Source organism: Zingiber officinale, chromosome 1A, assembly GCF_018446385.1.
Source record: "Zingiber officinale cultivar Zhangliang chromosome 1A, Zo_v1.1, whole genome shotgun sequence".
NCBI classification, from domain to species: domain Eukaryota; kingdom Viridiplantae; phylum Streptophyta; class Magnoliopsida; order Zingiberales; family Zingiberaceae; genus Zingiber; species Zingiber officinale.
This window is the reverse complement of record NC_055987.1, coordinates 171,219,989-171,292,077: the sequence shown is the minus strand read 5'-3', so window position 1 is coordinate 171,292,077 and position 72,089 is coordinate 171,219,989. Positions and strand designations below refer to the sequence as shown.

At 37.8% G+C, this 72,089-nt stretch overlaps 1 protein-coding gene across 1 annotated transcript; it reads right to left on the bottom strand.

Moving 5' to 3' along the window:
- Positions 1–27,299: 27,299 nt before the first annotated feature.
- On the bottom strand, positions 27,300–49,041 carry LOC122038410 (vicilin-like seed storage protein At2g18540). Its single transcript, XM_042598153.1, has 8 exons — positions 48,402–49,041; positions 47,986–48,031; positions 46,902–46,951; positions 46,755–46,796; positions 45,574–45,687; positions 38,256–38,334; positions 27,627–27,698; positions 27,300–27,533 (listed from the first exon to the last, which is right to left on the bottom strand). The coding sequence occupies exons 1-8, from the start codon at positions 48,935–48,937 to the stop codon at positions 27,486–27,488; spliced, it is 987 nt and encodes a 328-aa protein (XP_042454087.1). The 5' UTR covers positions 48,938–49,041; the 3' UTR covers positions 27,300–27,485.
- Positions 49,042–72,089: the final 23,048 nt, after the last annotated feature.

Sequence of the window (72,089 nt, the reverse complement as noted above, 5' to 3'; positions counted from 1 at the left end):
ACTCAGGCAAGAGCTCCTCAGTGGGAAGGTGCAGGGTGGCCCTAACGGTGCGACTCTGGCCAGGAGACGTGTGAGCAGATGCGGAGGGAGCAGAGGCCGGGGCCGAGAACTTGGACAAAATAGCCGAGTGCTGGACCCGGCGGGGGGCAGGCAGAAGAGCGCTGACCGGCACAACCTCAATAGGGATGGCGGGCAGATTCAATTGAGACGGAGTCCGATCGGAGGATACTGCCTCCACCATTGGAGTTTTACCGCGAGAATCGGATCCCGCCCGCTCGGATACACGAACAGCGGAAGTAGATGATCGTAGCGGTGTCTCCGTCTGGCGTCTCTTTTGTCTGAGTGGCTGCTCGTCTTCCTGACCGGAGCCTTCCTCTTGCGCGACTAGCTCCCTGTGTGAAGTATTGCCTCCCGTCACCTCCATGGGGGAGGCCTGGGCGGCCGACTCTTCTACGTGTGTGTCACTCTCACCCTCGTGAGAGCCGACCGGAGTGATACCCAGTCGTTCCATCTCTTTGGCGGCGGCCGCCTCGAGCGCCTCGGCTTTCCTCTTCAAAATCCCTTGCATCACGGACTCCATGACGATATTTGCTGCAAGCGAAAAAGAAGAAAATCAGTTAGCACTCAAAGTACACGTGCAAGTGAAATTCTTACCGAAGCTGCTCGGAAGTGGAGTGCGACTCGGACTCAGGCCGAATATGTACAGCACGCCTTTAGGTAGAAGCTTGTTGATATCGAGCTTCAGACCGACAAGCATGTTCGCGGCCTCGAGATAATCCGGTCGGGTCTTATATGTTGGGGCAATATCCCTCAGGTCAAGGCTGACCTGGTTGACCAAGCTGAGTCTTGGTTTGAGTTTCGATGTTTGACAATACAAGGTTGATTGAAGAAGAGTCAAGTAGGTCAAGGTTGACTGGATACTTGACTGGGAAGTCCTAACTGGGATGTCAGGCAGAAGGAAAATCCTGGTGAGTGAAGTCAGGTGAAAGACCTAGTGAGTGAAGCTAGGCAGTGAGAAAATCCTGGTGAGTGAAGCCAGGTGAAAGACCTAGTGAGTGAAGCTAGGCAGTGAGAAAATCCTAGTGAGTGAAGCCAGGTGAAAGACCTAGTGAGTAAAGCTAGGTAGGAGAAAATCATAGTGAGTGAAGCTAGGTGAAAGTCCTGGTGAGTGAAGCTAAGCACGGGGGAAATCCAGATGGGTCAAGGTTGACCAGACATCTGGTGAAAGTCCAAGTAGGTCAAGGGAGTGACCGGATACTTGGCAAGATGAAGAAAAGTTCAAGTGGGCCAAAGGGATTGACCGGACACTTGGTAAGGGAGTCCTAGCAGGTCAAGGGTGACCGGATGCTAGGCGTGATGAACCAACAGGTCATGGATTGACCGGATGTTGGTTTGGGGGCTTTGGGACTTGGTTTTGGGTAAAAACCAGCAGTGGATCGATCAGCAGATTGATTGGCTGGAGCCCAATCGATCGGCCGATCGATTGGGGTGTCCCCGCGAGAAGCCTTCGTCCCAATCGATCAGTGGATCGATTGGGAGGAAGTTGCGAGCGCACAGAAGCCTGCTGGATCGATCATCGATTGGGAAGCTGCGACTTCGCGCGATAAGCCCTGGATCGATCAGCCAATCGATCCAGGCTATTCCAGAGAGCACAGAGGCACTCTGGATCGATCGGTTGATCGATCCAAAGCCTCCCCGATCGATTGGGAGCAATCCAATCGATCGGGATCCGACCGTTGGCGTCGTATTTAGCTGCAGGCGAGCGTTTCTTTCAGTAGAGACTTTACGATTCATCTCCGATCCTCTCCAGCAGCTCTCCACACTTCTTCTCCACTCCACCGCCAGTTCTTGAAGGGTTCTTGGAGCAAGGTTGCTAGTGATCCAAGATCAAGAGGCGGGCAACAACAAGAAGTTAAGGTTAGGGTTTTTACTGCATAACTTGTAAGCTTTTGCTTGTATTTTGTTTCCCTTTCCTTCTTCTTGTGTTGAGAGTGTTGTAGGGCTTCTCCGCCTTTGGTAGTTACCATAAAGGAGTGTTATTAATAGTGGAGGGTGTGTGTGTGCGTGGATCCTTGGACTAGTCACCTCTTGTGAGGTGGATACCAAGTAAAATCCATTTGTTAGCGTTGTATGCATTTGTTTCTTTGTATTTCCGCTGCACATCCTTGAAGAAACAAGCAACGCCAACCACGATCACGCGACGAGCTATTCCCCCCCCCCCCCCCCCTTCTAGCTACTTTTCGGTCCCAACAAGTGGTATCAAAGCGAGGTCGCTCTTCACCGGAATCATCGCCGGAAGGGGAAAACAAAATAAGCAAAGCTAGAGGGTGAAGAAGTTGGAGCAAATTCATCAAAGTCAAAGAATTCAAGAAGCTCAACTTCAAGATGTAATTCCAAGATGGACTTGGATTTGACACAAGGGTGGCTCCACCGTACACATCTACAAGCTTCGATCTTTGGAAATCAAGGATCGAAAACTTCTTAATGGTGGAGATAGAGAAATGGTTTGCTCTTATGGAAGGCTTTGAAGCTCCAACGAATTCAAATGGAAAAGTTCTCAAAAGGAGCAAATGGAGCCCGGAGCAAGTCCAAAGGTGCGAAGCAAATGACAAGGTAACCAAATTATTGGTTAATTTATTGCCTAGCACAATTCTATGCAAAATTGGAGAGTTCAAGGATGCCAAGGAGCTATGGAGCAAATTGGCATCAATTCATGAGATCCCCTCCACTGCACCAATCCAAGAAGCATCCAAAGAGGGCGACTCATTGGAGCAAGACCAAGAGGAGGACTCCGAAGTTGAGAGACGCTCAACTTCCAAAGAAGAAGTCCAAGAAAAAGCTTCATCTTCGAGGGAATGCAATGAAGGGAACAAGGAGGGAGCATACTCCTTGTTCCATGTACAAGATGATGAAACCTCCACCTCTAGGATTGAGGGGGAGCAATTTTTGGTGACCTCGGAGCAAGAAGAAGTCTCCACATCTGGGTCAAGAAGAGAAGAGGATGAAGAAGCTTCCACCTCCACATGTCAATCTAAACCAAATGGAGGAGCATCACTATCGGATCAAGAGGAAGCCTCTACATCCACATCACATGGAGGACCAAGTGCCATCCCTACATGTGAAGGTATAAACAATTCAATTAAAAATAAAAATCACATTATATGTTTTGAGTGTAGGAAGAATGGGCACTACAAGAGCAAGTGTCCCAACTTGGCCAAGAAGAAGGGCCAAGTGGCACCCAAGGGCAAGGAGAAGACCAAGGAGACCATCCCCGGAACAAAGAAGAGCAAGGAGCACATTGTGTGCTTCTTGTGCAACCAAAAGAGGCATTACCGGAGTCAATGTCCCAAAGGGAAGAAGGTGGTCAAGGCTCAAGGAGGAAGCTCAACTCAAGGGGGAGCCTCCAAGGTAAAAAGAAAGGTAACTTTTATTGAGCCTACTCCCTTGAATAATGGTAAAAAGCATGCTAGCTCTAATTTATATCATTTTAATGCTATTTACCATGAAAATAGGAGGCATGATAAAATTAAAGAAAATCATGTAGCTTACCATGCTAAGATCTCTCAACCTAGGTTTAGAAAGGTAGATAGGAACTTAGGCAAGAACCCTAAGGATTCTAGGTATGTATCTAAGAAGAAGAAAAATCATGATTTTAGTGAAAAATCTATGGTCGAGGAATTATGGAAGGAAAATCAAGTCTTGACTTCAAGACTTGATAAATTAGAGAAGACCCTTAGAAAAATCATAAATGAAACACAAGGGTCTAAGGGTAAAAATCTAGGTCTAGAAATATCAAAGTCATCCAATGGTCATAAGGGTTTGGGATACAAATCTAAAACCAAGAAGGATGTATTTTCTTACCATAGGGTTCCATATAGCTATGGAACAAACTCTAGGTCTAGTGGGCAAACCAAAAATACTAGGGAAGTTATCCCTAAGAGTATTTTTGCAACAAATGTGACTAAGACCTCTAAGAAGTCTAAGAAAGTCACTAAGAAGGTCACAAGGGAAGCAATCCCTAGAGTTGACCTAGAAAATGTGACCAAGGCTTCTAAGAAGCCAAACAAGGTCACTAGGAAGGTATCTAGAGAAGTTATCCCTAGTGAATACCTAGAGCATCCAAGGAGCACCAATAGGTTTTAGGTTCCTATGAGCATTTTCTCTACCCCATAGATGGGTTAGAGAGTGTCAACTCTAAGAAGAAGGGTAGTTAACCCAACTTTGAAGAAATTGACACTTAAGGAGCATTTTCAAGGTTTTTATTAACCTTTGAAAATGAAATGGATTTATTATTTACTCTTTGGAAGAGTAAACTGTGCCAAAATTTGAGAAGTATTAATTTTATTTTAAAATGGCACAATTTGGAAAAACATAAGAAATACCAAGTTGGGATTTTGGTTTTTTCTTAGTGATACTCTTGTGGAAGAATGAAATATGCCAACATTTGAGAAATAAGCTTAATTTCAATTGGCATAAGTAAATCAAGAGAATTAGGAATGCCAATTTAGGGTTTGGCATTTTCTTGGAGCATTTAGAGGACAATCTAGGTTTATTTTTTTAACTTAGCAAAGGGTTAAGGATACTTAGGTAGGTAATCTAGGTATTTTATTTATGCTAAACCTTGCCATGATTGTTTGCTCATTATATGCCATGACATCATGATTATGTTTGCATTCATACCTTATGATGAAAAACACAAAAAAAAAATACCATGTTATGCACTCATACATCATGTAGTTATAGGAATCTTTCTTTTGAAAGCTATTTCATTTTGATGTATGCCATAATATATCATGCATTATTTTTAATTCCTTAAAATTAAGGACAAATGGCATTTATCAACTTGTACCAACAAGTGGTACAAATTCACTAACAAGTGGTACAAGTGTATCAACAAGTGACATCCTAGGTGGATGTTCAATATCCACAAAATGCCTAGATAGATATGCATGATCCCTAGATTAGGGCAAAACCAAATTTTACATCTCACAAAGACCTATACGATGACTTGTATGTGTTTTTGTGCACATTAGATACAAGTGAGATGTTACGATGATGAACAAAACTCAAGATGTTGATTTAGTGCATTCTTTTGAGTTTTGAGTTCATCAAAACACATATTTATGTGTTTTCCCATCATTGGGAAAGCTAATGTACAAGTCATGTGCATTAAGCTCAAGGAACATGGTGGGATATTGGTTTTGAAAATGTTTTTAAAATACTTTTGGAAAATTTTGGTGAAGGCTATCTTTTGATAGTAATCACCATTGAATAGTTAGACGCAAAACTTGAAGAAAACACTAAAGTTTTTGCAAGTTTTCAAGTTTGTGTCAATCTTTGAAAATATGATGTATTTTCATAGAAAACTATTTTTCCATGATAAAGTATGCCCAAAATAATGTCTACAATGATTTTCATAATTTTTTGAATTTTGTAGAATTTTTGGGGAGTTTCTAAAATTGACTGAAATTGTAATTCAGCTGTTTCAGAGCTCCAATCGATCAGTGGATCGATTAGAGTTCCTCAATCGATCGGGCGATCGATTGAGAGCAGGCTTCTCACGAACAGAAGCCTTCTGGATCGATCCAGCTCTCTTGAATCGATCAGTGGATCGATTCAAGCTGGTTCAGTCGATTGGAACCCAACTTCAATCGATCAAAGTTACTGATTTTGGCTGGTAAAGGCTGATTTCAACACTTTGAATCTATTTTAGTCTAGGAAACCATTCCAAACTCTCAAAATACATTTGTATACATAAAAAGGGTGTTTTCATGTTGAAAACAAGGATAGATTGGTTAAGGGAGACTAAGTAGAAGTTTAGGTTGAGGTTTGCTTCAAATATTGAACATTTGAACCTCAAAACTTCTAAATTTGGGTTTCCTAAAGGTTTAGGGATTCCAAGTCATTGTTGGTGCAATGACAGAAGTTACCACCATGTCTTTAGGGGGAGGGACTCTTTAAAGACATGAAAATTATTTTTCATGAACCTTGAAAGGTGGTTAACCTTTTGTTGTAAAAATGCTCAAGACTGAGCGTTTGAACTTTAATGGGGAGTGGATATCCTCATTGTTCAAGTGGTTTAAGTGAATAATGCTCAAGGATGGGCATTTGACTACCTTAATGGGAGAATGTAGGGTTAAGGATAATGAAGGGTATGAGACTTTCATTATCGTGTTGATCACAACGAGTGAAGTTGTGAACAATGATGAGCAACTCTTCAGGGGGAGAGTTTTCAACAAGTGAATTTGTTGATGTGTGCCCAAAAGGAGGGGTTGATGTGTGCCAATAGGGGGAGAATGAAGGGTTTAAGTTAGGACTTCATTACCTAGAGGGAGTTTGCCCTCTTAGGAGGAGAATGAAGGGTTTAACTTATGCCTTCATTACCTAGTGGAATGAAGGAGGTTTCGGCTATGGGATTAGCCCAACTTAAATGAGGTATTGTCAAACATCAAAAAGGGGGAGATTGTTGGGATAATATCCCTCAGGTCAAGGCTGACCTGGTTGACCAAGCTGAGTCTTGGTTTGAGTTTCTATGTTTGAAAATACAAGGTTGATTGAAGAAGAGTCAAGTAGGTCAAGGTTGACCGGATACTTGACTGGGAAGTCCTAACTGGGATGTCAGGCAGAAGGAAAATCCTGGTGAGTGAAGCCAGGTGAAAGACCTAGTGAGTGAAGCTAGGCAGTGAGAAAATCTTGGTGAGTGAAGCCAGGTGAAAGACCTAGTGAGTGAAGCTAGGCAGTGAGAAAATCCTGGTGAGTGAAGCCAGGTGAAAGACCTAGTGAGTAAAGCTAGGCAGGGAAAATCATAGTGAGTGAAGCTAGGTGAAAGTCCTGGTGAGTGAAACTAGGCACGGGGGAAATCCAGATGGGTCAAGGTTGACTAGACATCTGGTGAAAGTCTAAGTAGGTCAAGGGAGTGACCGGATACTTGACAAGATGAAGAAAAGTTCAAGTGGGTCAAAGGGATTGACCGGACACTTGGTAAGGGAGTCCTAGCAGGTCAAGGGTGACCGGATGCTAGGCGTGATGAACCAACAGGTCATGGATTGACCGGATGTTGGTTTGGGGGCTTTGGGACTTGGTTTTGGGTAAAAACCAGCAGTGGATCGATCAGCCGATCGATTGGCTGGAGCCCAATCGATCAGCCGATCGATTGGGGTGTCCCCGCGAGAAGCCTTCGTCCCAATCGATCAGTGGATCGATTAGGAGGAAGTTGCGAGTGCACAAAAGCCTGCTGGATCGATTAGTGGATCGATCCAGAGGTCCCAATCGATCAGTGGATCGATTGGGAAGCTGCGACTTCACGCGATAAGCCCTGGATCGATTAGCCGATCGATCCAGACTATTCCAGAGAGCACAGAGGTGCTCTGGATCGATCGGTTGATCAATCCAAAGCCTCCCCGATCGATTGGGAGCAATCCAATCGATCGGGATCCGACCGTTGGCGTCGTATTTAGCTGCAGGCGAGCGTTTCCTTCAGTAGAGACTTTATGATGTTAGGACCGAAAAGTAGCTAGAGGGGGGTGAATAGCTCTTCGCATGCTCGTTGCTCGGCGTTGCTTGTTTCTTCAAGGATGCGCAGCGGAAATACAAAGAAACAAATACAAACACGCTAACACTTGGATTTTACTTGGTATCCACCTCCAAGGGAGGTGACTAATCCAAGGATCCACACAACGCACGCACCCTCCACTAATGAAACTCTCCTTTATGGTAACTACCAAGGGCGGAGAAGCCCTACAAGACTCAATACAAGAAGAAGAAAGGGTAGTAAAGAAATACAAGCTTACAAGCTTACAATGAGTGCACAAACCCTAACCCTAGTTTCTTCTTCTTGCTTTGATCCGCCTCTTGACTTGGAAGAGCCTCCAAGAACCTTCAAGAACTGGCGATCTCGAGCTTGAGAAGAGTTGTCGAGAAGCTGGTGAAGATCTGAAATGAATCTGTGAAGTGATGTCGCAGCCATCGCACGCCTGCAGCTCAAATACGACACAACGGTCGGATCCTGATCGATTCGAAAAACTCCCAATCGATCGGGGAGGCTTGGATCGATCCACGGATCGATCTAGAGCGCCTCTGTGCTCTGGAGAAAACGCCTGGATCGATCCACGGATCGATCCAGCGCTTATCGCGCGAACCAGCAGCGTCTCAATCGATCCACTGATCGATTGGGACCTCTGGATCGATCCACTGATCGATCCAGAGGCTCTCTGTTCGCTGGGAAAGGCCTGGATCGATCCACTGATCGATCCAGCTCCTGGATCGATCAACTGATCGATCTAGAGGCTCTCTGTTCGCTGGGAAAGGCCTGGATCGATCCAGCTCCTGGATCGATCAACTGATCGATCCAGCTCTTGGTTTTTGCCCAAAACCAAGTCCTAAGCCTCTCAAACCAACATCCGGTCAACCTTGACCTATTGGTACGTCATGCCTAGCATCTAGTCACTCCCTTGACCTGCTAGGACTCCCTCACCAAGTGTCCGGTCAATCCCTTTGACCCACTTGGACTTTTCTTTCATGCCAAGTATCCGGTCACTCTCTTGACCTACTTGGACTTTCACCTAGCTTCACTCACTAGGGTTTTCAATCTGTCTAGCTTCACTCACTAGGTCTTTCACCTGGCTTCACTCACCAGGATTTTCATACTGCCTAGCTTCACTCACTAGGACTTTCAATCTGCCTAGCTTCACTCACTAGGTCTTTCACCTGGCTTCACTCACCAGGATTTTCATATTTCCTAGCTTTACTCACTAGGACTTTCAATCTGCCTAGCTTCACTCACTAGGTCTTTCACCTGGCTTCACTCACCAGGATTTTCATATTGCCTAGCTTCACTCACTAGGTCTTTCAATCTGCCTAGCTTCACTCACTAGGTCTTTCACCTGGCTTCACTCACCAGGATTTTCATATTGCCTAGCTTCACTCACTAGGACTTTCACCTGGCTTCACTCACCAGGATTTCCATCCAGTCAGGTATACCTACTTGACTCTTCTTCATTCACACTGATCAGTCCCTGATCAGAATTTCCCCATATGAACAACTGCACCTGCATTGTCCATGTGTCTACATGTATTGTCAAAAATCGAAACTATGACCAAGACTCAGGCTTGGTCAAACCAGTCAACCTTGACCTAAGGGATATTGCACCAACAATCTCCCCCTTTTTGATGTTTGACAATACCTTTAAGTTTGGACCATTCTGAGTTAAGCTAATCCCATAGCCTTAACTCCATTCATGCCAAGGTATGAATGTTGGTTCCCTTCATTCTCCCCCTATGACCTCCCCCATAGGTAATGAAGGTCTAACTTAAACCACACATTCTCCCCCTATTGGCACACATCAACCCATCTTTGAGCACACATCAACCCGTACCTCAATTTTGGGCACTCTTCAACAAATGCCCCATTGTTGAAAACTCTCCCCCTGAAGAGTTGCTCATCGTTGTTCACAACTTCACTCGTTGTGACCAGCAATGCTCGCTCTGGAGCATTAACATGGTCTAATGACCCAAATGAAGGTCTCATACCCTTCATTTATCCTTAACCCTACATTCTTCCTCAATGTAGACAAATGCTCATCCTTGAGCATTATCCACTTAACGGAAGGTTAACCACCTTCCAAGGTTTATGAAAAATAATTTTCATGCCTTTAAAGAGTCCCTCCCCCTAAAAACATTGTGGTAACTTCTGTCATTGCACCAACAATGACCTGGATTTCCGAAAACTTTAGGAAACCCTATTGTAGAAGTTTTGAGGTTCAAATATTCAAAATCTGAAATAAACCTCAACCTAAACTTCAACTTAGCCTTCCTTAACCAATCCATCCTTGTTTTCACATGAAAACACCCTTTTTATGTATACACATGTAATTTTAGGGGTTTGGAAAGGTTATCTAGACTCAATTAGGTTTAAAGATGCTGAAATCAGGCTTTCCCAGCCAAAATCAGCAACTTGGATCGATTGGAGTTGGGTTCCAATCGATTGAACCTTTCTGAATCGATTCAGACTTCCTGGATAGATCGGCTGATCGATCCAGCGAGCTTCTGCTCGCGGGAGACTTGCCTTCTGAATCGATCCACGGATCGATTCAGGCACTCCAATCGATCCATGGATCGATCGGAGCTCTGATAGTAGCTGAATTTCAAAATCAGCCAACTTCAGAAACCCCTAGAAAATTCTACAAAAATCCAAAAATCATGAAATTTCGTGTAGGCATTATTTAGGGCATATACTATCAAGGAAAAATAGTTTTCTATGAAAATACTTCATATTTTCAAAGATTGACACAAACTTGAAAACTTACAAAAACTTTAGTGTTTTCTTCAAGATTGTGTTTAACTATTCAATGGTGATTACTATCAAAAGATAGCCTTCACCAAGGTTTTCCAAAATCATTTTGAGAACATTTTCAAACCAATATCCCACCATGTTCCTTGGGCTTAATGCACATGACTTGTACATTAGCTTTCCCAATGATGGGAAAATACATAACTATGTGTTTTGATGAACTTAAAAACTCAAACGAATGCACTAAATCAACATCTTACTTATATTTAATGTGCACTAAAACACATACAAGTCACCTTATCGTCCTTGTGAGATGTGAGATTTTGGTTTTACCCTATTCTAGGGATCATGCATATCTATCTAGGCATTTTAGAGATATTAGACATCCACCTAGGATGTCACTTGTTAATAAGTGTTGTTAAATGCCATTTGTCCTTAATTACAAGGAATTAAACTTAATGCATGATTATGTTATGGCATACATCAAAATGAAATAACTTCCAAAATAAAGATTCCTATAACTACATGATGTATGTATGTCATGACATGGTATTTTTTGTATTTTTCATAATAAGATATGAATGCAAAAATAAATATCATGTCATGCCATATGATGGGCAAACAATCATGGCAAAATTTAGCATAAATAAAATATACCTAGATTACCTATCTAAGTATCCTTAACCACTTAGCTAACTCAAAATATACAATTTGTTTTAACTTAAAACGTTAAACCTAGATTGCCCTAAATGCTTCAAAGAAATGCCAAAACCTAAATTTACATTTCTATTTCTCTTGATTTGTTTATGCCACTTAAAAATTAAGCATATCCTCAAATGTTGGCATATTCCATTTTTCCTCAAGAGTAATCACATAAATCAAGACCCGGATTGCCTTAAATTTCTAGGAGAATACCAAAATCCCAACTTGGTATTTCTCTAGGTTTTCCTAAACAGTGCCATTTTAAAATAAGATCAAGACTTCTCAAATTTGGCACATTTTACTCTTTTCGAAGAGTAAATAATAATTCCATTTCATTTTCAAATGTTAACAAAAACCTTGAAAATGCTCCTTGAGTGTCAATTTCCTCAAAGTTGGGTTAACTACCCTTCTAATCGGAGTTGACACTCTCTAACCCATCTATGGGGGTAGAGAAGATGCTCCTAGGAACCCAACACCTATTGGTGCTCCTTGGATGCTCTAGGTACTCACTAGGGATAACTTCCCTAGATACCTTCCTAATGACCTTGTTGGGCTTCTTAGAAGCCTTGGTCACATTTTCTAGGTCAACTCTAGGGATAGCCTCCCTTGTGACCTTGTTAGTGACTTTCTTAGACTTCTTAGAAGTCTTAGTCACTTTGGTTGCAAAGATACTTCTAGGGATATCTTCCCTTGTATTTTTGGCTTGCCCACTAGACTTGGGGCTTGTTTCATAACTATATGGAACCCTATGATAACTAGGCACATCCTTTTTGGCTTTGGGTTTGTATCCCAAACCTCTATGGCCATTGGATGGCTTTTGTACCCCTAGACCTAGGCTATGCTCATTTTGCCCTTTTAGGATATTTTCTATCCTTTTTAGGGTCTTTTTCATTTTATCAAGCCTTGACCTCAAGACTTGATTTTCTATCACTAAGTCCTTAGTCTTTGGTTTTCCATTAAATTTATGAGCATTTTTATTTTTAGGCTTGTAGCTAAAATCCTTAGAGTTTTTGCCTAGACTTTTACCTACATTCCTAGCTCTAAGTGTGGTGGTTTTAGCATGAAAAGCTATATGTTTTTCCTTAACGCTATCATGCTTTCTATTTTCATGGTAAATAGTATTAAAATGATATAAGTTAGAACTATCATGTTTTTTACCATAATTTAAAGGGGTAGGCTCAATAAAAGTTACCTTCCTTTTTACCTTAGAGGCTCCCCCTTGACTTGAGCTTACTCCTTGAGCTATGACCATCTTCTTCCCCTTAGGGCATTGACTCCGGTAATGCCCCTTTTGATTGCAAGAGAAACACACAATGTGCTCCTTGCTCTTCTTTGTTCCGGGGATGGTCTCCTTGGGCTTCACCTTGCCCTTTTGTGCCACTTGGCCCTTCTTCTTGGCCAATTTAGGACACTTGCTCTTGTAGTGCCCATGTTCCCTACATTCAAAGCATATAATATAATTTTTATTATTAATTGAACTATTTATACCTTTGCTTGTAGGGGTGGCATCTTTTCCTTTGGATCCGGAGGTGGAAGCTTCCTCTTGATTGGACCTTGATCCCCCTCCATTTGATTTTTCTTGACTTGTGGAGGTAGAATCTTCTTCCTCCTCTTCGTCTCTTGACCCGGATGTAGAGGCTTCTCCTTCTTCTTGATCCGGCGTCACCAAGGATCGCTCCCCCTCAATCCTAGAGGTGGAGGCTTCATCATCTTGAATATGAAACAAGGAGTATGCTCCCTCCTTGTTCCCTTCGATGCATTCCCTTGAGGATGAAGCTTCTTGGATTTCCTCTTCTTCGGAAGATGAGCATCTCTCAACTTCGGAGTCCTCCTCTTGATCTTGCTCCAATGAGTCACCCTCTTTGGATTCTTCTTGGTTAGGTACAGTGGAGGGGATCTCTTCATGAAGCTTGGCCAATTTACTCCATAATTCCTTTGCATCTTCAACTTCTCCAATTTTGCAAAGGATGGTGCTTGGCAATAAATTGACCAAAAGCTTGGTCACTTTGTCATTGGCTTCGCACCTTTGGACTTGCTCTTGGCTCCACTTGCTCCTCTTGAGAACTTTGCCCTTTGAGTTTGTTGGAGTCTTGAAGCCTTCCATAAGAGCAAACCATTGCTCTATCTCCATCATAAGAAAGTTTTCGATTCTTGATTTCCAAGAATCGAAGCTCGTGGAAGTGTATGGTGGAGCCACCCTCGTGTCGAATCCGAGCCCATCTCGGAATTCCATTGTAGAAGTTGAGCTTTTGAATTTCTTTGACTTTGACAATTTTGCTTTAACTTCTTCACCCTCTAGCTCTTCTTGTTATGCTTGACCCTTCCGTCGATGATTCCGGTGAAGAGCGGCCTCGCTCTGATACCACTTGTTAGGACCGAAAAGTAGCTAGAGGGGGGTGAATAGCTCTTCGCGTGCTCGTTGCTCGGCGTTGCTTGTTTCTTCAAGGATGCGCAGCGGAAATACAAAGAAACAAATACAAACACGCTAACACTTGGATTTTACTTGGTATCCACCTCCAAGGGAGGTGACTAATCCAAGGATCCACACAACGCACGCACCCTCCACTAATGAAACTCTCCTTTATGGTAACTACCAAGGGTGGAGAAGCCCTACAAGACTCAATACAAGAAGAAGAAAGGGTAGTAAAGAAATACAAGCTTACAAGCTTACAATGAGTGCACAAACCCTAACCCTAGTTTCTTCTTCTTGCTTTGATCCGCCTCTTGACTTGGAAGAGCTTCCAAGAACCTTCAAGAACTGGCGATCTCGAGCTTGAGAAGAGTTGTGGAGAAGCTGGTGAAGATCTGAAATGAATCTGTGAAGTGATGCCGCAGCCATCGCACGCCTGCAGCTCAAATACGACACAACGGTCGGATCCCGATCGATTCGAAAAACTCCCAATCGATCGGGGAGGCTTGGATCGATCCACGGATCGATCTAGAGTGCCTCTGTGCTCTGGAGAAAACGCCTGGATCGATCCATGGATCGATCCAGCGCTTATCGCGCGAACCAGCAGCGTCTCAATCGATCCACTGATCGATTGGGACCTCTGGATCGATCCACTGATCGATCCAGAGGCTCTCTGTTCGCTGGGAAAGGCCTGGATCGATCCACTGATCGATCCAGCTCCTGGATCGATCAACTGATCGATCCAGCTCTTGGTTTTTGCCCAAAACCAAGTCCTAAGCCTCTCAAACCAACATCCGGTCAACCTTGACCTATTGGTACGTCATGCCTAGCATCTAGTCACTCCCTTGACCTGCTAGGACTCCCTCACCAAGTGTCCGGTCAATCCCTTTGACCCACTTGGACTTTTCTTTCATGCCAAGTATCCGGTCACTCTCTTGACCTACTTGGACTTTCACCTAGCTTCACTCACTAGGGTTTTCAATCTGCCTAGCTTCACTCACTAAGTCTTTCACCTGGCTTCACTCACCAGGATTTTCATACTGCCTAGCTTCACTCACTAGGTCTTTCACCTGGCTTCACTCACCAGGATTTTCATATTGCCTAGCTTCACTCACTAGGACTTTCAATCTGCCTAGCTTCACTCACTAGGTCTTTCACCTGGCTTCACTCACCAGGATTTTCATATTGCCTAGCTTCACTCACTAGGTCTTTCAATCTGCCTAGCTTCACTCACTAGGTCTTTCACCTGGCTTCACTCACCAGGATTTTCATATTGCCTAGCTTCACTCACTAGGACTTTCACCTGGCTTCACTCACCAGGATTTCCATCCAGTCAGGTATACCTACTTGACTCTTCTTCATTCACACTGATCAGTCCTTGATCAGAATTTCCCCATATGAACAACTGCACCTGCATTGTCCATGTGTCAACATGTATTGTCAAACATCGAAACTATGACCAAGACTCAGGCTTGGTCAAACCAGTCAACCTTGACCTAAGGGATATTGCACCAACATACGATTCATCTCCGATCCTCTCCAGCAGCTCTCCACACTTCTTCTCCACTCCACCACCAGTTCTTGAAGGGTTTTTGGAGCAAGGTTGCTAGTGATCCAAGATCAAGAGGCGGGCAATAACAAGAAGTTAGGGTTAGGGTTTTTACTGCATAACTTGTAAGCTTTTGCTTGTATTTTATTTCCCTTTCCTTCTTCTTGTATTGAGAGTGTTGTAGGGCTTCTCCGCCTTTGGTAGTTACCATAAATGAGTGTTATTCATAGTGGAGGATGTGTGTGTGCGTGGATCCTTGGACTAGTCACCTCTTGTGAGGTGGATACCAAGTAAAATCCATTTGTTAGCGTTGTATGCATTTGTTTCTTTGTATTTCCGCTGCACATCCTTGAAGAAACAAGCAACGCCGATCACGAGCACGCGACGAGCTATTCACCCCCCCTCTAGCTACTTTTCGGTCCCAACATTATATCTTTTCAGCTCAGGAGAAGTAGGCGGTCCGACCTGCCATTTGGTTCGGAAGGGAGCCCGCTCGGGAAAATGGAGATAAAAATAATACTCCTTCCAGTGTTTATTGGAGGAGGGGAGTTTATCAAAAAAGACAAGGCCGGGCCGAGCCTGGAATAGATAGGTGCCCAGCTCGGATTGCTTGGGATAATAAAAATAGTAAAAAATCTCCGGTCGGAGAGGGATGCGGTGTATCTTGAACAATACCACCACTCCACACAAAAGGCGGAAAGTGTTGGGAACTAGTTGGGCGAGCGGAAGACCAAAGAAGTTACAAACATCGGCGAAGAAGGGGTGAAGAGGGAACCGCAGACCGGCTGTGAATTGGTCGCGGAAAAAACAGATAGCTCCGCTCGGCGGTATATGAGGCCGAGCGGTTGGTGAGGGTAGAATAAGTTCGAAGTCAGACGGAATATCAAAACCATCGAGCAGAGCCTCGGCGTCACACCGGTCGAAGCGAGACTCCATGGTAGTATACCAAGGACCTAAAGTGGGATCTACGAGGCGAGATGAACTGGCCATTATCCGATCGGGCAAAAAACCAAAAACCAAGAGAATGGAAAAAGACACACGGCAAGCAGAAGATGGGAGAAACAATGACCAGAAGACGGGAGCTTGACCAAGAAGACGAGGAAAATAGAAAGGAGAAGAGGAGGAACCTTACGAAGAAGCTAGGGATCAAAGGAAGGCGGCGGAGAATCGTCGGAAAACGGAGAAGCGGGGTCGCCAGAACGCCGAAGCACCGAAGAGAGACGGAGGAACGCGGAGGCAAAAATGCGGCGGTGGAAGGAGGCGACGGCTTTATAAGGTCGGGCCCGATCGGCCTCGACCGTCCGATGCAGGTGACAGGAACCGAGGCTCCCATCGGGCCGTTCATTTCAAACCGCCGATGTCCCATCGAACACACCGCCGAGCCGTACGATGACGCCAGCAAAGGTGCCATGTGACGGCATGCCATAAGGGCGCATTTAATAAGCGCCATTACGGCGCGCAGCGCGCGTGCTCGGTCTTAATGGAGAAGATTTGCGTGAATCCCGAAGAGATCCGAAGGGCGTCAGAGAGGACCGTCGATGCGGCAGCAAAGCCAGCGCTCGGAAGGGGCTGAGCGGCCACTTGATGAACATTCCAGAGTGGCAGGGCGATGCCATTTAAGCCGACCGGCCGTCTAGTCAGTCGGACTTAGCGCCTCCTTCGACTAGACTTGAAGGGGAGGCATGTGATCCGGTGATAAGGACGGGGGATCCTCATTGGCGGAAGGTTAACGGCACGTGGAGGTCAAAGGTCAAGAGATTCAACCCTTAGATCGGCCGACCGGCCGACCGGAGGAAGCGGGCAGACCGACCGGCCATGAATCTCCCTAACCGAAGGAAGACAACCCGACTGGAGGTCGGGTTTCTGATGCTCCAAGGCAAAGAGGTTTCAAGGCCGAACGGAATGTCCGTTCGGTCGGGCACCAGGCAACAGAGGTAGGGCAATATCATCCGAGCATACGGCCGGGAGGTATCCCGGTCGGACCGATGACTATAACCGGCGACAGGAGTAATATGCCTGCCGAGCGGCCTACCCGCTCGGCCCTGGAACAGACAGGGGACGCAAGAGGACAAAGGAGACAGGGGATAACATCATCCTCGAGACACCTGCCGCCGACAAACAGCAGAGTTGGCGGCCGAGCCGTACACAGGATCATACGGTGGAAGCTTCCACCGTCACATCCGGGATATGCTCGGACGATTGCGGAATGGCGCCAGAGGTACTTTTCTGACACAGGCTCGTTAAGGTAAGTTTGGGGAAGCGTGCATGCATCGAGAAGCGTGCACACATCAGGAAGCGTGCCCGCGTTTCCCCGGGGCCCTATATAAGGACCCTCAGACGTCGACGAAGGTATGCACACATCTCTACTGTAGCCTCGTTACGCTGCCTCTCTCGTTGCCTGACTTGAGCGTCGGAGGGCCGTCGCCGGGAAACCCCTCCCGGCTCAGCTTCTTCGCAGGATCGTCGGAGAGCTACACCACCAGTTGGAGACAGCGGAGCGTGCCACGTCCCCAGCGTCCGTCGACTCAGCGCTCGGACAGGATCATGCATGTAGTCAAGACTCGATGCAGGATATAATCCTGGACCCTGAGGGAGAGTGACCTAAAGTCAGACACTCTAGGTACTCTCTCCTCCGTAAAAAAATACATGTAGATAGTATCTAATGTAATATGAAAGTAGGGTTCGCCAAATGACATATCCCTACCAGGATAACATAAAAATGGACATGCAGATGTCCTGAGTCCTAGGCTAGTATATAATAAATTAGGAGAAAAGTGAAAATCCTTTCCACCAACTCTGGTGGAGTAGGTCAGGTTATCTATCTGTTCTAGATTATTATAAAACTGAGCACATAAATCGAGATTTACTGCATGACTGCAGTAAACCAGTTTTTCTAACTGGTAATGCTCAATGACCTATGTGATAGGGGTGCAATACTGGGTAAAAAAGGTCCTGTTCAGATTTCAATGGAACATATGTATGCTTAATGAAATCTAGCCTAAGTCGCTCGGTGGGAAATCTAGCATCAGCAGATGGAGCATTACTAGTTCTAGGGACAATATGTCGTCTTTTCCTAATTATATACACACATATAGGCATAAATAGACAGGAAAAATGCATATAAACTAAGTATTGAAGATACATATTGAGGTAAGGTATACATAGGAGGCATTTTTGAGATTTTGAGGATGAAAATGTTGAGAAATCTGGGCTGGAAGGCACCTTGTCGGGACTGAATTCATGAACAGAACGAAGTTGTGTTCGTTGGAAAATATCGGGTCAAAGGCACCTTCCAGCTTTATGGAAAGCGCCTTCTATAGATTATGAAGGGCGCCTTCAAACTACTGAAAGCTCCTTCCACCGCTTAGATAGGATTTTTCCCGCCTCTCCTGAGGGCGCCTCCGATGGCGTCGAAGGCGCCTTCAGTGTCAACCATTTTTTTTAACTTTTAATTTGATATTTTAAATTAACATTAATTTTAATTTTTAATTTCAAATTTTAATTTTAAGGTTAATTTTAATTTAAGTTTAAGTTTTGTTTTAGTTTAATTTAAGTTTAAACTTTAAATTTTAAGTTTAATGTTTAATGTCAAATTTTAATTTTATTTTTAATTTTTAATTTTAAGTTTAATTTTGAAATTTAATTTTAAGTTTTAATTTCAAGTTTAATGTTTAATGTTAAATTTTAATTTTAATTTTTAATTTTTAATTTTAAGTTTAATTTTTATTATTAATTTTAAGTTTAATGTTTAATGTTAAATTTAAATTTAAATTTTTAATTTTAAGTTTAATCTTGATTTTTAATTTTAGGTTTTAATTTTAAGTTTAACGTTAAATTTTAATTTAAATTTTTAAATTTATGTTTAATTTTGATTTTTAATTTTAATTTTAATTTTTAAGTTTAATGTTTAATGTTAAATTTTAATTTTAATTTTAATTTTTAATTTTAAGTTTAAATTTTTTTTTTTTAAGTTTAATTTTTAAGTTTAATGTTTAATGTTAAATTTTAATTTTAATTTTAAGTTCAAATTTAATTTAGATTTTTAATTTTAAGTTTAATTTTTAAGTTTAATGTTTAATTTTTAAGTTTAATGTTTAATTTTAAATTTTAGTTTTAATTTTAAGTTTAATTTTAAGTTTAAGTTTAATTTTGATTTTTAATTTTAAGTTTTATTTTTAAGTTTAATACTTAATTTTAATTTTAATTTTAATTTTAATTTTAATTTTTAGTTTAATTTTTAAGTTTAAGTTTAATTTTGATTTTTTATTTTAAGTTTTAATTTTATGTTTAATGTTTAATTTTAAATTTAAATTCCTTATTCATCTCACCCGATCTATGTTTTCAATCAGGGATTCTATAATTTTGTGAGATGAGTTAAGTTTAATTTCAGGATTTGGTTTAATTTTGTGTTAGATTTAGGTTTAGGTTTGGGTTCAACAAACAAGCATTCTTTGGATAAACTTCTGGGCTATGGTGAGTCACCTGGACATCATTAGAGTAACCATGCCGTCGAGGTTTTCCAAATAGTCCTATCCACTGAACTTTGTACAAAACCTTGGTCTAACTAGTTAAGATCTGTAAGGGGTAGCTTCAGTTAGTTCCACTAAGCCAAATGCACGAGGTCAAAGTCATATCTTCCTAGACATGCATAGACAGAGTTTCTCTAACCTACTATCATCCAAAACTTTACCAGTACTTTTGTCAAGTTAAACTATTGTTCCTATTTTAGCTAGTCCTAATTACCCTACCCGGAAAGTTATTATTTTGGAGGTGCCAACTAATTTGGAGTCTCCCCCTGAATTATTGAACATTTTGAGTTTAAGTTTTGGGTTTATATCGAATACTTTTATAGTTATAGCTTACTTGATGGTAATTTGATCTATTTGTTATGAATTTATTTCGTACGTTTGATTTTATTTTATCATTTAGATTTAGGTTTGATTTTGTTTTGTTTTTAAGTTTAGACTTTGATTTTAAGGATTCATTTTGGTTTGAAGTTAAGAGTTTAGTTGGATTTGTTTTTAGGTAATGAATTTTATTTTTAGGTACATAATATTGACTAATTCCTACTTGCATGGTCAGACACACTTTTGGAACCCAAGTTTTAACTTGATTCTTATTTTGGTTAATTAATGATATAAAGGATTTGTTGGTTGAGTTGGACTTGTATCCAAGTTCGGACTTGTTGTACATAGCTCTTTGTGATCCAAGTATCATATCGAGGTACATGGATCTAGTTGTGAATTTTTGTAGTAACTCTTTTAGTTTAATTATTTCATTTTTTAATCTGGAATTATCCTCTTCAAGTTTTACAACTTGAGTTGGGATTTCAGCTTGAATTGGTTCAGTCATTACACTCAATTTTAATTGTTCATTAAGTTTGTTATTTTCTTTTGTTAGTTCGTTTATTTTATTCTCAGATATAGTTAATTTTTTATTCAAGCATGTAATAACTTTATAGAACTTTCTGCTTAAACCAAAGTATACCCCATCAGAACTTTCAAAAATGAGTACAGAATTATGACTTGATCCAAGTTCGGATCGTCTTCTGATTCGTTCTCCGATTCTGTTTCATAAGCCATCAGTGCAAGATAGTTGGAGTGCTTCGGTTCTCCGCCGTCTGATTCATCTCCGGATGATTTGTCCCACATCGCTTTGAGGGTCTTCTTCTTCTTTAGATTTGGGCAATCAATCTTGTAGTGCCCCTTCTTGTTGCATCCAAAGAAGATCACATTTTTGTTGTTAGAGTTGGAGGTGGAGTTGATCTTCTGCAAGTCCTTGCTGGTGAAGTTCTTCTTACTCCTAGTGAACATTTTTCTTACCAAGTTCACCAGGTGTTCTTCATCATCTAAGTCTGGGTCAGACTCGACTTTAGGTTCCGGCTTGGATTCGGGCTTGTCTTTTGATGACCCTACAATAAGAACAAGACCTTTCTCATATTTGGCGTTAGTCTGTTTGTGCAATTCTAGTTCACATAATAATTCATCTAGTTTTAACTTTGACAAGTTCTTCAAAATCTTATAGGCATCCACGATGGATGCCCACAGTGCATTTCGAGGAAATACGTTTAAGACATACATTATCATATCCCGGTTCTCTAATTAATGGTCGATTGTGTGGAGTCCATTGAGGATATCCTTTATCCTTGTGTGCAACTAACTGACAGTCTCACCTTCCTGCATTTTGACATTAAATAATTATTTAAAAATAAATCTCTCTTTATTACCTTTGCGTCATTGGTTCCCTCGTGCAGTTCTATGAGTTTGTCCCAAAGTTTCTTTGCATTTCCGTGTGGGCCGACGCGGTTCAGCTCTTCTTTTGTTAGCCCACACTAGATTGTGTTAAGGGGCTTTAAAGTCAATTTGTGTTTTTTTTCTTCATTTCCGGATTCCATTTTTCCAGGTCCATTGGAATTCCGGTGTTGTGGTCGACTAGAGCTTTATACCCTTTGATGATGATGAACCATTGGTCGTAGTCTATTTTTTGGTAGACCTCCATCCGCTTCTTCCAGTATGAGAAATTATCCCCGTTGAAGAGAGTGTTGGAGCAATCCCAATAGTCTGTACGACCATGTGTTTTGGTGTTTAGGCAAAGGGTTTAAGTTAGGTTCACCCTTGTATTTGATATGTGTATGCGAGTGTGCAGATTTGCAGGATACGCATATGACTCAGCTTGATGGCTTTGGGTATGGTGAAGGATGGAGTATCTAAGGGGTTGTGGACAAGGCAGCAAGGATATGGACGGAGGGAAGCGAGTTCAAGGCATACACGAAGTATGACATTGGGGACGAGCGGCGGGCTTGCATGCATCCGAGGGACGAGAGCCAAAGGAAGTAGACTTGAAGGCAAGAGGTTAAGGCTACAATGAAGAGTCAAGTAAGTCATAAGGGTGAGAGTCTGAGTGTTGAGAGATTGTACTCGGGTACCAGTCGACTGGTGGTTTCATCAGTCGACTGGTTCAATCGACTAGGAAGTCGACTGGGAGCGAACAGAATGTTTCTGTTCGCTCGGCCAGTGTGGATCAGTCGACTGGTACTTTGACCAATCGATTGGTATCGAGCCGTTGGGTTGTAACGGTTGAATATCCATAAAGGGCAGTCGACTGATGGTTTTGGCAGTCGACTGGTAAGCGAGATTTTTTAACCCGTGGCCTATATAACCAAGCTTTGGAGTTTGGTTAAGGCTGATGAAATAGAGTTAGTTAACCCCTATTAGTAGTCGCCAGTGCCCTAACTTCTCAAGAGTTCTTGTGAGAGTTGTGGTGATGTTTTTCCACCCACAAGGAGCTACGTAAGTTAGCCGGAGGTCTTCCGGGGAGTTATCCATCGACGGATATAGATCGTCTACCTTACGGATAACCATGGAGTAGGAGCTTTATCTCCAAACCACATAAATTGGCGTGTCATTTTGTTTGCTTGTTCTTTATATTTGTATTCATATTTGTATTATTCCACTACATAACTAGAAAATACGTAGGAAGTGAATTATTGGGGGTGCCATCTATTCAACCCTCCTTCTAGCCGGCAATATACAAGATCCCCTACAAGTGGTATCAGAGCGAGGATGCTCTCCATTGCACTAATCACCAAGGAAGCAAAAGATGGTCGACTTGATAGCACCTCCGAAGTTCGAAGGAGGAAGCCTAGGACATCACATTTTGGATGATGAAGATGAAGGTCTTCTTCGATACGGATTGGGACACCATGATGGTGATCAAGGAGCCGTTCGAAGTTCCAAAAGACAATAAAGGGAAGAGACTTTGACCACGACATTGGACGGAAGATCAAATCTCACGATCGGAGGCAAACTCAAAGGTAATATCAATCTTAATAGATATATTGCCGTCTAATGTAATAAGTGGTGTAGGTGAATATGAGAATGACCACGAGTTGTGGAGCAAGGTGAAGATGGCTCTACGGGAAGAACCTAAACCTACACAAGAAGAAGAAGAACCCAAGGAGATGGGTTTAATTTCTCAAGTTGAGGAGGAGCAAACAGAAGTTGAGTCATGCTCAACATCCGAAAAGGAGAAGGAGGATAAGGAAGTATCATTTATATCCTCAAGAATTGAAGAAGATTCCAAGACAAGTGAAGAAGAAGAAGTCTTGGAAACCAACTTAGTGAGCATCTCCACCGAAATAAAGTCAAAGGATCACATCATTTGCTTCGGTTGCAATGAAAAGGGGCACTACAAGAGTAGATATCCAATGGGTAAGAAGAAGGTAACTCCTAAACTCAATCAAATTATTTTAAATACTAACATGGGTTGTAAGAATGAAGAAGCCCAAAAGAGGAGAATGTGCATCATATGTTTCACGTGTGGGGAGAAGGGTCACTACCACACAAGATGCCCAAGGAAGAGAGAGCTCAAGAAGTTGGAGCATCTAAGGAAATGGGAGAAGAAGAAAAGTTCAAGTTAAGGGGGGGCTTCAAGGGTGAGGGAGGTATACTCTAATTTAAAGTGTAATTCAAATTTAAATTCTTATTGTCCCATGAATGCTAGAAATAATTTCCATTATTTGCCCATGCATAATTTTGGCTTTATATATCATGATAGAAATAGGGTCAATGTAGATCATAACCCTAGGAGACCCATTCATGATAACTTTAGAAATGATAGACCTAAGGAGAACCTAGGCAAAAATCTCAAGAAGGGGAGACATATGCCTAGGAAGGGTAGGTCTAGGAATGTCCATGGTGGACATGTTGATTCTAGATTTAGGAACCTAGAAAGGGAGAATCAAGCTTTGAAGGCAAAGCTTGATCAATTGGAGAAAACCCTAAATAGATTCAATGTTGGATCTAGAGGGTTAAGTATGGTGTTGGGTAGTCAAAGACTCAAAAATAGTAGATCGAGTTTGGAATATCGATCTAATGTCTTCAATGTTAAGGGAAAGTCGTATACTAGAGTTGCATATGATTATAGCCAATAAATGGCAAGGGAACGTCATTTAAAGGTAAGGAGAAATTAATCAAGGATAAGATGTCCAAGGTTAAAAAGGTTAGATTTGTAGGTTAAGTGTCACTGGAGGTGCAACAATATGGCCTAGCAATTGTGGATGAATCACCTAGGGAGGTGACCGAGGTTAAGAGCTCTAGGGGGAGCTCAAGGAGTCAATTTGAGACCCCTGACAAATGGATCTCAAGTGGATTTTACTTGGGATTCTAAATTAGGTCATGAAATGTGCGAAAAAATTTGGAGACGGATTTGAGTCTCAACCTTAGGGAATTAACACAATTGGGTTATATTTCATGCAAGGAAATATGACATTGGGGTCTATTGCATGATAATTGATTTTGAATGTATAGATGTCATATAAACGAATACTAAGGATGCATTGTGGTTTAGCATGGACAAATACATCAAGAGAAAGCCAAAACTAGAACTTTAGGTCAATGTTCAATTGAACCATTTAGATAATTTTGGATTTTGTGTTAATCCTGGGATTGGTGATAGATACATTTTAAGATGTATTTTTTTCAAGTAGACATGGGTAAAACAAACCTCCCCACAAAATTTGGAGATTTTTAGATGTCTACGGAATTTTTTTATGCATTTCTGAAATTAGGTTCAGAATGTTGTTTGGGCTAAAAATAGGGTGTCAGTCGACTAGTAACAGTGTTTATCAAACACAGAATAGTTCTGTGGGTTTATTTCGATAAGGGCAGTCGACTGGTGCTTCTAGCAATCGACTGATACTAGCCTGAAATTGTTTTTGAGCGTTAAAAGTTCAAAATTAAGAAATTTGAATAATAAAAATGAGCTTTCAACTTCAAAAATTCAAGTTTTTGAAATCTAAAAATTCAAAATAAAAGTTTTAAAATTTTAAAAATTAGAAAACAAAATTTTTATAAAATTGGAAAAATAAAATTGATAATCTATCTAAAACTCAAAGTTTAGACTTGAGTTACACGTCTAAAAGAAATAAAAAACTTAAAACTCATCAACCAAGTTACAATAAGTGTCATTTAATCATGCAATAATTAATAAAATTTCACTTAATCTCTTTTCACCCCCTAGCCACTTAACAGTCGACTATAAACTGATCCAATAATTTATCTCCCTTCATATAACTTGAGGATAGGTTGTGAGGAGTGCATGGGTGAGCATAATTATCTTTTGCTACTGTCAATAAAATTTCATTTGATAAAACTGTAAACCTTAAAATATGTCAAAGTGGGTTGATACATTAGAAGTTAAAACGAAATATATCAAATCAAGAATTTGATATATTAATAGACACTAATATCTTAAGTGTTTGATTGTTTTGACTTGACTTGATTAATGGCATGTTCAAATTGTCATGTTCATGCATACTTTAATTATGTAATATGTCATATGACACATGCCCTGCATTCTATAAATGATTTTAATTACTTATCTTAGAAGGGATAGATAGGAAAAATATAAAATAAAGAGGGTTGAGATGATAGTAAGGAAACTTTGTTGACGTATAGATCTAGGTAGAATCTTGAGCATTCTACCTCTTGTAATTGATTTTGTAGATCTAGTTATCTAGTTGAAACTACCTCAATCCAAACTAAGACTTAGTATTAAGTCCCTTAGATTGGAAGTTTTAGAAAAGCTTTATTTTATACACGTGATTACTTTAATGATATCTATTGTAACTCATCACAGATTGAATATTTATTCTGAAAACACTGGCTTGGCAAACCAAAGTTTAAATCTAACGCAAGATCAAACTTCATTAAACAAACAATTTGATTTAATCAAATTAAAATTGAAAACTAATATATATATATATAATTGATAGTTGTTGACCAATACTTAAGATTCTAAATTTTTAGGTCAACCTAATATCCTAAATCCTTAGACACTTAGGCTTATTTTCCAAGTGATCAACAACAATATGGGGTATCAAATTAAAGAGAGGCTCTCTTGAAAGATCAAGGGTTTTTTTTTAAAAAAAAAAAAAAAGAGATTTTTAGAAAAAAAAAAAATTGTCAAAATATTTTGAAAACAATTTTCAATGCTTTCAACATAAATATTTTCTCCATTTTTCAAAGTGCTCCTCAAATCATCCTTCTATTTCAAAATTTTCTAAATTATTCTTATATTTCAAAAATCACTCTCTTTTTAAAAAAAAAATTGATTTTTTTTCTATATTTCCTTCTCAAAAGAATTTATGCTTCCAAATCATACTTTCAATCTTTTTTTGAAAACTTTCCGACCAAAACTCTCTGAACAGATACTTTTAACTTATATTTCAAAATTTTTAAATGTTTTTTAAAAAAAAATACTTGTCAATTTTATTTTGAAAATAATACTTGTAAAATTATTTTTTAAAATTTTCAAAATGACTTTACAAAAAACAATCTATCAAAATGGGTAAAAGTATAAATTTTTTTACTTACAATTACTCAATTGTTAGTCAACACCTAAGAAAATCCTTAGGAGCTTACATTTTTTTTTTATATGTGTAGAATTAAAAGTGGCATAAGACCGGAAATGTTAAGCAATTTAATATAACTTAAATATATTGTCAAGCATAAAAAAATGAAACATTGTTGATGCCTTTAGGGTTTGATAGTTTGATTTGAACAATATATTTAAGGGAATGTGACCAAATACCTAGATCATGGTTGTTTGATCAAATTGATTGAAGAATCCAAGCAAAATCAACCTAGGGAATGTGACCAAATACCTAGATCATGGTTGTTTGATCAAATTAATTGAAGAATCCAAGCAAAATCAAGGTTGACTTGAAGTTTGTAAGTGAAAAGTCCAATTAAGACTTGATATTTGACAAATTGATACAAAGACCTAATGGGGCTAAGCAGTGTATGTCTTAGTGGGACTAGATAGTGAAATTTATAGTAGGATTAGACAAAAGGAAAACCTGGTTAGGAAGTAAACAGTAGTAGTCTAACAAGACTAAGCAATAGCAATCCTAATTGGAAATTAGAGAATGGAAGTCCTAATAGGACTAGACAGTGGAAGACCTAATTAAAAACTAAACAATGAAAATCCTAACAAAGGTAGACAATATAAGACCTAATTAGAAACTAAACAAACTTAGTTAGAAACTAAACAAACCTAATTAGAAACTAAGTTTAAGTAACTAAGAGCTGAACACTTAATAAAGAGAGAAGACTTATTCGAGTAAACTCCAAACACGTCAACCTAATAGATTTAGGTAAACCAAATACTATGTTTTGCTTGTTTGCTTGTTTATCTGGTAAGAAACAAGTGCTGCACGAAAGTTAGAGCGGGCCCAATTGGGAACGGGTCCGGATCACCGAACTCATGGACCGTTCAGGTTTTAACATTAGCCTGGTGTTTCGAGTAATCATTCATCTTATCAGAATGATGGTATGAAAGTTATAAAATGCAATGAAAGGTTCCAACAGTATACCATCATATTCAACACAAACATAAATATGCAGTGTCACACGAAAATAGGAAGAACTCAAAAGGATATCAACATTCTTAAATTTTAGGTAGAATTATTTTCCTTTCCAAAACATGAATTTTTTTGTTGTTGTTGTTGGTGCTGCTGCTGAAGGCAATAAACCTTACATTGCAATATCAGGATCCAATCTTCTCTGAATAGCAGCTGCAGCCTGGAGCAATTAAATTAAAAATAAATTTTAAAAAGATACTATTTGGTGTAGGCGTTCAAATATTTAAACGGTCACATGCAGGAAAAAACTCACCTCATAATTTCCCAACTTATACTGATACATCATTTCTTCCTTTAGGCGAGATTGCTCCTTCATTGCTTGAGCCTAAAAAATAATTAGAAATAAAAATCTCAGGAATATCACCAAAACGTTTTTTTTTTTGTTTTTTTTAGTAGATTAGGTTTAAGAAATTGTTTGCATTTGAAATGAACTTTATGTCCAGTTCTTGGCTTGGCACCTGGTAAATCACCGTAGAAGTCCATGAAGATAGAAAGCATTGGTCAGCAGTGGGAAAATACTATAATCTATTTTCTAGCCGTAATTTCTTAATGTGCTCCTCCAGGTAATATCTTGATATTAACCCAGAGGCTATAAACACTACTCTCAAATAAGCCTATAGATTTTTTTTTTTTTTTTTTTTTTGATTATCCAGGTATCCAAACATTTGGCCCGACTAATCCTAGAGGTGGCCCAGCTTGGCCCCATAGACCGACCACCATGTAAATCCGAGGCCTAGAGATCCTGGAAGTGGAGGCCCGCATGGATAGACAACCCAGCACCCTAGCGGTTCAAGCACCACGAGCATTGCGATAATGCCCAGCGTGTGTCTCAAACCTTGGACGCCCTGGGAGTATCTGCATGCCGCTGACCATCCCACCGAGGGGGTGGCAATTAATAAACCTATAGATGTGGCAAAAAGATGACTTGCTCACCCCAAGCGCCCCTCATCGCTAACCCCACAACAAGATGGAGTAAGTCATGATGACCGAACGGCCTCTCTAGGTGGGAGGGATTTTATTCCCTAAGAAATTATTCCCCCGGGATTCGACCTTTGCTCTGGTGGCATTTTAAGAAGCTATGGTAGGTTGATGCATCAGAGATGATGACAACAATGAGGTCAATGGCAATGTTGTTCTAGTTATTGTTATATTGTAATTGTTGTTGTTATATATTATTATTTATTTTTCACTAATAATGAAATATTATACCTATTATTAATGTGATACAATATCATTTGGTAATTATTGCTATAATTTATTAGTTTGAGTATCAATAAATATTCAATAGTTTATTAACAATAAGATTTCATAATAACCATATAGATGCAGTTAGAAATTAGGATATAAGTTCAAAAATGTAAATTAAAGGTTTTTAATTAGAAAATTTAAATCTCCAAACAGCCTGCTACTACAGAGTACCGCCTGCTATCAACATCTTCAACTCTCGAGTTGTCACAATACTTCCAATAGACTTTCAACTACCTCGGTAAGCCTAGAACATTCCCTCCAATACTACTCATAAATAAGTCCTTCGCCCCAACTACACCTAATGTCCCTTAAGACGAGCCAATGATTGGAAGCGGTTGTCTGCAGATGTAAAACATAAATGGAATCATAAAACCTCAGCCAGCTACCATTAGCATAGAACCTGTCAAGTCTACCCAAAATTGTCCTTAACCCTTCTATAGTTAACCAAGTGAACCTTGGCCCAACAAACCCCAAACCTTTCAAGTCGGCCTCAGCACAAAGCTTAAAAAACCAGAAACAAATCTGTTAAAACAAAAGGTATTTACCGCCTCTCTTATCATTCTATAAACATAGCTGTTGTCCCAATCAATCAACCATGGAACACTGTCAAGTTTAAGATGCTTTAAAAATACGCAGTCTATCCCTATAAACCAGCTGAGTGCTTGCATCAGTGCAGAAATATTATGCCTGCCTTTAAACACAATATTAAAGGCTACCACCCCTTGTAGAATAGAAGAATCTAACCAGACTCGTCAAATGCAGGAACCCAATCTCCACTAGTCACTACCCAGCTCCCTTAGCCAACTCTTCCACAGAAAAATCATTAAAATGAGTCCACTCAACTACTACTAACCAACACTTGTTTCTAAACGTCCGAAGGAGGAAGTTTGAGCTAGCCGTTCTGTCCAGCCCCCTTGTGTTCCAGAATAAGGATTTCATTGAAAATGAACATTATAAAAAAAAAAATAAAGTTTTAATTACAATTAATATTAAATAATTATCACTAATGTATTTTTTTTGTCTACTTTTGACAAATATGTGAATAATTATCATATGTGAAGACAAATTGTCACAAGATTTGTAACCATTCACAAAAGTAGATTTTTTTTTTTTGTCTAGATAGAAAGTTATCAAAAAGTTACACTAATATTACATTTAATGAGAAATCCAATTAATACTGTCATAAGTTGTCACTAATGTAACATTTAATGACTAATCCAATTTTGATATTATTATTAATAGTTTTAACTTTGATTTAAAATTTTGAACCGTATCGAAGTTTCGATTCATGATCGAAATGATACCATGGCGAAACAGTTTGAATAATTTTTAAAATATAAAATATATTAATTAAAAATTATTATTATTATATTCAATTATTATAAATACTTACTATTAGATTAAACTAATATTTTTAGAAATTAGGATTAATTGAAATCTAAACATAATGATTAGGATTAAGTAAATTTAAATTAAATTAAATTTCTTCTAATCAGTTTGAGGAAAAAGATTTTCCCATGTATTTAAGGAGGAAATGACTAAGAAAAAAAATTAACATGTGTTTAAGGATAAAAGAAAAAATATATGGGAAGGAAGGAGAAGAAAAAAAAAATATGGGAAGGAAGGAAAAAGAATTAATAGAGGAAAGAATTAACCATTAAAAATAAAAAATAACAATTGAAAAATATTAAAAAAAAACTCGGTGGCCTCGCGCAACCGCTGTCATATTGCATGAGGCCTCTACACGACCACAGGTCCTTGCACAAGGCATCCATGTAACCGTGGATCCTCACGCAAGGCCACGGACTCACGAGGCCTCTGCACCCCCATGAGTTCCTGTGCAAGCCTCACGAGAGCGTGCCAATGTCAATGTCATGCTGGTCGATGGGCGGACCGATAAATTTCGTGAGTTACAACACTATTTTAAACAATGATTTTAACTATGAGTGTCAAGATTTAATATTTTGAATCATGCTAGAGTTTTAATATATGTTGTGCTTGTCCAATTTCAATACTTATCTGATTGAATTATTAATGATAATATAATTAATCTGATTTTACTTGGTACAAGTTATATCTTTTAATTGTTTTATTGAAATTAATTATTTACTTAATAATTAATTAGATTGTTAATACATGTTTGTTCTTTTATTTATATATGTAAAGTAACTTAATCAACTCACTTCAAAGTCAAAACAACTTGCATCCAAATTAAGGTTTCTAACTTTAATTGCATGTACAGCATATACTTCTTCCATTTAGTAAAAAAAAAAAAAGGACAGTCCAGTGCACAAAGCTCCCGCTATACGGGATCCCGGGAAAGGATCCATTGTATGCAACATTATCCTGCTTTTTGCAAGAGGCTGTTTCCAGGATTCGAACCCGTGACCTTTTGGTCACAAAGCAACAACTTTACCATTGCGCCAAGGCTCCTGTTCTTCCGTTTAGTAATGATTGATTTATGCTTATAATTTATTTAACTTTTGCAAGTAAAACACTAGAATGAGTAATTAGAAAATAGAAGCTTCTCTATTCCTCTATAAATTAGGGAATGATTTGGTAGTGCAATAGACCCCTAGTCATGCTTGGCCAACTTAGTCAAAGTTTGATCATGATCTAACATTTTGGATGTTTGAACAATATATTAAGTTGTAGTAGAGGATGTCAAATAGGTCAAGGTTGATTGCATATTTGCCCGTCGAAAAAATCCAAATGGGTCAAAGGTAACCAAATGTGTAGCAAGTATAAAAGGTGTGGAACTCTAAGCAAGTGAGGAAGTCCTAGAGGAATGAACTCTACACAGGTGTAAATACTATAGAGGAATGAACTCTAGGCAAGTGAAAATCCTAGAAAAATGAACTTTAAGCAAGTGTGGAAGTTCTAGAGGACTGAACTCTAGGTAAGTGAGGAAATCCTGAACAAGTGTGAACTTTGGGTAAGTGGAAATCCTAGTGATAAAAGCTAAGCAACAGGTGAAATTATAGACACGAGGAATTTCTTAGCACGAGAAATCCTAGTTTGTTGAAATACCAAGCAAACTCAATCAGTAGAAAGCAAAGCCTCTTATCTAAGAGGTCACAAATTTGAACCTCATTGTATGAAAATTAAGATAAATATAATTTTCTCAGAATTACAACTATAGTCAACTAAAAGTGATATTTTGGTCAACCAAAATGGTAAGTTCACCAAAAGTGATAGTTTCGTCGGCCAAAATTGCAAGAGAAACTTAGGAGAGTTTGAATTTCATCTAAGCTAGTGGACCATAATTGACATTTTGGTCTACCAAAAAGAGCAATTTAGTCGGCCAATTTGGTCATGAATTTTATCCAATCTGGTCGACTAAATATGTTAAGTTAGTCGACGAAAAGTGATAATTTGGTAACCAAATTGGAATAGAACATATCTCGAATTTAGACAAAATAGGTCCAGATCTGTACGAGGCAGATTGCATGGATGATATTGGTCAACCAATATCTAGGAAGCAATTTTAGTCAACCAGATACATGTAGAAGGTTTTATATAAGCCAATTTCTTAGAGATTTCTACATAATTGCTCGTGTTCGATTTCACAAAGTGTTGCTAATTTCGAGGAGGACCTACTTAAACAAATCTACAACAATTTATAACTACCAAAAAACAATCTACAATGATTTTTTATAACATTTTCTATTATTGCATTATAATTTATAATTTGGTTACTTTTATTCTATTGTGTGTGTTTTATATATGAACTATATAAGATTTCTCTGCCTCTGGAAGGTGTTTAGAAAGAAGAAAAGATAGCGATGTTCCAAGATTGACCCACCAAAGGGTCATAGGCCGCGGAATAGGCCGTAGAGTAGAAATTGAAGGGTCTAAACCACAAAAAAGGGTTTCCTTTCTATATACTTGTACTTTTCTGTTTTGTTCCATTTATTTTTATAACTCCAATGTATACTAACAATTTTAAAGAAAACTAAATGATTGATCGAATGATCACAAAGATTCACATGCATATTCACCCCTCCCCTTCTAGTTGCTCTACACAATTTTTTAAATTTAAACACTCTCGAGACTTTTATGATTTTATATAACTGTGTTTGAGATTTATTCACACATAAATTTTAACATTAACGATCTTTTTGTTTGTTGAATTCTTTGATAAAAATCCTATATAAAACACTTAATTCAATGAAATAATCAAAAATTATATTTTTAATTTGATTTTATTTCGTTCATGTAACTACAATTATCATAATATAACAAGAGAGATGAAAAAAATTAGAATATAAAATATTAAATTTTAAACTTAAATTAGATATTTGATCTTGTAATTAAATCTATTTAATTTTATAAGTATAATTTCTAAAAAATGAAAACATGAAATTCAACTCAATCTAATTTGAAATTTTTAAATTTAAGATATTTTTCAATAAAATTAAATTTGAAAATATGAAAATATTTTATACCTCCAAATTTGACAAAGATAGAATTCTTTAAAATATATATATAACTATTTAGTGCACACCTATCTATTGGAATCCTCAAATATATTAAATGATATTTCAATTAATTAAAAATAGTGAAATTAAATAAATAAAATATTTTTACTTAAATAAATTTCAAAATTAAAGTGTCATGTAAAACTCTAGTTGTTTCTTGATGCTCGAACCAAAGCCGAGAGAAGACACATAGGAGGATAAAATTTTGAGACGATCTCGCTGAAACCTAATTTTCCAATTGCTTGTAATTTCTAATGTTATACAAGTTAAAACACAAAAAAAAAAAACAATCTTTGTCAATGTTGGATAACTTTTATCCTATTTAATTTTTTGTTATATTTTAAATATTTTTTTTTAATTTCTATTATACTAATTATGTTAAACTAATATTTTGAGTTTTAAGATCAAGTGAAATCCGAAGTAGGGTTAAATGGAACTCAAGTGAACATGGTATGTAAGGCTCAATTTGAATTGGTTAAAGTTTAACCAAGCTTTTATACACAATCACCCACTTTAGTTATATTTAAGTAAATGAGAATTGTTTTTTAAAAAGTTAGCAACAGCAATAAAGTTTTATTCCACTAGGTGGGGTCAGCTATATACATCCTTCTATGTCATTGAGCTCTATCCCCTACTATATCATCATCTATACTTAAATAAATTTTATCTTATTTCATATCGCCTAACTGGAACATTTATTGGTTGCCTAAGTACATGTTTGTACCATCCCAAACGTGTCACTCAAAGTTTTCCCTCGATAGATGCAATTCCAACTTTTTCTAATGCTCTAATTTCTTATTCTGTTCATCCACATATGTCCACACATCCACCTTAACATCCTCAGCTCTACAATTTTATTTTCTACCCACGAGCTCAAGTCATAACCTAACATTCAGTGTCATATAATATAACAAGTTTAACTGTCGTTTTTAAGTTTTAGAGGTATTTTATGATCACATAAAACACCAAACGCTCTCTTCCATTTCAACCATCATGCTTCTATTATATAAGACCTCTCTCAATCCCTTCGTCGTTTTACAAAAATAATCCTAAATATTTATAGCTCTTAGTTCAAGATAAATCGTCATCTTCTATATCAACAATTGTCTCATTACGTTTAATATTGCTTAACTTAAATTTCATATATTTTGTCTTTACTCTACTAAGCCTAAAATCTTTCACAGTGTTTCCCACCAAGATTCTAATTTAACATTTACTCCTTCACGTGTCTCATTTACCAAAACAATATCATCTGCAAACAACATGCACCACGATACTATCTTGAATGTGTCAAGTGAATTCGTCCATGTAATCAGATAGGGACTTAAAGCTAATGCTTAATGTACCCCTATCTTTATTGGAATTGAATGCTTTCTACAAATTCCAAGCCGGTGGCAGCTATGAGTCGTTGAAACGACATGTAAAAACGAAGCACCCGACGGAATACGGATTCGACCGTTCTCAAACACAATTATCAAGATTTTCTTCAACTAACGGTAGTACTGATTCCGGTTTATTTTTATATTCGGATAATAAATTAAGAGAATCATTAGTTAAATTTGTTTCCGTAGAACATCTTTCTTTTAGTTTTGGATCTAAATGCACATTTGAAGATTTCTGTAAAGAATCTTTTAATCCATGTGTTAAACGTATTCCTACTTACTCGTACAATTAAAAAATAAGTAAAACAAAGAAAAAAGAATTTAATTAATAAATTTAGTAAATTAAATAATAAAGTTTCTTTATATTCCGATATTTGAAGTGATCATTAGCAAACACATTCGTATATGGATGTGACTTGCCATTAGATCGATAACTCTTGGAATCTCCAAAAAAAAAAAAAAGATTGTTAACTTATAGAATTTTTGATGAATTTTAGAAGAATATGGATTAACTCATAAAATATTTTCAATATCATTAGATAATGCTAGTTCTAATACCACTTGTATAGATCAACCTATTATTGATGGTTTTTTTTTCATATTCGTTATGTATGCCATGTTTTAAATTTATGTGTTCAAGATGGATTAAAAATTTTAGAAAATTATATTAAAGCAATTAGAATTGCAATTTCTTATTTATGGTCTCATCCATCTATAATAAATAATGGAGCAGGTTCTGTGAAACTAATGAAATGAGACTTAAAAATTTCCACGTGATATACCAACACGTTGGAATTCAACATATGAATTATTACAAGATTCATTTCAATATAAAGAATTATTATGTTTATTTTTTTTGCAAAAAATACTAATACTAATATATATTTATTTTCACAACAATGGAATATTTGTAGTAGTATTTGTGAAATTTTAAAAGTATTTAATGATACAACCGAACAACTTTCCAGTGTTTATTATTCCACAACTCAAGTAGTTTTAGAAAATTTTTCTAATATAGTATTAGTTTTAAATGACATATTAATAATTTTTATTTTATTCCTGAAATTTATTTAATTGCATTTGCTTTAGATCCACAATTTAAATTAGAAGTTTTATAAGAAATATTAACTTAATATTATGACGGTTTAATTCCAATTAAAGATTCTTCTTCTCCTAATCCATTTAATATTATATATAATGTTAGAATTTATTTATATGATATTTATAATCAATATCATGCAAAATATGGAACACAAATTAATATTTTTGAAATACAACAAACTACTAGTAGTAATTTAAAACTTACAAAAGCACAACTTTTATTAAAAGAACGGGCGAAACATCCACGAGGATCTTCAAATTCCACACAGGAACTTGAGAATTATTTTATGACTTCTTTTAATTTTAATAAAGCAGATAGCGAAAATTTCGATATCTTAAAGTAATGGTCACAGGAAACTCAAAATTTTCCCGTCCTCTCCGTGATGACTAAAGAAATTTTAGCTTGTCCAGTATCAATTGTTGTGGAGCAGACGTTCAGTGCCGACGACAACATATTAGATGAACAACGATCAACTTTGTTGGAAGTCCAAGCATTACTAAACGATTGGACCAGAGACGAGAAAAGAATTCAAGGAATGCAACTAACTTTCAGATAACGAAGTTGAAGATTTTGATACTGAAGGAATAAATACAATAGGAATAAAAAATGAAAGTGAGTGACAATGTAAAAGGATAAAAATGTAAAAGAACTATGTGGACTTTGATTCTCCTATATCCTAAGGGGATAGGTAGATAACTTAAATAAGTACAATTTTTTTTTAAAATAATTTTTTATTTTTTTAATATAATAATCTTGAACCGTGGTGAACCGTGAACCAAACCATGAACCGGCGGTTCCGAATCGTGAAGCGTAACTATTTTGCGCAGTTAAGGTTAAGGGTCGACCTATCAAGAACCGTCGAACCGGCAGTTCCGAACCGTCGAGCCATCGGTTCCAAACCATCGAACCGTCAGTCCTGAATCGTCGAACCGTCAGTTCCGAACCGTGGTCAGGTCTACATTGAACACACTAAGACAAGGAGAATGTGTATACTAATTATTGCGTTCATATTAATGTGAATCTTCATAACATTGAATGAAACTCTTAAATCATATAAATCAAAATTTAAAAAATACTTTCTATATTTAGTATTTTCCTTATGTCCTTTAGTTGGGCTAAGGCTAACCATGACCAAATCGAGCCTATCTTGAGTACTAGTCATGCTTAACTTGGATGCAACCCATTGACAACTCTATCATGATCCACATTTACAACATCTCATGTTTTGGGAAGATGTAGGCTTGTCTCTTGAATACAAGCATGAATACAAAGGACATCTCGTTAATATGTTAGAGTTGAAGTCCCTACTTCTAAAAGTTAAATCAAAATTGACTCCCTTATTGATTAGCAATAAATGATCCTTTTGACTATTATCAGATGGTTGACCATTGACAAGCACAAAATGAAGTTTGTTGGAGCTTCTAAAAAATAACAATATTTAAGCCAACTTAGAATGATCAGTGAAACCATCTACCAAACGTTGTTTGTGATGAGACTTCAAATAATTTATTTCAACATCCATAGATTAATTAACCCTCTAAAGTAGTCCTAATTAAGTACAATGCAATACCAAACTCAATTGAAAGAATTGCTTGTAAAATGTGATGCTAATCTAGGCTGACCCTTAATAAGTTCATATTGAAGAGGGTTTTTGTACTTGAATTAAATTAACGAGGTTCATCATACAATAGAAATAGAGAAATTTCTAAGATTCTTTGCATTCAACCAACACTATTGTCGAACAACCTCTTCAAAAAGACAATTGGCATTGCTTGTCAAGAATGCCACCAAAGGGCTAGATGCTTGATCTCCTGCTAAAAGCACTATAAGGGAGAAAAAGATTTCATAACTTTTATCCTTAACTGAGACCATAATATTTAATGTTTCCATTACCAAATTAAGAATTGCATAGCACGGAAAAGCCCACATTCACTATTAGTAACAAAATTTGAACATTTAAAGATTGTGAGAATCTAGAGGATTAATAAGAGGTTAACCATAAAGATAAACTCTGAGAAAAAGATGAAGACAAGGGAGAAATCAAGACACTTGATGTGATGCATTGCATCAAGATAACACATGGAAGCAGTATGATTCAAACATTTGTGAGATGTGAGGATAAAAGTTGCAGTGTCTTCATAAATTTTGGAAGTTGCATGAGAATATAATCTCCAACTACATAGTATGACTGACAACCAAACACCATCCTCAACCAAACATTATCGAAAATCTAGTATCAATCACAGAAAGGTGTTTGGTACCCATTCTTGATAGGAGACTAACCATAAGCTATGGTGTGATGTCTTTTCATTTCCTATATTGGTCAATCATGATTGTGTGAACACTCTGACCTATTATAGACAGGAGAAACTACATTTTCAAACGGAACAGGAAGAGTATCATACTTAAACTCAACATCCCTTAATCCCCTCAGGATCTTTCCTAACTTTTTGAGGTTGCTTGTGATGCAGCAAATATAGTCGAAAAGGGCATTTGGTTACATTCTTTAATGTAAAAGAGAGCAAGCATCCCTTAGTGTCAACATTGTGGTGGAATCAAAAGAAACAGATACGCACATGATATCAAAAGAAGCAAAATTAACTGCATGTAGAAGTCAAAGGGCTAAATTTTGTTACATTAAAAAGGAAAGCAATAGAAAAATTTCTAACCATTCCACCCTGCATTGAACGTTTTAAAGCTTCCACTTGTTCTTCCTTTTGTCTTTCACGCTCCCTTAGTAATTCGATTCTGTATAAACAACAATTTGGAGAGTTGGTAGAAATTGACAAATAAGCTTCTTTACCACAATTGTAGGACCATCAACAGTTTAATCCTCATATATGAATCATAAAAAAAAACCCTTGAGGATGATGCAAAATGTACTAAATTCAGAATGCTACATGAACATTGGAACAACTTTTGGGGGAAAAAACACTTCAGAAACAAATGAACTTAACAACAAGGCAATAACCAGACTATATCTTTTTCATTAACATATGAAATTTATGCCTAAGATGTTCCAGGAACCAGTGAAACAAATTAAACTCTAAACTTGCAGCTAAAAAATAAAGAGAACATCTTTAAAATGACAGGATCCGCTAAGTCATTACATCCTTTAGAAGTATTGCTAATGAAACGAAGAAGCATGGTTTTAATGTGATCCTAATGATCAACATAGCCAAAATGTATCACTTTGATAGTTGACCAAAACAAATATTGTGCCTGCATTGGCAAATATCACAATGTCAACCATGCCAACATGAATTGGATAGTCCAACTAACACATATCTTAACTAGCACCAAAAATGTAAGATACGGCAAATTAAATAATAAGTGTTATTGGAGAAATAACGTTACTGGATTTTTCGAGAATTTTTAAAAATTTTTTGGAAGTTAAACAGAGTTCGTATGACACGTTTAAGGGGATGAATATATAGGTTAGGAGAAAGCATGTTTGGAATATCCATTTAGTTTGGAGTTGATTAGATTGATTAACCTAAGTTGGGTTTAATTAAACCTATAATGGAGTCAAGGTTTGAAATCTCAACCCGTACTGAGGTTTCGATCCTAGGTCGAAACGATACGATTTCGGTATCGTATCGTGTCGTGCCGATACGGTTTCGGAAATTTTTTTATTTATATATAATAATTATTAGATAAATATATTTATTATGTATAATTTAAAAATAAGTTGTATATTAATTTTATATAAGTTCTTCATTATTAAACAACTTAATATTGTTAAAAAAATAATTAAATATAGTTTGCATTAAAGAAAATTGATCTATCAATAACTCGAATTAAAATTGATTCATAACCTTTATAATTCTCCAAATTCAAATTAAATAATCACAATTATATAAATTAATATAAAATACTATTTTATATATAATAATTATATAAATTGACTATTTATTTATTTAATAATTTAAATAATATATATTTAAAATAGTAAAAAAATTAGAATATCAATTAACCATTAAAATAGTAAAAAAAATTTAAAAATAATTAAAAAATATTAGAATATAAATTTAATGTATTAGAATTTTTATACAATTTTTCAGAAATTTTAAAAAAAAATAGAATTTTTAACTAAAATTTAAAATATTAAAAATAATTTCAGAATATTATGTAATAAAATTTATTAAATTTTTTAAAATTTTAAATATAGTTTTTATATTTTATTGGGATAATTTAATTAGGGTTTATAAAAACCTCTTTAAAATATATTTTTAAATTGTAATATTAGTTTTGTACAGTTACCGCTCGCCCTCGCGCCGCCCGCGCACCCCCGCGACGCCTCCGACGGCGTCGGAGGCATCCGGCGATGCCTCCAACAGCACCAAAAGTGTCCGGCGATGCTTCCAATGGGGCCCTATGACGCATCTAACGGCGGCGCCTGAGACGCTTTCGTCTCCGCCATCGAGTTGCGATGCCTTGCGGACGCCATCGCCCGCGAAGCGAAACGCCCTGGGACTCCTCCGACGGCGCCGGAGGAGTCTGACGACACCTCCCTGCTCGAGACGCGCACGCATGTCGTGCCGATTTCGCTTCGCTAGCGGAACAGTAAAATCATCCGTGCCGGGCGACACGGAACGGTATTTCAATCACTAAATGGAGTAAGCAAAACCTAACTTATAAATACTAAACCTAACTCTTCATCCACCTTAATCCTGATCCCCTCTTCCCCAATCCATCGCCGATTTCCCTGATCCCCCTTCTCCTCTCCCGATCGTCGATAATCGATCGACCATCGCCGATTGTCGCCTCGATCCACTGGAGACAGCAGTATCTTGCCTGTGCCCCTCTCCCTCTTCCTCTGCCATCTCTGCCCTCCCGACGCCACTCCTCACGCATCTCACCCGACACCGTGTCTCCTCACCGAACGTTCATCGGCCAATCACTACCACCAATGTCGCACCCCTCACCTCCTTCGACGTTGTCGCTCAATGGCCCTACCACGGTCGTGCGACTCCTTCGTCGCGACGGGATCCACGCGACACCGACCGCCCCTCTCCGACCACAAGCAAGAGGTTTTCATCTACTTGTCACCATCTTCCCTTAGGTTGTCACCATCTTCCCTTAGGTCGTGCCTTAGCTGTAGAGCCATAGTCGACGCCTCTGATAGTGTCGAGCCTAGCCATCGTCAGCTATGATTGGGGAGCAGGACGGTCATCTTAGAGGTAACCTATTAAAACTAGTAGCAGATTTGGGGGTTGGATCTACTCTGGATACAAATTAAGGTTTAATTCTAGGATGTGGATGTATTGATGGTGAATTAGAATGTTTGAATTGAAGGGGCAGCGGTTTCACGTTCTCCGGCTATCATTTCCAACAATAAGACCTTCCGGCCAAAGTTCTCGGCAGCAAGCTTCTCTGGTTGTGAGTCAACAGCGAAGCATCCAATTTGGATGAGTATTGAAGTTGATTTCATTTCTATATTGGATGTCAATAGTGTAATGTGGGTTGTATTGATTGTGCGTTGGATTAATTGAGATGGATGAATTATGTAGGGTTGATTCATAATGTTTGGTAGTTGATACAATGGATTGAATGATGGGTTAATGGATTGTAGAAATTATTAAGTTGTATTAGATTGATTGATGGATTGTAGATTATGATTGGAACAATTAAAGGATTCATGGATGAAAGTAATTGAAGTTAATCATTAATTAGATCATTCAATTAGGATTTTCCCTAATTAGTTTGGGTTTGGGTTTAGCTAGTTGTTGCATATATAATTAACTAGGACTTTGATTCGAGACGAACGTCTTGATATGTGATTGTTTAGCACGATTGACATATAAAGACGGGTATTTCTTTCTTGGCCTCTTTAGTTCATTGAACTTAGTGCATGGTAGTTTTTGATTGATGAATTAGGTTTCTTTACCTCAAATCTATTCGTCTATTATCCTGCTTGATACTTATTTGCTTGACCTTAGAGATGATCTAGTTATTTCATATACAGTCTTGGCATTTGATATTGATACTTTATTGCGCATACACATGTAGAATATGTATTGTAGGGGATGTCTCATTGACTGAGCTAACATGTTGATTATACATATGATGTTGAGTGTACATGTGATTGATGTGTTGTAGGTGTTTACCATGTTGACTGTCCATTTGCATGTTGTGTGCACACATGTCCAATGTTTACTATTGGAAGAATCATGTTGATTGTGCCTATGCCGTGTGTGCACACGTATCTGATGTGTACTATTGGAGAAATCAGGTTGATAATACCTATGTTGGTGATCATATGTGTGGTGTGATATTGGAGGTATCTTGTTGATTATATCTACGTTGTAGCGTGCGTACGTGTATGGTATATACGTGTCTGGTGATGTTACTTATTATATTTATTGTTTAGTAGACACTAGTTGGATCTACCCATACATATAGATATAGGTGTTAGATGGATCATTGTATTGAGATATTTATGATGATTGATGTTGCATTGATGATTATCATGTGGGTATCATGATTATTTACATCATATTCATCATTGCACTGCATGCTGACAACCAAAGTCTCCCATATGGTTGAGAGAGTTGTCAATCATCTTTAGCGTCGCACACTCGGCCACTTATGAGTAATGGTAGCTGGAGCAGTTACCGCTTGACCTGTCGTGCCACTCAACCACTCAAGGGTAGTGATATATGACGTTGTGAGCAATCAAGGACCCCGATGCTATGTAGTGAGATAGCTACATAGCGAGCTATCCGCCTCGGCCGCTCTATAGTGGTATATGGAGGGTAGTACAGTTGTCATTTATTCGACCTCTCGACTACACAGGAGTCGTGGTGTCTTGAGGGGTAGGCGGGGTGACCATGTTACATGCACATGCATATTGCATATGATATGCGGTGCATCTTTGGGAGATAAATCTGCATTTGCTTGTGATTGTTGCACATGCTTGAAATATAATTATTGCATATGGTTGTCATACTTTATACATGTTCTTTTATCATACATATATATGTTGTCGGTTATATTGCTCAGGTGTTACGAGCAGATCTGTTACTAATCTCTAGTGAGTTTACTAATCACTATACCATATATGAGTTTCAGATTGAGTGTGTGCATCTATTATGTCAATTATGGTTATATGCATTTATTATATCAATTATGGTTACGTGCCTTGATTATGTCGTATATGATCATATTCTTATTTCTCTACTAAGATTGTATGCTTTAATCTCCATATTTTATATAGATCATGCACTATCTTATCTATTACCTACTGAGTGACTCACACTCACCACCCCATTTGTGTATTGTCTTTTTCCTCAGGTAGCAGGTAGATGATTATGGAGTCTTGGAGTATCCTATCTGTCGATCCCACGTCACATCCGAAGACGATTTCTAATTTTGTTTCCTACTTGCATTACAAATTTGTGGACTTGACATTGTATAATTCAACTTTGTTTTGGTGTTTTGCTATGTGGTGTCTTGTATTTGCCTTATTGTGTAAAACCTAGTCGACTAGCAATCTGTCATTTTTAATTTATGGGTTTTCTTTTTGTCTTCCGCATTTTTATACAACTGTGTGGGTTGCTTATATAACTGTGTGGTTATGATTATTTTCAGTCGTGTGGGTTGCATATACAACTGTCTGGTTGTGTCTGTTTTCCAGCCGTTTGAACTGTAGATATTATTATTGTACAATCATGTGGCTATATATCCAGGTTTTATTTGTCACTGTTACAGAAGAGATGTTGTACGTTTGTCGGGCAGGGATTCCTCTGGGCATGACAAAAAAAAGGACAATGAGAAGAGATGCACTAGCTGAAACACCAACAATAGAGAAGGCACCAAAGCATAGTTTGAAATCTCAAATTGTGTCGGGCAAAACTGTCGAAACATGTCGTTCTGGTAAATCTCCAAAACTCAATACCAATCAATACTAAGATTTAAAAACTTGAACCGTATCGTAGTTTCAATCTTTGAAAAGAGAGATACTATTCTACTATTGTGTCGATGCTCTGACACATGGTGTTGGTGACAAATTCGAGGTTGAAGAAAGGAGATATTGTCTGTGTTGAGTGATATCAAATTTCAATAATTTATCAAAATGATATGTTTTGACCAACTCCGCCCATGGTCATGGTTGATCCCAAGCCAGGAAAAAGGATGAAAGTTGCTTTAGATTGTCGGCCAATGTTAAACTATGGCAAATGTTCAATATGTTTCGACCCACCTAGTGGAATAAAACTTAGTTGTTGTATATGTTTCTACCATTTCAACCGGTATAGTATAAGATTCAAAATCATGCTAGGCACAAACAATGTCTCCTTCCTATACTTAATCTCCTACCTTTTTCAACTCTAATCCAGTATTAACATCATGTATCAAAACATTGGCAGGTAAATGATCAAAACGTCAACATGGCTCGAGATTTGAACATTGCACCAAAGTCGAAGAAATTGTACCCTATACATAATATGCACATATAACCATATTATTAAACTCAAACCAGACCAACCCAATTGATTAATTGGATCAAACATGTAGTTTAATCGATCAAAAACCAATTCAATTGGCCAATTTTTATCAACCCAACAAAATTACCCAATTTTGTTGTTAGCCCAAAACCCTAATAAGCCTCAGACGCAATATCCTCCGCAATGTGGCATCCTCATTTCCTCTGCCTTTATCTTTCCTTGCTAGTTCTAAACATTGACAATTTTTTGTCTGCTCATTCTTCTCCCATCATCGCCAAGACCACCTCCAAAGCCAGACACATTAAATCTCTTCTTTCCTCTATCTACTATTAATTTTGTTCTCTCGTCATCGCCAATGTTGTTTGGTGCCCATAAATCTCCTATCTCATTGTCCATTGCTTGGTGGCTTAGGGGGAAATGGTTGTTGGTGCTCTATTGCTGACTACTCTCTTACCTTCTCTTATTCAACCTTATGTTGTCCTATCCAACCCCAGGATGTTTGTCTCCATCCCACTTCCTTTTCTTTAATCATCTCCTCCAACAAAATGTCATTGCTAAGTTGCTATTAGTGCCAACAAGTAACAAAATTTTAAAATTCTAACTTTCAACAACTCCAAGCTGTAGTGAGGTCTCAGTCCATCCTCCTTTAGATTGTTTTTCAATTAGTAGTGTATAATTATTAAAGTTTTTAACATCTAATTGTTAGTCATGGTATTTTTTATATGTATTATTTGAATTGTTTATTTTTAGTTTTGTATTAACATTTATTATTTAAGCACTAGAAATTAGTTATATTTATATTAGTTAGCTTGACAGGGTCAATGTTCAGTTCGATATCCAATTAGGCCAATTAACAACCAGTGACCCAAAGCTTTTCCGGTTTGATTATCAATGCAGTTCTAATAACTTTGCATATACTTATTCTAATTTCAATTGTGTTAGCTCAAGTCCAATCCAAATGGTTTGAACATTATTTAATATGAATTTCAAATATATATATATATATATATATATATATATATATATATGAAATTAATCTCCCTAAGATGCTACAAAAACAAATTCCCCACATTCATAACAATCATTTTGACATTAAGGAAGTATAATTGATAAGTTTGTTACATTTTTGCAACTTCTTGCTCCAAAATTATTGTTTCGATTTAATTTTTACAAATTTAGGGGATTTATAATTAAAATTCATTTCAGTTGATATAAAAACATATTGAAAGATGTCAAAGCATGTCAAGTGTCTGCCCGATATGGAACCAAGTGGTACCGTCCTGGTGGGAGATTGAAACCCCAGCACAGACCATACTTTAAACCCTACAAAGTGACTGTTCAGCTTAAATATTTCTAATTGACATTTACAATCAAGCTCAGCAATCAAGAGAGAAAAAATCAACATTAAGATTGGTTTGGATTATGATAGAGGTGAAAAAAGTGAGATAGTTAATAGCTCGATCTGATGTGTTAACAAATAATACTGGTTCAAGTTAACAAAGTTAAACTACACAGAAAAATAGAACTATCAAATACAGACCTACGCTGTTCTTCATCATTAAAAACTGAGCGCTCCATTTCTTGAATCTTTTGTGGTCCTTTTTTCATCTCTTTTTCCATCTTCCGCCGATGATAGGCATCTAAGTTATAGTATCTGAACAATATAGTAAGAAGAGAAAAAAAAAAAAAAAATTCATTAGCAAAAGAGATCTACCAAATATCAGACATTTGCAAATAATTGTCTATAACTCCACTAGAACAAGCTTAGTCATGTTATAAGGTCTTTGAATCTAGGAGCATATTTTTCAAGGTGATTGATATGCACTATTAAATGGTAAAACAAGTCATAATTACCAGAGTTGATAAATTATAGCTACAATGAAAGAGAGGAGCACAAGAGTTTTACAAGTGTATACAGTTTGAAAAGAAAAGAACTAAAATTACATTGATGAGTTCAATTGAATTAGGAACGAATGTGATTTATTGGATGGCTTTCTCCCAAAGGTTGTAAAAGCTAACACATATACCCAACATCATAAAAGGTATTTTCTTCCTGATGCATTGTTAAACTGCCATCACAAGACCATCCATAAAGAACCATAAGCAAATAAATAAAGAAAAAATAAGTAGAATTATCAGAAATCAATTGGGCATAGATGATCCTAATGAACATCATATCCTCGAAAGAAGGCCTATGATAATCCAATCACAGTATATCAAACCAAAGACCACCAAAGAATTTATATTTGCCAGACCCCACACGCCAATCTAAGAAAGTAATAGAGAGAATTATAAAATTCTTACTAAACAGATCCATAAAATGTGCACTGAGTTTCAGATTCAAAACAAAGACGGAAGCTGAAACACTTGCAAGGCTGGAAGAAGTATATTCCAGTAGACACCAGAGAATGGTAACTGAAAACAGCCTTCTAAATCATTGTTGGTAGCTTCTCCAAATGAGAACTTTTTCCTGCCATCGAGCGAAACCACATTGTATGCAGTTTCTTATTAAACCAACAACACAAACCCATAACTTGAAACATTAACATGGGGATCAAAGGTCAACAAATGATAAATCAAGAATGTTGAAGAAATCGAGATCGCATATTAATTCATTGGCAGCATAAAATAAAATAATAATAATAACAGAAAGAAAGATTCTTAATACAAAACAGCTTGGAATAAAATTTGAACGCCTATGAGCATCTCGGTAATCCTTACTTCTTTGATGGAAATGTAGCTGTATTATGGTCCTCCATAAACCTGTTAAGAGATGAAAAAACAATATCAAAAACTAAAAATCATAGCCAAAAGCACTTTATGCATCTTCTTAAGCATGATGTTTTGGAAATATTGTGCATGACTTACTCCTTGAACATTTGCTTCTCTTCCCGATTAGATAAAATTTCCAGATTAACCTAGAATTCCATAATTATAAACATTAAAATATTAAACAATGGTCAATAAGCACTAGCTTTAGCCTACAGTTTGGAACTCAAAATGTAATACAATATAATCCAGAATAAGGAACACACTAAGGACTTTGAAAGAAAGATAATGTGCATGTAATTAAAATCTAGGTATTGATACATAAAGAATCAACTAGCTTAAACATTCAAAGGACATTAGTTTCTTTCACTTGAATAATCTATTAGTTTGACGAGTTTAATTAACATATTAATAGCCAAAAACCACTAATGAGGGAAGAAAATACACAAACATTATTTTAGAACATAGTTGCCTTTTATTTTTTGATAAAAAAAGTAGAGAATATTTGGTGAAGTATCCTGAAGTTATCAAGAAACTGATCGATTGTTGTTAAATAGAGTAATTAATCAGGAGGGAAAATGAAGGTAGGCATAATCAAGTACCAACTGATATGGCTGATGAGCAAAAGAATCTAGAACTGAACTTAATTCAACTGCTCGAAGGTAGGTTTTGTGCAGATTAGTCAAACACGTATTGAAGCTGCAACACATTTTCCATTAGAGAAACCTCAAAAACAAGATGCATAAGCTGCCCTTAACATGAGAAAATGTGTCCTCAAACCCTAATGCTGTCATTTAAGAACAGTTTAAAAGAAACACCAGGAATGATATTCCACAATTCACAATTGCTCATAAAATTGAATCCATCTTCTCAAAAGCCACAACAGTCTAAAAATCAGTAGAATAGAACCCTAAGGGGGTAGACATTTGGTAGATGCACTAACCTTCATTTTGAGTTTATGCTCACTGAATATATAACCAAAAATATATGACAAAAAATAAATAATAAATAAGTCTCCAGCAACCGAAAATACACGACAACTATGTAGGATCTAAGCACCAACAAACTAAACAGGACAATGAAAAAACAACCAATTTTTAGCAGTTTATCCCAAAGAAGCCCACTTACAATGCAAAAAGGTCAAGCTTTTCTATTTACAGCATTTCCTTCGGAAAACAAATACCTGTTTAACTTCAGCTAGCCAAGCAGTAAACTCAGGTCGTTTATTCCTGGAATACAATTAAAAAAAAAAAAATAATTGATAACGGACGAACTAATTGCATCAAAGCAGTAAATGAACTGACAGTGCATCTTCCCTTTCACCCAGTGGATATCATTGTCTGCCTTCATTTCATTATAATCATAAATCTTTTAAGTCGTTGATGCATGAATGCAATCAAACCATCACACGAAAAGATACTACAATCATATTCGCTTGAATAAACTGACTAGGTAAGCAGTATATGGTGTTAATGCAAAACCATATAGGAATTTAGTTGCTGTTAGCTCACGCTGAAAGAAAAATTGCAAAGCTCACGGGTGTCACAACCCCGACGGAAATAGGATAAAAAGAAGGCAGTGCACTAAGGTAGTACTAACCACATGTCAACTTCTTTGATAATGCCATACTTTCCCCACGAATTTGTTACTGCCCCTTTTTTGGCTGTCTCCTTCTCTCTTTTCTTATCCTTTCTCTTCTTCCTCTTCTCTTCCTTCTCCATTTTTCTCCTCTTCCTCCTATACTTCTCCTTTCTTCGCTTGCGCTCCTCGTACTCCCTCTCCTGTTCCTTCCGCTTCTCTCGCCTCCTCCTCCGCCTTGCCTCATCCTCGCTCTTAGATGTCTCTGACTCTAATTGGCTTCCGGACTCCTCGGTGTCGGATTCCGAACAGGAATCGGACGAAGCTGAATGCTCGGGTTCTCTACCCGAAGAGCGGCCCCTCCTTCTGTGCTCTCTCTTCGAGCTATGGTGTCGCCTTCCCTTCCTCTTTGATCGATAGCTCTCCCCGTCGGAACCACTAGAATCATCCTCGCTGCCAGTCTCCTCCTCCTCCTCCTCCTGCCGCTTGGATTTCTTTCGGTGAGCGGCTCGATCTTCCTCTTCCTGAGCAGTGGAACCGTTTCGACGCTTTCTCATTTCTAGGGTTTCTGTTGTTCTATAGCTGAGGATCGGCTGGAGCCCAAGAATGAAGGGGAAATACACGTTGAATAAGCGAAGGAGGATTTTAATTTGGGGATAAAAGGAAGAAAGATGGATTTCAAATATAAAAGTAATCTGTTATCTTATTTAAAAATTGTATTCTAAATTTTATGGAGGTAGCTAAAAAAAAAAATTTATTAGTTATCTTATCTATTTTTTAAATTTAAATTTAAAAAATAATAATTTTTTTAATTTAAGAAATATAATTATTATCCTAAAAATATAATAATATTTCTTTATAATATCTCTTCTTCCCCTCATTTCATAAATATAATAATAAAAAAATTAAGGATGATAAAAATTTTAGACTAATTGATATAATGTACAGTGAAAAATATTTATTTAAATTTAATAAAATAAATTATTTATCATAAATTTTAGATATAATGATAAAGAATATGATATGAATATTCTAAAAGATACAATTCACTAATATATTTACTTAGAAGGGATGAACTATGAAAATTTTTTCTCTATTTACTTTATAAAAATTTTAATGCTGATGAAGAAAGTTTGGTAAATTACCAAACTATGTAAGTAAACTGGTATATCATCTAAATCATATACGTGATTTTAGACATTATTGAATTATGTATCTTCTTCTTTAGAACATTTTCAATTGGGGATATTTGGAGGAGATATTTCTTCAAATATCCCTCCTCTCAAATATCCCCCATTATGGGGGATATTTTAGGGATGATTGAAAATCACTGGGCATAAATTTGTAATTAGTGATTTCCTCTTGTGGGGCCCACCGATATGGTGGGCTGCCATTGTTTTGAGTTTTTTATTTTTTTTTAATTTAATTAAATATGGTGGCCCCATCAAAAATGGTGGGTTGTCGTTAATTTTAGGTTTTTTTTATTTTTTTAAATTTAATTAAATTTAGAAAATTAAAAACAAATCAAACGTTAACGTTCGAAAAATCAACGCTCGGAAAATTAAACGTTCGAAAACTTAAGCGTTGGGTAACGTTCAATTTCTCCCTATATATACATCGTTTCTTTCATCTATTTTCATCATTTCCATACCTTTTGCCTACCAAAAATTTAGAAATAAATCGATAAAAATTCTGGTCATTATTTTAGAGATTTGTTCAACTCTTCAAATATCGACGAAAATTCTAGTGAAGAAAATTCTCAAGTTATCATAATATTCACAAAGACACAACGAGCCCTGCAATATCAGATCTCAGTAAGGCATTATTCATGATGGTAATGTGCAATCAATTTAGAGTGATTGAATTCGTGCAAGATTATCATGAGAGTACATAAAGAAGAAGAACAATTAATAGAGACCGTGTAGCTAGACACACTCAACTTATCAATGATTATTTTTGTGTTGAGCCGGTGTATACCGATGATATGTTCCGAAGACGATTCCGAATGAGAAAAGAGTTATTTTTAGACATAGTCACTGATTTGGAAAATCATCCTAGTGGATTTTTTAAATGGAGGGAAGATGCAACAAGGAGAAAAGGTCTGTCACCACTTCAATAATGCACGGCGGCTATCCGTTAACTGGCTTATGTCAGATCTGAATCTTAATTCTCCCCCTACTTCACTGCATTCGTTTGAAGTCGTTTCCCCTTCATCGATGCGGGCTTCTAAGGTCCTTTGTTCTTTGTGGCTAGTCATCAATGCCAGTCTAGCGTATGCTTCTATTTCTAACTCAGGTGATGAACTTTCGTCCCAAGTGGTTTTGAGATTTTTGTGCTTGTTTTGCTTGGGCCTCTTGTCTTTTTTCCTCTTTGAGTTCCGTGCAGTCCTCCTTTATGTGTCCTTCTTTTTAACACTGGTAGCATCAAACCTTTCTTCTATTTCATAGATTTTCCCTGTCCTATATTTCTTTAAATTTGTTAAATCTAAATTTTTTTCTAAATTTCCTTACCATGTAAGCTTCTTCGTCTCTTTCCGGATCTAAGTCTAATTCGGGGTCATCCTTTTTTGTTGCTTTTAGTGCCAGATTCTAGCTTGATTCTCTTGTTGTACATGCGCATCTGGTTTCATGTAATTCTAAGGTAGAAAAGAGTTCCTCTAGGGTACTTACCTCTAAATCCTTCGAGATGTAGTGGCGTCGATTATCGAGGTCCATTTTGGAGTCCTGGGAAAAGCGTTGAGTGCTTAGCGTACCGAGTCCTGGTTGATTACCGTTTTACCAAGGTTGACCAGTCCAATAATCTGCTCCTTGATCTTTGCGTGTAGTTTGACTACCTTCTCACCTTTTTCTAAACGGATGCTCGTCAATTTGTTCCGAAGAATGTCCCGTTGTGTGAGTTTTGCTTCAGATGTTCCTTCGTGGAGTTCTAGGAACTTCTCCTAAAGGTCTTTTGCCGATGTGTAACTTCTGATGTGATTTACTTCTTGAGATGGTCATACACTTGAAAGGTGATATTCCGCTCTATTATTGGCTACAAAATCGCTTTGCTCTTTTTTCGTCTAAAGGTATTCTTCTTTCTCTACGCTTTGTTGATCTTTTGGAACTGTAAAACCATACTTAATTATTAAAAGACTTTTAAAGTCAATTTTTAGAAATACCTCCATTCGGTATTTCCAATGCATGAATTTCTTCTCGATTTTTGGCGGGATGAGGCTTAGTCCGGCCATCGATTTCTTTGCTTCGGTCGGTGGTTAGTCTTACTGAAGCGTCGTAGCTCTAATACCAATTGTTGGACCCTAGCGGCCGACTAGAGGGGGTGAATAACTCTAAAAATCAAATCAAACTTTTCTCGATATTTCAAACTAAATTTAGAAAGTACTTGTATAATAATAGAAAGTAAATGCATAAACTAAAAGAAGAGGCAAGAGAATTTACTAGGTTTGCAATCAAATGATTGCTAATCCTAGATAAATGAAGTTCACTCAAGTCTTCTTTGGGCAGAGTAACCTCATTACAATGTTGACAGCTCACAAAAGTAGTAGCACAAGAATAGAAGTCATTTTACAAGTGATGTTCTAAGCTACTGGGATCATGTCTGTATATATAGCCTTGATCGGAGTGCTTGGAAGAGTTCCAAGTGCCTGGATGTTGATAGAATTTTATCCTCTTCACAACGCCAAGTCCAAGCACCCAGACCAAAGTCAACCTTTGTGTTGACTTTTTGATCCGAGCTCTCGCTCCGGCTCCGCTCAATTGGGTAATTTTGTCCATCCAGAACAGGGCTCACCAAAATTCATTTTTCGACCTTCACCAGCAACCTTCCGCTTTGGCTTCTCAATGTTGCACGCCTCCTTTTCATCTACCAGTGTACTCTTTCGTAGCACCTCGTCCTTTGGACTCACTAAGCTCGTCGAGTCTCTCCTGTGCAGTCCTTCTCGCTAGCTGTGTCTTTCGCCCAACTTCCTGTGCTCCTAAGTTCCTGCACACTTAAACACAGGGCATCAAAATAATAATAAGACATAACTTGACTTGGTTGATCATATCAAAACCATCACGGGGTACTTACAGTAATAGTTCATTTGTGTCATTCCTCAACATATCAAAAATTCGACATCTTAGGGGATTACTAGTAAATATATTTAAGAATTAAGATTTGGAAACAAAGATATTCAAATTCTCTAACTTAGATTTATCCTTGATAACTAAAGATGTTTCATTATTGTTTTGAATCCAAATAGAGGCATATATGTCCAGATTTATACCAATGTTGCTTATGGTGCATTATTCAAAAGATTTGTAAAGAAAGAACTAAATCAATATAGATTGGAAAATCTATTGAGGACATATTCTCTCCGAGTGAATTTATATACAAATGTTTTGTTATTTTGTATATTTTATATTTTATATTTTTTTACTTATGAAGGGGAGCTTTGGCGCAACGGTAAAGTTGTTGTCATGTGACCAAAAGGTCACGGGTTCGAATCCGGGAAACAACCTCTTGTAAAAAAGCAGGGTAAGGTTGCATACAATGGATCATTTCTCGGGACCCCCGCATGGAAGGAGCTTCGTGCACCGGGTTGTCCTTTTTTTTACTTATGTTTTGTTTGCTTTTAGTACACATAAGCTATCTTTAGATATTGTCGATGATTTCAACAACCTAGAAATTATAATTGGATTGAGGTAATATATAATTATATGACTCCTAAACTCTCAATATTTTGAGATATTTTTGCATCGAAGACGCCTAGCCCTATTCTCTCACTCCTTATATGAAGGGATTTATTGATCTACTTGCTGTAAGTTTTGATTAGTTAGTTAATTTATTTCATAAATATGTAATAATATCTAATTGTTAAATTATGACACATGCTTGGTTTCTTAAGTATGCCCCTATTCAACTATCAAGCAACATCGTAACACTGAGAATAAGTAACTGGAGGTGTACTTAGTCTCATAAAAATAGAGTAAAGGCTAAGTTAGCAGGAATCTCATCTACCTAGTTAACTATTATGTGTATTTCAACACATGCTAAATGAATGTTATATAGCTAAAAAATTTTAATTAATTATATATTGTTATTTATTCTATAGATTATTATCGATATTCTCTCTACCCTGAGGAAGTTCATTTACTTGGAACTCCCTCCTTTTTCAATTTGAGTCTACACCACAACGGAGTGTGACATTGGTTGCACAATTTAATATAGACTCAAAGGAAGAAATTAGGTGTTCACATTACATTGAAAAATTTAAAAAAAAATCCAAAAGTTTACCCTCGAGAGAGAGACTTTAGTTAAAGTTAATAAAAAAATAGTTGTTAGATTAGAAAGGGAAGGTTTTTCTTATCCAACTAGCTATCCTGTAAAAGATTCACACCCTAACGTTGTTTCAACTAATATGATGAGGAGCGAACGTGACAGAAATCACTATAACCTTAAGGTCACTCCTAAAGATACACCTAATTAGCTAGCATTGGTTCTAGGTAGAAAGATGATCATAAGAGAAATAAAGAAGGGTAACTTGGAGATAAAGACTAAAGAGGATGGTTTTGTAGGATTGATTCCACGTGAGAGGGGGGGGGAGGTGAATTTTAAAAAACATTTCTTTTTTATTCTTTTTTAAAGTGAGTGCACAGTAGAAAAATAAACTCAGTAAGAAAAACAGAAAGAAAATAGAACACAATTAATTTTATTTAGTTCGGAGCCTTAGACAACTCTTACTCTAAGACCCAAGTCATTTGGATCTTTCTGATAGGTAATCCACTAATCAATCATAATTGAATATACAAAGAAGAAAGTATAACAACACCTACACTTTCTTTAAGTAATAATTAACTTTAAATAAAAATCGTTACCCAATATTTAGATAGAGATCTAAATGCACTCATGCATTAGTATTGACCCACCTGTAGTAGTCAGGTGTAGCAGCATTGCAACACAACAGTAATATGAAGTCAAAGCAGCTAGACGGTTGAGGAATTACCTAGAAATGTTGTAAGAATTGATGATTTAAAGTTGTTAGTCGAAGCTATTTTTATAGGCTTTTCCAGACACTTGGACCACCCCCGAGCACCTCCACTGAAGCCTATCTGATCCAACTTTATTGCTGAGTTTATCCATCTTCGGGAGCTTGGATCCCTTCCTAGTGCTTGGATTGCTGTCATGGTTGCTCCTCGATAAAGCCTTATTTGAGTCACCTTTATTACTTCTTGGGTGCCTAGACCACCCCTAGACGCCTGGATGATGATGTAGGTCAGCCAACCAGCGTATGCTAACTCATCTGCTCGCAAAGCTGAATTCAGGTCATTTTGGGGCCCTAGACCCACTCGGGGTGCCCGGAGCTCCGGGTGCATGGAAGTCCCTTTTCTAGCAAACTTTCAGCAACCCTCACGAGGATTTCATCTATCCATATCTACATCGAGATGCCCTCAAGATGATTTCTCTTAGTTACAAATCGTGTCTCCACTTCAGTACTAGCCAAAAGGAGGAGACAACGTGATCTGAGAGAGAACCCCTGACTCGGTTTGGTGCACAACGACACCAAACATAGAGGAATGAAACCCTTAGATTATTGTCCGGTGGCGCAAGAGTTGTTGTTCTGCTGTTGGGAGGCCAACAACAAGTAAGGAACAATAGGTCTTTGCTTGTTGTTTGGCGGCACAACAAGCACAATTACCCCATTGGTTGTTGTCCGGTGGCTGGGCTACTGGCGGGAGGTGGCAGGGGGGACCCGGAAGGCCCGACAACTGGCAAGGTAGCGAGCGGTGAGATGGAGGTGGCAAATCAACAAGGGTGGCCACACCCTTTTGGGCGGCAACAAGAGAGGGAGAGGGAGAGGGAGATAGGAGAGGGAAAAACCTAATTCACAATTAAGTTTTCCATGTTATTATTTTTCTTGCATGGAGAGGTTTATATGTTGGTGCGGAAAGCATCCGACAATCAAACCGTTGTTTTGATAATGGCAAAGGAATTCAGAGTTAAGCTTATTTGTGATCTAACAGCTTGATTGAGTGTTTCAGGAAAGACCTAGCTGCGGTTAGGCAGGTTGAAAACCCTAGGGGATGGTAACCCTAGGTCATAGGGGTGGTAACCCTATGCGGAAAGTCTTGGCGGATCGAGTGCTTCAGGAAAAAATCCTAGGGGTTGGTAACCCTAGGTGGAAAGTCCTGGTGTCGCGAACCAGGTGGAAGACTGGACGGGTCGGGAAGCGGGCGTCCAGTAGAAAGTCCGGAGGCATCAAGCGCCCAACAAAAGTCCAATCGATCTGGAGGATCACACTAGCAACAGGTAAATCTCCTGAGTGGAGTAGGTGAAGACACGTTCCCCGTAGAGGGAACAGTAGGCGTTGGGTCGACCTAGGGTTTCCTGTCGGAAACCCGAAGTCAGACCCGAACAGTCCAAAGGCTGTCAGTTTATTTGTTTATATATTCTATTATGTTCTAACTCTGTTTTGCAGGAGACTAACGTTTTTGTGCAGAGTTAGAAGTGACCGGGATCGGTCGACTGAACCCTGGGATCAGTCGACCAAACCCACAAGTCAGCAGATCAGATCTCCAGAGGTTGGACCGGGCTCGACCAGGGGATCGGTCGACCGAACCTTGGGATCGGTCGACCGAACCTAAGTTGGGTGTCGACTGGATCAGTCTGACTAGGTTGAGTTAGAACAGCTTATCGGTCGACCGAACCTTTTTATCGGTCGACCGAACCTCGGATAGAGTTTGACCGGATCAAAGCGGAGCGAGAAGATTGGGCGGATCAGATAGGAGGGATCGCCTGATCGGTCGACCGAACCTTGGGATCGGTCGACTGATCCGCCTAGGGTCAAACTTGATCCCGAAGCTTGGGGATCTGGATCAGACTTTGCAGAGCTATAAAAGGAGGCCTCGAGGTGCAACTTGAAATAGAAATCTCGAACAGAAGAAACTGTGCTCTCCAACACTACTCCGAACGCTCCAACAACGCTTTGCTACTCCGACAGCCAGCGACAACGTCTTTATTTCTTATAGTGTCCGTATAATTTCGTTATTGCTATTGAACTGTAATACATCTTGTGTAAAAAATTTTCGATATTATAGTTGTTGCCTACCGGAAGCGATCAACGATCGCAGGCCTTGGAGTAGGAGTCGCCCTAGGCTACGAACCAAGTAAATCTTGGCTCTTCTTTGTTTGTGTTATTTCTTTTCTTTTCCGCTGCATTTACTCAAACGATTTCCGAAAACGAATTGTGAAAGCCACGAGCGCTATTCACCCCCCCCCCCCCCTCTAGCGTTTTCGATCCAACAATTGGTATCAGAGCAGGGTCGTTTTGAATTGGTGCAACCACCATTCAAAGCAATTTTATGTGGTCTTTTTAATCTTTTCGGAATCAATTAGAATTAGCTTTGTAGCTACATTCTAATTCTTTTTACGAATCGGTTTTGCTCGAATCAGGTGCAACACCAATCGAGTTCGTAATATTTTTTTCTTTTCTCCCGCACTACTAATCCAAGACTTAGTCTTGGAACAGATTTTCTTTGTTTTTGCCACGCAAGGTTTCAATGGCCCAACAAGAGAGTTATAGCACCGTTCATCCCCCACTTTGCACCGAAGAGGATTTCGGATACTGGAAGGGACGGATGGAGAATTTTTTGAAAATCCAATTCGAAACTTGGATGACCGTCAAAACCGGACTTCAACTACCAATCGATGAAGATGGCAAGCCAACACCCTGCGAAAAATGGGAACCGACCCTAATCAAGAAGGTGGAAGCTAATGCAAGAGCTACCTGCACCCTCCAGTGTGGACTAACCAAGGAGGAGCTCAATAGAGTTGGTCTGTTCTCAACTGCAAAGGAGTTGTGGGAGAAATTAATTGAACTGCACGAGGCCTCCTCCGAAACCAAAGTAAGTAAGTGTGATCTATTGTTTAATAAACTGTATAATCTAAAAATGCAGGAAGACAAGACGGCCAGTCAACTTCACGCTCGTATACAAGACATCCTAAACTCCCTCCACGCGATCGGGCAAAAGGTCGAGAACAGGGACATCATAAGGTACGCACTTAATGCTTTTCCGAGGAGCACATTGTGGGCATCAATGGTAGATGTCTACAAAGTCTCCAAGGATTTATCTTCCATTATATTAGATGAATTATTTTCTGAATTTGAACTTCATGAGCAGACTAATACACAGCCACCCGAGAAAGGTGTAGCTTTGCTTGCAGGTACCAGTAGAACACGCGAATCAAGATCACGACAAAGAACCGAGCCAGATTCGGAACCAGAACCAGACTCAGATGATGAAGACGACGAACTAACAACCGAACTCGTGAACTTGGTGAAGAAGCTCTACAAGAAGAAGAAGGGCTTCAACAAGAAAGACCTAAAGAAGGCAGTCCAATCCAAGGAGGGGCAACTGAGCTCAAAGGTCAAGTTTGAGGTGATCTGCTACGGGTGCAACCAAAAGGGGCACATCAAGGCGAACTGCCCAAATCAGAAAGATCCGAAGAAACAAAGGAAGAAAAAGGCCCTGAAGGTGACATGGGACGAATCTTCAGAAGAAGATACCGACGACGAGCTCGAACAGACGAGCCTTCTTGCACTGATGGCCAGGGACCAGATCGATGTGTCCGAGAGCGAGTCGGAAGCAGAATCGGAAAGAAGCCACGGATCCGCATCTGTTTCCGAAGGGCTCGATTCCACTGTAAGTATCCCTCGACTAAACAATCTAGTCAATTGCTTGTTACAAAAATCAGCTAAGTCCAATCTTAGAATAAAGTCACTTCTAAAGGAAGTAGCAGTCCTTAAAGAAGTGACTAACTCCGAATTTTTGACTAAACCAGTTCAGACTGGAAACTCAACTCAAGTCCAAAAACTTGAGGAAGAGAACTCCAGCCTGAAAATTCAGGTCAAGGATCTGGAGAAAACATTAGAACGATTCTCCTTGGGTTCCAAGAACCTTGACCTGATTCTTGGGACATAAAGGGCAATCTACAATAGAACTGGACTAGGATTCAAACCGAAAAAGAAATATAAATCATATTTATCACTTATACAAAGACCAAATAGAAAAATGGTCCAAGCATGGGTCTCCAAGTCCAACCTGATCAATCAAGTTGGACTTGGTCAATATCGGATTCTCAAGGATCAAATATATTACCTTGATAGACCATATCGAGGCTATGATTCAGGGGGAGTAAACACAAAAACCATTAAAATTAAAAGATAAATTCAAATTTAAAATTAAATTTAAAATTAAATTAAAAATTAAAAAAAAAATAAAATTAAAATTAAAATTAAAATTAAAATTTGAAATTAAAATAAAAAATTAAGTAAAAATAATAATTAAAATTCGAAATTAAAATAAAAATTAAAATTAAAACTCGAAATTAAAATTAAAATTAAAATTTGAAATCAAACTAAAAATTAAAATTTGAATCAAATTCATAATTAAAATTAAAATCTCCAAAGGAAAACTCCAGAATAGCTGGCACCTCCAAACTTAATTCACCCGACAAGGGTAACCAAGAGTAAACTACCCGGCAGGGTAATTAAGGTTAGATTAAAGTGGGCAAGGTTTAACTTGACTCACGATACTGGTGAAGTATTGAATGATAGTACGTTGGGGAAGCTTAGTCATCGCATGTCTAGGAAGTATGGTTTCGACCTGGTGCGTTTGGCTAAGTGAAACTAACCAAAGCTACCCTCTATGGATCCTAACCAGTTAGACCAAGGTTTTGTACTAAGTTCAATGGGTAGGACTATTTGGAAAATCTCGAATGCATGATTACTTTAATGATGTCATTGTGACTCACCATAGCTCAGAAGTTTATCCAAAGAATGCCTACTTGTTGAACCCAAAACTAAACCTGAATCTAATACAAAGTTAAACCAAACCCTAAAATTAAACCATAATTCATCTCACAAAAATTATATAATTCTCTGATTGAAAATTTAAATCAGGTGAGATAACTAAGGAATAGAAATTAATTCAAATTCACAATTAATTCAAATTCACAATTCAAATTAAATTAGTAATTAAAATTAACTCAGTTTCAAATTAAATTTGTAATTAAAATTTCAAATTAAATTCGTAATTAAAATTAATTCAATTTCATTTTGAATTTGTAATTAAAACTAATTAAATTCGTAATTAAAATTAACTCAATTTCAAATTAAATTCGTAATTAAAATTAATTCAATTCCATTTTGAATTCGTAATTAAAACTAATTCAATTCGTAATTTAAATTAACTCAAATTCAAATTAAATTAGTAATTAAAATTAATTCAATTTCATTTTGAATTCGTAACTAATTCAAATTTAAAATTTAATTAACTTAAATTGTTTTTCAAAAATTAATTAATTTAAATTATTTCTCCAAAAATTAATTAACTTAAATTATTCTTCAAAAATTAATTAACTTAAATTATTTTTCAAAAATTAATTAACTTAAAATTATTTTTAAAATTAATTAACTTAAATTATTTTTCAAAATTTAATTAACTTAAATTGTTTTTCAAAAATTAATTAATTTAAATTATTTCTCCAAAAATTAATTAACTTAAATTATTCTTCAAAAATTAATTAACTTAAATTATTTTTTAAAAATTAATTAACTTAAAATTATTTTTTAAATTAATTAACTTAAATTATTTTTCAAAATTTAATTAACTTAAATTGTTTTTCAAAAACTAATTAATTTAAATTATTTCTCCAAAAACTTAATTAACTTAAATTATTTTTCAAAAATTAATTTATTCTTCAAAAATTAATTAACTTAAATTATTTTTCAAAAATTAATTAACTTAAATTATTTTTCAAAATTAACTTAAAATATTTTTCAAAATTAAGTTAACTTAAATATTTTTCAAAATTAAAATAACTTAAAATATTTTTCAAAATTAAATTAAATTAACTTAAAATATTTTTGAAAATTAAATTAAGTTAAAATAATTTTCAAAAAATTCTTCAATTAATGTCAAACCATCTCACAAACACTCATGGGATTAACTAATTGTTAACTTAGATTGGGTGAGATGGAAAATTAAGGAACTTACTTCAATCAAACTGTCTTTTGATTCATCGAAAAAATCCAATTCGACTACTTTATGTGTAAGAATTGGATCAATGGATATTGAACAGTGGATGCTCCAGACATATGACTGGAGATAGGTTGAAGTTCACTAAGCTAAAACCAAAGAACCTAGGATCAGTTGCATTCGGCAATGATGGTAAACTGAAAGTAATCGGAAAAGGTAATATCGAACTTAGTTCCGATTTTATTATTCGAAAAGTTTTATTAGTTGAAATTTTTAATTTTAATCTATTAAGTATAAGCCAATTGTGTGATAGTGGATACTTAGTTACCTTTGATAACTCTGGATGCTTGGTTAAAAATATTGAAAACCCTGAAATCACGCTTAAGGGACTTAGAAAAAATAATATCTATACCATTGACTTACCCACACCCAATAAAGTGTCTCTTGACACAACAAAAGGAAACCAACTTGTGCCACAGAAGACTGGGTCACACTCATATTAGACTCATCTCGAAAATGAGTCAAAATGGTTTAGTTAGAGGATTGCCCAAATTAAGAAACCTAGAAAATACAATAAAAGAATTTGCCATCCTTGTCAACAAGGAAAACAAACCAAGTCAACCCACAAGTCAACCAATCTTGATAGAACTAACTCTTTACTTGAACTCCTTCACCTAGACCTATTTGATTCACATGGAGCCAAGTCACTAAGCAGGAACCAGTATTGCTTAGTTATAATTGATGACTACTCAAGGTTCACCTGGGTAAAATTTCTAAAAACAAAAGATGAAACCTTTGAAGTCTTTTGTAATTTTTGTAAATTAATAGAAAATGAAAAAGATACTAAAATTAGTGATCATTGGGGGGGGGGGGGGGAGAATTTGAAAATCATAGGTTTATCTAATTTTGTAAAATCAACGGATACAAACACGAATTTTCATGCCCTAGAACCCCTCAACAGAATGGCCTAGTGGAACGGAAAAATAGAACCCTACAAGAAGCCGCTAGAACCATACTAAACGAATATAATCTAAATCATCAATTTTGGGCTGAAGCAATAAATACGACAAACTATATTCAAAATCGAATTCTAATCAACAAACTTCATAATAAAACCCCTTATGAAATATATTATAATAAAATTCCCAACATAAACTATTTAAAAGTATTTGGATGTAAAGTTCATATTTTAAACACTAAAGACTACTTAGGAAAGTTTACATTCAAATCAAACCAAGGAATCTTTTTAGGGTACTCTACAACCAGTAGGGCCTATAGAGTCTATAATCAAAATACCTTGAAAGTTGAAGAAACAACTAATGTAATATTTGATGAAGAAAATAATCTACCAAATATAGATCAAAGTGTTGACATTGACCCAAGAATTATAGAAGACGATGAAATTCAACTTGACACTAGTAAACCAGAGGTGTCACGCCCCCAGAGGAGTCCCTGTCCGAGAAAATTTCGGCAGCATCTCCCCTGTACGGCGGACAATCAAAAATTTCTACAAGCACTAAATACTCAGCCACAGGCGGCTGGAATCATAACAATAAATAAAATCAATCACCACGCAGTTTATATATATATTCAGCCTCTGGCTGACACAACCACGCAGTAATAATACTCTGACTCGAAATCCACCCTACTCCACTACACTCGTAAAGCTCAAATCCGACAAACTTACCTCTTCTGCCGTCCAGGCAGGCATGTAGTAGAATAAAACCAAATCCAATTTCATCGACATCATAAAATCCATACAACGTCCATAGGTGGAATAAATCTAAAACATAACAAGTTTTAAATAGTCTAGAACAGAAAAGAAACCAAAACGGAAACCAAATCCTATCCTCGAGGTCTGCAGGGACCAACAACTGGAACTCTCTCCGACAAAGATCAACCCGAAAATATCAACAATGGAGGCGGGTGAGTCCAACACTCGGCAGGTACAATTGATATGCAAAGTAAAGAAATAACACCTAACACTAATCATGCGTACAGTCTCACGATATAAGAAAGATATAAATATGCATCCGAAGTAAGCAGAGAATCTTGTCTTAACAGTCCCAGTATAAGGTCAAGTGGTATAGGAATCACATGCATGTCAAACATGGCATCTAAACAATATGCAACACAAACACAAGCAATAAATGCATCGTGCATGATGCCATGATGCGTCTGGTCACCGACGCCAGTCGATCGTCTCATACAAAAGTGAGGCCGAGTGGGTAGAAATGTGACAACCGTGCACTCTATCGTTACTACTCCCGATGAGTGACCGAGGTGACGGGATGCCGTCGGAGTACACCTATCCTCCTACCCCAAATCATAGATGGGGGCGCGAATGCTCTCAACTCCCGTACACAATGACGGGGAGGAATCCCTGCCGGATAACACGTTGTGTCACACTACCCATGAGCGGTGCCTAACAGAGTCCTCGCTGCAACACACTCAGCCTGAATCGACCACTAACCCATGAGTGGTGGTGTGTGCAGATCCGTAACAGGCGATGTGCTCAACAATAATGGGCGGACTATCGCACAAGATGCAATCATGCAAATGATGCATGATAACAACATATAAATCCCGACTCCTCCATATAAAATGCATCAGGTCAACGAATCCAAAACAATCCAAAGGTATACGAAGGTATAAAACCTAGGTCCCGAACATGGTAAAGCATGGTATATCACTACCCCTATAAGCATGTATAAACAGGTAAAATATACCTGAGATGCAAAACCAATCAATCAATCAAGCATGTAAGATCTGGGTAGTGATTAACCGAAACAGATAAGAAACACAATTAATGCAACCTGTTAATTTAATTACTAAGCATATCAAATGACATAAGTCAAAAGTACCCGCCTCCAATAGGAAATGTCAAATCTGGTCCGAACACGACGTCGAGATACTCGTCTCGCGTCAAGGTCCTGTGATACCAACAGAGATATATTTTATTTAGCTAAAATTCCAATGAATTGCTAAATAAAATTCCCAACACAACTTAGGACAAAACCCTAAGTCATAATCATTAACCTACCTAATTAAACACATATAATTTAGTTACTCAACCTGTATCAAATAACTAAATCAAACTCTTAATTCAATTAGGAAAACCCTAATTATTGATCAATCTTAACTGATCATCGATTAACTTATCCACATCAAGACCTAAATCCACAAACGTTAAACCCAAAAACCTTACCTTTCACTGATCTCTTGGTTCAATCCGTATCACCAACACTTGCAAACATTCTAGCCAACATAAGGATTCTGGTGGAGCTGTGGATTCCCAAAGCAATTACCCTAATAAAAATCATTACATCCACTGCTAAACATTAGATTGAAATTACTAATGTATAATCCTCTAAACCAACTACTTACCCTCCAAATCGATACTCTTCTTCTAACCGGATCAAGCTTGTTTGGCCGGTACAACCTGTCTGGAAACTTCTGGCCGAAATAAAGGAAGAGATCTAACACCAGGTGGCGGCAGCCGGCTCTAGGGCTGAGGAGGAGCGGCGGTGATCCCAAATTAGGGCAGCAGAGGAGGTCGGTGGCGCCACTGGAACCTCCACAGCAAGGGGCGGCGCCGGCAGTGAAACAACGGCAGTCGGCTTTGGCTGTGATCGGCGGCGGCGGCTTTAGTGCTAGGGCTCGGGTGACGGCACAGAGGAGTCGGGATCACGGTGTGCAGCGGGGAGGAGCGGATGTCGCTGCACTGCTTCGTGCGGGAAGAAGGAACTCGGCCGGCGGCAGCGTCGGGTAGAGAAGGTGCCGAGAGGAGAGGAGAACGAAGAAAGGGGATCGGCGTCTAGGTTTTCGCTCGTGCGGCGCCGGTTAGGGCAGGGGGAAGAAGTCGGGGAAGTCTTGGCACGCGGGGGGAGGAGGCGGAGAAAACAAATAAAAGAAAAGGAAAAGAAAATAGGAAAAGAAAAAATAAAAACTTTTCCTCGCTTAAATGGGTCGCCTAAACAGGCTTTTTCCCCGGCCCCGTTCTTGTCCCCGTTAACTCGTCCATACGAGCTCCGAAAAATTTCCGAAAAATGTCCAAAAATTCTGAAAAATTCCCTTATTAATATTAGCCTATTTTCCGGTATTTTACATTCTCCCCCACTAATAAAAATTTGGTCCCCAAATTTTGTTATCTACCATTAGCAAACACTAACAACAGGTACAGCGTATGAATGCTGAATGGTAAATTAAATCACATATCTCAAGGGAAATGATGGGGGTATCGAGCTCGGATAGTATCCTTGAGCTTCCAAGTAGCCTCCTCATCCGAATGATGCTGCCATCCAATTTTAACCAGTTGGATAGTCTTGTTCCGCAACTGACGCTCTTTCCGGTCTAAAATCCATACCGGAACCTCCTCATAGGTGACGTCAGGCTGAAGGAAACTGAGATTATCTATCAACACATGTATCAGATCGGGTACGTATCTCCTCAGCGTAGATACGTGGAATACGGCGTGAACGCCTACCAAGGACGGCAATAGTGCCAACCGATAAACTACTGCTCCAATCCTTTCCGAGATCTGGAAAGGTCCAATGTATCGCGGAGCTAGCTTACCTCTGAGGTCAATTTCTTCACCCCTTTCGTGGGTGAAACTCATAAAAATACCTGATCGCAAATGGAGAACTCTAAAGGTCTCCGACTCCGGTCAGCATAACACCTCTGGCAGTCTTATGCCTCTGACATCCTCTGCTGATAACATGGACCACTTTGCCTCACGTTGAGCTCCATGAGGTCTCAACACTGGGTCTCTCGGATTCTCGTCCTCATCGACGACTGAGCAACTATGGTAACAAGAATACCCAGCTCTGTCTGTCCCTGTTCCTCCATGTCTAACTCAGAGAAATCCTGAATCAAATTTGTGTCCACAACTCGGTGACAAGCTAAAGTCCCTCTGGACCTCTAGCTAAGTGCATCGGTAACCACATTAGCTTTTCCCAGGTGATAGCTAATGGTACAATCATAATACTTCAGGAACTCCATCTATCTCCTCGGTCGAAGATTAAGTTCCTTCTGAGTGAACAGATATTTGAGACTCCGATGGGCAGTGAGAATCTCAATGTAATATCATACAGGTACTGCCGCCACATCTTCAGGGCAAAAATAACAGCGGCCAACTCCAGATCATGAACTGAGTATTTTCTTCTCAGGCTCCCTCAACTATCGAGAAGCATATAAGAATACTCTACCGTGCTGCACCCGAACAGTACCCATACCCTGTAGAGACGCGTCGGTGTAGAGGACAAATTCGTCCTCTTCCGAAGGTAAAAACCAAAAATCAAAGCAGACACTAATCTCCGCTTCAGCTCCTAGAAGCTGGTCTTGCAATCCTCAGTCCAAATAAACTTCACGCCTTTCATGGTCACGCGTGAACGTAGCATAGCTATGCGGAAGCAACCCTCGACGAAAGGTCTGTAATATCCTGCGAGTCACAAAAGACTGCGGATCTCCTACACTGATTTCGGCTACTCCCAACGGTAACAACCTCTATCTCCTGTGGAACCACGGTACACTCCTACTGGTGACCGTGTGTCCCAAACATCATAACAAAAGACAATCCAAACCAGCACTACTGATAATCACATATAGATGTTCTTGTCGAATCATCTCTAGATCTATGCAAAAAATGATGTGCGTGACTCACCGCGGATCCAAAATAGATCACAACATCGTCCAAAAAGACAATGAAAACCTATCCAAACATCCTGGAAATACCAAAATCACCAAATCTCTAAAAACATCTAAGGCACTGTAAGCCTATATGGCAAAAACCAAGACACATAATGTCCGTATCACAGACATTCCTATCCATAAGATCTCCGATAATAAATCGAAAAATCTGATCATCAATAACATAAATCACCAAAGAATAAATCCTCCAGGGTGAGAGCAACGCTCCATCACAGGAACACCACATATGTGGGAGCAACGCTCTACCACAAGAAATCCTCAATATGTGGGAGCAACACTCCACCACAAATAATCTGAAATATGTATCTGCAATAAATATATGAGCAATGCTCCGCTACCAGTAATCCGTAATATGTGGGAGCAACGCTTCACCACAAAATAATACATAAGTACCCCAAGGCACCTAACTATCCAGCTAGAGATTGTACAAGATCTCTCTACCACAAATCACTGTGGTTAGCCTAGGCTATAACTACCTAGTAACTAATCAAATCCATCATCAACTCTATCAGCATCCTAGTGGGTCATCCACTGATAGGAAAATTAGTTGATGGGTTAATCCAACAAACGACATAATGCAGTCACTCCACATTCTGCATTCAGTATAAGTAAAATCATCATACTGCTACCAATGTATACACCTAGCACACATGCTCACACAACATATGTATGATCAACAAAATCCTCCAATTATTATACACCAAACATACTCACAACTCAGGTATATTCAGTATGATACATCCAACAATACATACCGAACACGTGTGCAAAATCAACATAGGTAAAATCAACAATACACCTCAAACAGCACTCACATAACATATCGTATAACCGACATATGCTTCCAATAAAACATACTAAACCCAGGTGCACTCACAAATCAAACCTAATCAAAAAGATACCTCAGATACCACACCAAACACATATGTACATATCACAACTCAGATTAAATCGACAAAATGCCTCCATCAAAACACCACCGATGTACTTATACTACATCTCGAATTTAATCAACAAGATATCTTCAATAATACATCCAGATACATACACCGAACTACATAGCTATGATCCACAAGGAAACTTCAAACCATATCAGAACATGGATACATATACTACTTGCAAATGGGCAGTCTACCACATGACTCCTACAACACATAACAATCATAATATACATGTAACATAGACATGCAAAATCAGCACACCAGCTCAATTAAAGAGACCAACCTTATGCTACCAACACTCATGGGTTACAGTATATCTAAACAAAATTCATGCATATGTATCAAGCATGAATACATCAATCAAAAGCAACCCTAATTAAAACAGCCTAATCATCCAGTAACAACCCTGCTATAGGTTCAAAAGAACCAGTATCGGACAAGAAAAATATACACACCATGGTATAACATTGCAAGTCAATGTCATACTCTACCAAGACTATATCTAATGAGGAAAATTTTATCATCATAAATCCAAATGTACTCTTCCAGTACACACTAGTAACGATTGTATCCCATAAGTGTTAAGCAAGTAGCTCTACACTTCCTTACATCAGCGGGGTTACATATCCCAAAGCACCCTCCAAGTTATCCCACCAGGTATATACAATCCACGGTCAAAATCTTCATGGAATAGGATACATCGATCCTTTATAACCTATCCAAGTCGATAATGATATATGGCTAAATCAGTCATTTTCACGTCAGTACAAAACATGTACTCAAATGTGCTCTGATACATAACTAAGCACAAATAAAAATAGAGTATGGCAATCCTCTACTGATCAACCAACAAAACTAAATCATTCATCTACTAACTAATCAAAAATACCTTAATCCTCCACAAGCAACTAAGGTATATCCAACCACATAATATCATATGTATAAATGTGTACGACCCAAAAGAAAAGTCAGAATTTAAGAACATCAAGACACTCTCATCTTCATCCTCAAAAACATCAGCCCACACTATATCAGATGAATAAATCTCCACTCCACATGAGGGCAAGTTAGCATTCAAAATATCAATCATTATTTTTCCACATAGTCCCATATCAGAGGAAGCATATATCATTTTTTTTTTTCATCCTGTTAACTATCCATAACCAACCAGATTTATTAAAATCTCATAGGTACATTCAACCGTAAAACTCTCCAACACCCAATTTATAATCTGATCACCAATCATAATCATCAAACCTGTGAATATCATAAATGACACTCACTATGTCACCATCAATGACAACCCAAATATAAATCATCAAAACAAATATCTAGTAATTGATCATCAGACAATCACATAACATTTACTCTCATAAATCATTAGAAATCAACATATCATAATATCTTATCTCACAATATCCCTCAACCTCAAACCATTCTCAACAATGATCAAACATGGTAACCCCCAATGACCAATTTCCATCGTACCTGGTACCCTAATATCCAAAATATATGAGTATAAAAACTCTACTGGCTAAGTCAACAGGAATATATAGGTATCATCCATTACCCAGCTAACAATAGCAGAGGCTGATATGTGCCTCCATCTCCTAATAATAGTAACAGAAGCTAAAACTACTGATGGTATGATATGAAAAATCACCAGAGACTATAGTCCTTGATCTCTATGAGGGTCGACCCAGATCAGTGGCTAACCCATCACATGTAATATGGCTACAACAACCAGACAAGTACTAAAGATAAAGTGCTAATACATGTCATAATTATCAAATTAACATCATACCTGTATGCCGTCTGGAGATGTTCCGTCGCTGTCCAGTCCCCAATTTGACCTCAAAATTCCGAACAAGCATATCGCCGAAAATCCAAATAAATCCGAAACGGAAATCCGAAACATAACCATATCGAAAATCCGATAATGCCCAGTTTGACTCGCAAACCTGGCTAACCCAAATATCCAGAATACCAACAACAGGTATCCGATAAATCTCCAGAATACCAAAAGCAGGTATCATAACCCGCTCTGATACCAAATAAATTGGTATCAGATAAATCCCGAAAATCCATAATACAAAAATCCAACAAGTATCGCCAAACTTGGCGCTCTGATACCAAGTAAATAAATTGGTATCAGGTTATCCCAAACATCCAAAATACGAAGACAAAAGATCGTATAACTGTGCTCTGATACCACTAAATTGTCATAGCTGAGGTTTGAACCGTGAATGCCTAGATGACAACCTGAATGTCTTATCATGACATCATGACCAATTTAAGACCAACAAGAATAGGTATTTCTCACCCACCTGACCAAATTTTGGATGACCCAAACCTAGGAGTTAGAACTAGATCCTCGTATAGAAACCTGAGCCAGATTACCCTTATTTCAAAGATTGAGCCTAAGACTATAGAAGAAGCCCTACCTAACCCAGACTGGATCATTGCTATGCAGGAAGAGTTAGCCCAATTTGATAGAAACCAAGTCTGGGAACTTGTACCTAAACCCATAGATAAATCAGTAATAGACACCAAATGGGTATTCGGAAACAAGTTGGATGATCAGGGTGAGATAATAAGAAATAAGGCTAGACTAGTTGTCAAATGGTTTAGTCAAGTTGAGAGCTTAGACTATGACGAAACCTACGCACCAGTAGCTAGACTCGAATCCATTAGGATATTGTTAGCCTATGCAACACATAAAGGGTTTAAGTTATACCAAATGGATGTAAAATCTGCATTCCTTAATGGGTTTATTAAGGAAGAGGTCTATGTAAGCCAACCCCCCAGATTTGAAGACTTAGACTACCCAAACTATGTATTTAAACTGAAAAATGCCTTATATGGACTAAAACAAGTCCCTAGGGCATGGTATGAACGATTATCTAATTACCTAATTTCCAAGGGCTTCAACCAAGGACAAATAGATCATACCTTATTTGTAAAAACCTTAGAAAAAGACATTTTTATAGCCCAAATATATGTTGACGATATTATTTTCGGTTTAACAAATTCCAAACTTTTAAAAGAATTTGTTAAATTAATAGAAAATGAATTCAAAATGAGTCTGGTTAGGGAACTCAATTTTTTCTTGGGATTACAGATTAAACAAACCAAAGATGGTATTTATATTTATCAAACCAAATATTTTAAAGAACTAATTAAAAAATTTGGAATGGAAAATTCAAAAATTATAAATACCCCAATGACCACTAATATCAACATTGATTCTGACCCAGAAGGAAAACCAGTAGACCCAAAGTACTATAGAAGTGCAATAGGTAGCTTACTCTACCTAACTGCAAGCTGACCCGACATATTATTTGCAGTAGGTATGTGCGCAAGATACCAATCCTGTGCAAAAGAGTCACACCTAACCTATGTTGTAAAATACCGGAAATAGGCGAATATTAATAAGGGAATTTTCTGGAATTTTTGGAAATTTTTTAGAAATTTTCCGGAGCTCGTATGGACGTGTTATCGGGGATAAAAATGGGATCCGGAAAAGCCTGTTTAGGCTACCCCATTTAAATGAGGAAAAGTTGAATTTCTTGATTCCTTTTCTTTATTTATTTTCCCTTTTCTTCATTTTCTTTCCGCTGTTCTCTCTTCCTCGCAGAAACCACGCGCGCCCGAGCTTTCTTCCTCGCGCAAACCTTCTGCCCTAACCGCCCACGGCGGTTTTCCTCCTCTCCCTCGCGTGCATAAGGTCGGGATCAAGAGAAGCCGGTGTTCTCTTCTCCCTCTCCGCAGCCGACGCCTTCTTCTTACTATTTCTCCAAGCGCCGGCAACGCGCGAGCACAGCCGAACCGAGCCCTCTTTGCCCTAGCGCCGGCCCGTCGCCGAGCCCTAGCATCTCCGCCGGCGCCGAGCAGTGCCGGCGACCCATCCTCTGCCCTAGACTCATTCAGCACCGCCGGCCACCCCGTGCCCTAGCCGAGCCCTTGCCGTGGAGTTCCCAGCGCCGCCGCCGCCTCACGGGACATCGTCGAACCCGATTTCCCTCGTCTCTCCTCCTTCCCGAGCCGCACTAGGCGCTGCCATCACTTGAGGCCAGACGGAGCAGTGCAGACCACTACCTCTTCAGTTGCCCTAGCCTTCGTCCACTGCAGATTTCCTCACAGTTGTCCTCGGTAGATTGTTGCCCACTTTCGTGCATTACTTCTTTACTGCCGATCAACTCACTTGTTGCTGAGCCATCGACGGTGTTGATTTGGGGCTCAGATCATAGAGGTTAGGGTACTGCCCTAATTGGTTGTATAGGGTATTTAATTGTTGCGGTGGGTTTTATTGTGATTCTGGCAGTGTGGAGGATTTCCAGCAGCAATTACTTCGTTGGCAGCAAGTTGTCCTACGGAGCAACACCTGTGGAGGTTTCAGATTAAGGTAAGGGTTTAGTGTGGATTGATTATGTTTATGTTGGGAATAGGTAGATTGGATTAGCTTTAGACTTTTAATCTAATGTTATGATTAGGGTTAAAGGAAATTAACCCTAGTTAATTGTTGGATTTAATTTAGGAATGTCGAGATTATGGTTAAGGGTTTTTCCCTAAATTATTCTTAAGGATTTTTATTTAGCTATTCGTTTAATTTGTAGCTAAATAAAAATGTATGTTTGATATCACAGGACTTTGACGCGAGACGAGTATCTCGATGTCGAATTTGGACATTCCTATTGGAGGAGGGTACTTTTGACTTATGTCATTTGATATACATAGTAGTGAATTTAACAAGTTGCATTAATTATGTTCTTATTTGTTCCGGTTAATCACTACCCGAAATTTGTTACATGATTGATTGATTGCTTGATTTACATCTCATGTATTCCTTACATGTTGATACATTCTTATAGGGGTAGTGATATACCATGCTTCACCATGTTTAGGACCTAGGTTTTATACCTTCTGTGTACCTTTGATTTGATTTGATTCGATTCGTTGACCTATGATGCACTTTTATATATATGGATTAGGTCAGGATATTTTGTGGTTAGTGTCATGCACCATTTGTATGATTGCATGCTGTG

Bases quoted from the DNA above. Each gene is read 5' to 3' on its own strand.
- LOC122038410 (XM_042598153.1), bottom strand. From the start codon at position 48,937: ATGAGAAAGCGTCGAAACGGTTCCACTGCTCAGGAAGAGGAAGATCGA. The intron at 48,032-48,401 runs GTTAGTACTACC...ATTGTATTCCAG, and splicing joins ATCAAAGAAGTTGACATGTG to GAATAAACGACCTGAGTTTA. The intron at 45,688-46,754 runs GTAAGGATTACC...TATATTGTTCAG, and splicing joins GCTACATTTCCATCAAAGAA to ATACTATAACTTAGATGCCT.